Source organism: Vipera berus (genome assembly GCF_964194415.1).
Source record: "Vipera berus genome assembly, chromosome: 13".
Lineage (NCBI taxonomy): Eukaryota > Metazoa > Chordata > Lepidosauria > Squamata > Viperidae > Vipera > Vipera berus.
This window is the reverse complement of record NC_138216.1, coordinates 18,257,333-18,328,649: the sequence shown is the minus strand read 5'-3', so window position 1 is coordinate 18,328,649 and position 71,317 is coordinate 18,257,333. Positions and strand designations below refer to the sequence as shown.

Genomic DNA, 71,317 nt, shown 5'->3' with positions numbered 1-71,317 from the left:
TCTATTCCTTCAGCACCAAGGACAGCGTCTCTTCTGGAACAGGTGGAGGCCTCGGTTTCCAAGTTTCTAATCCAGACCAGGAGGAACCAGGTCAGAAAACCCCGTGTAGCTCTAGAAACTCTAGCAAACCTAGAAAACAGAGTCTACTCGTTCCCCTTTCAGCTCTCGGACAGAGTACCTGGACCATATGAGCGGGCGAGAGAGTTACGGTCAGAATTCTAGGATGGTTATATCCATTGACAGAGTGGCTTGGCTTATGGCCCTGGTCTCTTCCACACCAGCCACCACTGGCTTGGAGTTATAAAGATTGAGTCAGAGTTAGGAGGAAACATGGGCTATAAGGGCCAAGAGAATCCTTGAATGCTTCCCTGTTTGGGGAATTGCCTGATTGGTTCCACATCCACTTGGATTCAAAAAAATCTATCTGGAGATTAGCGGCAGGAAAGCAGAATCTTTTGCCGAGGTTCTTTGCTCTGAGAAAGCCTTCTTGGGTTTCAGTAAAGAGGAATCTAGGAAGAGACATATTTGCAGAAGCTTAGAAATAATTGATGCCTGAGTCCTTTTCAGTGAAAAATTATGAAAGCAGCTAATGTTTGACACAGTGCTATGATCTATAATTTATTACTGACTGAAGGTCTTTGAAGAACTCCTGTGGGTTTGGCTAGAATTTTGTCTAATTTATAAATGTTTGGGAGGTAGGAATGAAAAAGACTCTCCATTTTTTCACCTGTAGGAAGCACCAACGATTGTCATCATCTCAAGAGAATCGGTTCTGCGTTGGAAACCTACAAAAGCAGAGCATTCATGCCAGCAAAGGCTGTGCCAGAACTCCCGCCTCTTGAACCCAGAATGAACAGGTTGGGTGGGGGGGAGGACAAGTACAGTCTCTCTCTCCCCAGAAGGTTATAAAAGCAGAATGCAGCCTGTCCAGATGTTTGCATTATGCTCCAGCCCCAAAATACTCAACAGTTTCTTCAGTTTATTTCTGGCGATGCTAATAATGAATAATAACCTGAACTTTTTTCAAGCTGCCATTAAAAATAGAATTTTCTGTAAAAATAGGGAGGGACAATTTTAAACAGAAATAAGAGAACGATTTATCTACAGCAGTGTTTCTCAACCTTGGCAGTTTCTTCGACTCCCAGAATTCTTTTGCTCCTGAGGAATTCTGGGAATTGAAGTCCACACATCTCCAAATTACCAAGGCTGAGAAACACGGCTCTACAGAGACTTCCTTCCTTCCTTCTCCAAAGTCCAGTCCTTCAGCATGGAAGTAGGCTGTGCTACTCCTCTGAGATCAAGCTGCAGCCCCTGCCCTTGGAAATCAGCCTGGGATTGTTGCTATCTTTGGGAAGAAGCACCTTACATGCATGCTGACCCTTGGACTCAGACCCTGAGGGTGCTCTGTGTGTGCTCGTCGCAGCAAACACCTTCTCATTGTGACCCCTCGTCAATAAGTTTGCATGTACCCCAGATAGCCTTTGTCTCTCTGGAATCTGCATTGTTCTGCTGGCTCATGCTTAAATTGTGATCGACAAGCATGCCCACAAGCCTTTCACATGCACCACTGACAAACCAGAATTTCACTTTCTGATACTTGTGCCTTATATTTTTCCTGTCCAGATGCAGTATTTTGCATGTCTTTTTGTTAACCTTTACCCTATTCATTTCAACCAACTCTGTTCTAGCCTTTATTTTACTATTTTGTTAAGCAGAGTGTCATGAGAAACTGTCAAATTCTTTATTGGGCCAAGTTATACTGTGACCACATCATTTCCCCAAGCTATTAAGCCAGGAACTCAGTCAAAAATGGAGATGTGGCACAATTTGTTTGCTGACTCAGGTTGTTACATTTCATCCCATTTTCACAGCCTGCTGTTTAATAACTTGATCGAGGACCTTGTCAAGTATAAATGTCAGGCCGAGAAGTCTGTCGTTTCCAGGGATCTCCTTCCATTTTTTTGAGAATAGGAACAGTCTTCCCTTTGAACCTCAGCTGTTCTAGGAATTCTCAAAAGTTACACTTAGCAGTTGTGCAAACACCTCTGCTAATTATTTCAGAGTCCTGTGATACAATCCATTTGGTTCTGAAGATTTCACAGAGGAGAATTCCATGAGACAATGTTGTAGTAGCTCTCTGGAAGAGCTGCTCATCCCCACAGGAATCAGTAGGAAGGGATCATCATGGGTGGATTTGAAGGAGACGTTGTCAAGAAATAGGTACCTGGAATACAACATTCTTTCTGCCCTGTCCCATCAGATCTTCCCACCACAATCTCAGTTTTCACGAGGCACTTTATTGATTTATAAGTGACCCTGGGTAGCTTACAAAGATTAAAACACAGGAAACTCACCACATATAAGCCCACAGCACAAGCAATAATCCCACTCACCAAAAACACATTCACAGCAGCAGAGGTCATCTGCCCTCCTGGCCCAAAAGCCTGGGGAAAGAGCCAGGTCTTCAGCACCTTGCAACAGCTAACTGGGCTTGGACCATTCAAATCTCTGTTCGACAAGGGAGCTGCTGTCACAGAGAAGGCATTGCTCTGGCTCCAACAAGATGGCATTGTTGGGTACAAGGGATCTTTGCTAGAACTGGTGGGGTAAGCAGAAACAAGTGAAGAAGGAGCCTGGCCCTCTGACTTCCATCGCCCTCCCAGCAACGCAACATGACTTTGTTCCTCAAAGTGGGATTCTTGGATCCTTGGGATCTGAGTGCCCACCACGCTCTGTGAAGCTGGGATTGGTGAAGTTTGCTCAGCTGTGGATTGTTTCTAGACTCTGAGGGGTGGGGAGCCATTGCTCATTTCCACTGGCACCGTCCCTCCACACTGCCTTGCTTTTCTGGGCACTGTCCATCCACTTGTCTTCCTGTTCGTGATCCTTAGTCTCCCGTTCCCTTCCCTGCTCCTCCTGAGGAGCTCCCAATCCAGTCTGGGAATATCTCACATTCCCTGAGGCGTTGCAACTTTCTCCTAAAACAGTCGCCAATTTCTTCAGTGATACGTCTGCATTTCTGATAGGGGACGTGAAGGACACAAGTCTGCAATTTTGGTAGATCTAATTTGGGTTCTCTTTAGGCAGAAAAGCAAGCATTCCTTCCAGAGTACCATAAAATGTACTTCAGAATTGACTGCAGTCTCCACAACGCACTTTTCTGGAAAATATCTGTCTTTGATCTCCCTGCTCTTTTGCTCCCTAAGCCTGATTCCTGAACAATGTCTCAACTAGGTCAGCAAGATCTAGACAAAATGCATTTTGTCTAGATGCATAATATGTTTTTCCCTTTGTTCTTAATTTTAAAAAGATGTCACCTTTGTCTAATCTTTCTTCTTTGTCTTTCTTGCCTCTAATGGAAGCTATGCATTAGTCACAACCATCTTACATTTTATATCAAGCTATAAAAGATAGTTTTATTTCATTGTTTTACAGAATAAGCTGGAGATCTTTTGCATTCAGAGATTGGCTAGGGTAGGGGTAGGCAACCTTGGCTCTTTAATGACTCGTGGACTTCAACTCCCAGAATTCCTGAGCCAGCCATGCTGAGGGGAAAGGGAGAGGTTTCCAAGCTGAGCCATGCTGGCTCAGGAATTCTGGGAGTTGAAGTCCACGAGTCATAAAAGAGCCGAGGTTGCCTACCCCTGGGCTAGGGGGAGGTATGAAGAAGGGAAGCAAAGGAAAATTCCCAGCAAAAATCCCACCACCGCATTTGTTGAGTACAGTTAAATGTTGAGACAGGGAGCCTGAATGATGAGATCCATTCAAGCGAGGGGATTCCAGGCTGTCCTAAAGCAACCCAGCTGGAGGCTCCATCTTTACAACCGCCTGCCCCGAGGAGGGGGCTCTGCTGAGCCAAAAGCTCCTCCTTGTCCCATCCTGACTCCCACAAGATTGCTGGGGAGAGGGGTCCTTGCCTGATGACCCACATGAAACCCTTGGATGGGGGGAGAGGTGCAAGGTCACAGGTCTGGGCCCTCGCCCACCGGAGAAGGAGAGCAGGATGCCCCTCGTGGGATACCCCTCCCTGATGGCTGGGGCAGAAGGAAGACCGAGGCAGAAGGACGGATGCTGCCCGTGCGTGGCTCGGATCTGGCCCGTGGATCTCCTCTTTCTCCTCTCCAGGCGAGGAGGAGGAAGGAAAGCTGCCTTCCAACAAAATGGCAGCCCCTGCTGCACTGCTGGACCCCCTTCAAGCACAGAGACCAAATTAATCTGATCTGTGTGAGTCATAAAAATATCAGCGCATTAAAACATCAGATCAAATTCCCCCCTCCCAAAGCCACACAAGTTCAGAAGCTGCACAAATTCAGCTCCGCCGCTGGGCTGGATTTAGCAGCAACCACAAAAAGCTGCTTATAGCACAAAATTCTTTTTAAAAGAACTTTAATGGGTTCTGAAATCAATAGGAAGCTGAGCCCCCAGGGCTGTAAAGAACCACTCGGCCAACAAAAGCATCTTTGCAGAGGAGGTCTTCTTCTGTGAGCAGAGGGTGACCTTAGCTTCCGCCCCCCCCCCCACTTTTCCCACCAGGAACTGATTGCAACACAGGAGGGCAATTCCTCCCTTCCCCTAACCCACCCACCATGCAGGGCTCCACATCCACTCCTGAGGGCAGTGAGAGGGGCTCCTTGAACCAACAGACTTGCCAGCAGGTGGGATTAAAACCCAGTGCACAGATGAGAGGACACCGATGCTGCTTTTGTCCTTTCTGTCCATTTGCTTTCCTAAGGCAACCACGGGGTATTGCCGCCTGAAATAGTCCCGACCCTGGGACTAACCACACTGGCTTGAGCAGGGGGTTGGGCTAGAAGACCTCCAAGGTCCTTTCAACTCTGGTGTTGTGTTTTGTTGTGTTGTGATGTCATGTCATGTCATGTTATGTTGTTATGTTATGTGGCTAATTCTGCTCATGCATATATGTGAACTCAGAAAATAGCTGTTGCAGACTTACACACAAACAGTGCAGCACTTTCCCTCTCATGATCTTGTTTCTTTGTACGTGTAATTGTTTTTAATGACTTTTGAAGAACATTTAATTGTTGATTTCATTGTACGCCTCCCAGAGTTACATCTATGAGATGGGCAGCCGTGTAAATTTGATTGATTGCTAAATAAATAAATACCTTTCAAATCATGGAATTTGATGCTCAGAGCAGGCGAGGGGAGATAGGAGCAAAGTTTCTGTTGCAAACAAGTATCCACATGAGATCAAATGCAGAGTTCTCCAAGTCGGTAGCCTTCAATGTTACTAGATTTCTTTTCTTCTGCTGTTTTATTTTTTGATGCCTCCATGTCAGTATTGACTTCTGGAGATTGTCTGGACGAAGCCCTGCAGTTTACTTGGCAAGATTTCAGAAGTGGTTTGCCATCACCTCCTCCTTGTCCCTGGAGTTAAAAGTGAGCAACAGGCCCAAGGCTTCATGTCTGAGGTGGGATTAGAACTTATCACCTCCTGGTTTCTAGCCTGGTACCTTATCCACTACACCAATGGCTCTCTTCTACTTCTTGTTGTAAATAAATTAGCACTTCTGCTGAGGCAGATTGATGCTCCATTTGCAGCTGGGGACACAGCCAGTAGAACATCCACACAGCCAGGTCCCCTAATAGCTTCTTTTCAGATGACCAGAAGTGGTCTCCCTTGCCTTTTGGCTAAGATCAAGTGTGTTTGTGTGTGTGTGTGTGTGTGTGTGTGTGTGTGTGTGTGTGTGTGTGTGTGTGTGTTGTGTGATGACCAGAAGCATTCGGGCTTCCTGTGTTTCTTGTGTGCCCGAATATGACATGACTAGGACCATCTCAGTCAGAAATGAAGTGATGCGAAAGGTGAGTAAGTGAATAACAGAGTAAGGAGCTACCTTCTCCTAGTCCTGTGATGGCAAGCCTATGGCACGCGTGCCACAGGTGGCACGCAGAGCCCTCTCTGTGGGCACGCACAGCATCACCCTAGTCCTAGGCCTTCAGCTGGGTTTTATAAAACCTTTTCGCTTTAGGCCTCCACCGCCATGTGCAAAAAAAAAAGGTTCAATCAATCAATCAATCAATTTCAACTTCTCGTGGGGAAAAAAAGATCTCGCAAAGTTGGAATTGATTGATTCAACTTTTTAGTCCCACCCAGTCTGCCGTTACCATTGCAGCCACGCCCACCCAATGGGCCACGCCCACCCAACTGGCCACACCCACCCAATGGGCCACGCCCCACCCAACTGGCCACACCCACCCGACACCTGATGATACATAAGTGGGTTTGGGGTTGCAGTTTGGGCACTTGGTCTCTAAAAGGTTTGCCATCACTGTCCTAGTCCAATACTCTTCTCAAACAGGAAACCTTGTACCATTTCAGACAAATGGTTATCCAATCTCTTCTTGAAAACCTCCAGTGATGGTGCACCCAACTTCTGAAGGCAAATCATTCCACTGATTAATTGTTCTCATTGTCAGGAAATTTCTGCTTATTTCTAGGTTGGTCCTCTCCTTTATTAGTTTCCATCCATTGCTTCTTGTCTTGCTTTGAAGAATAGGTTGACCCCTTCTTCTTTTAATCACAATGGCTCACATTAGGTTGTGAATTACATGCTGATGTATGTGTAGCTCATTCTTCCAAGGATCTGCTCAGAACCACAACTCGCCGGCTTTCTGACCCTTTTAGAGCGAAGCACACAACTTGCATCCAACCTGTTTCAATCAGCTCTTATCAGCACGGTGCGTTATCTGGCCTTCTGCAATGAACAGGAATGCAAGTCTGCGACATTCCCTGTTGTGCAAATATTGGAACTCATGTAATGGGACTGTCTTTGTAGGAGGACAGATGCTGAAGGTGGAGAGGAGTGGGTGGGAGGGAGGAAAGGAAGATTCCAGGGGGAGGGTGCAAAAACAGGCAGGATTGCTGGAAGGTCCCGGGGCGAGGAAAGGCGGCAGACTCCAGCACAGATCAAGCTCCATTCCTTTCCCCTCCAGCTCCTGCCCAGCACATCCTGGGTCCATCACAGCCAGCAATGGGTGGCCGCTCTCCTCCCCCGGCCCATGAGAGTCGCCTGAAGGAAGGGGACTCAAAAGCAGGCCCCCCTCCTCTTCCTGAACCCTCACCTTCACCCCACCCACCGAGGCCAGGAGGGCTTCCAGAGGAGAGAAGATCCTTGCTCCACAAGCAGGCCAGGCGTGGCACTTCCTAAGAGGCACCGATGGGATCCCCTCCATTCAGAACCGGGACTGGAGGGAGACAGGTCTTTGGGTCCTCTGGAACACCGTTCAACACACCTGCTTTTCACAATCATTCAAACAACTCGCTCTTCTGCTTTTCACAATTGCCCTGGCATTAAGGACTCAGCTTCTGAAATGAGATAGCAGTCCAGGTGGGACCAATGGAAGCAGAGCAGTGATTACTCCCTGAAATTCAGAAATTAGATCTCTTGATGCTGCCTAAAACTGCATTTGCCTTCTCTGAAATCATATCACGTGGCTGGTTCGTATTCTATTTGCAGTCATTTATTGTTGAAAGATCTGTTTCATAAGCACTATATATTCTCATGCAGGTATCCCTGATGCTAAATTTATGCATTTGATGTTGGCTTCTTATGTAGAATCCTTGGCACTTGTTTTTGTAAACTCGTTCTGATATTTTCAGCCTATTTTTCTAAAGTGTCCAAAGTCATCTTAATTACATGTCGTCTTCTGGGCACTCTACAGCATATCCTGCCCAATTTTGATAAGTATTCCCTTCACCTCGTCACCCAAATTCTTCATGCAAACACCCCAAATGGAAAACCCAGGACTGACCCTATCACACCCAAAGTCATCCATACATGCCACTGCCCTGCGTGACACTCAGTGGGGCAGAGGGTGCTGGGAGATGGAGGGGGCCAGAAGAGGTCTCCCCAGATATTCCCTGGAAGAAGGAATGACCCTCCCCACTCCTTGTGGGCATCAAAACTATGGGGTCCTGGTCTCCTGCAGCGGCTTACCTTCCCCAGGACCAAAGCAAGGGAAAAACCCCACACAGGTGTTGGGGGAAGAATCTTGGGGGAGCCCTTGCAGCTCCAAAAGCCCCCCCCCCACCTAGTTAAAAAGAGGAGGTGGCAGAGGCTGGAGGAGGGGGTCTTTGGCCTGAGCAGAGAGGCCCCTGCCAGCCATCCCCGGCCTCTCTCCCCCATCCCCGGCCTCTCTCGATGCTAAGCAAAGGATCAATGTTAGTAAATTAATGCCTGGGGAGAACTAAGAATCCTGATTTCCTTCCAGAATGACCTCCAGTCAGCAATCAGTCTAAGACCTTCTGCGCAGTGGTGGGAGGAACTAACGAGGCTCAATTAAGCCTCACCTGCCCAAGTCACCTGGAGCCCCCACTCCACCCGCCTGGCCTGGGCTGTGGAGAGCAGGTGGTGGGCTCTGGGCTTCCATCCTTGCCAGAACTGGGCCTCCATATCAGGCCCCAGGAACCAAGAAAGACACCTAGGATTGCTACCTCCTTTTATTGTTCCTCACCTACAGACAGAAACGTTAGCAAACTATTGAGAATTGCGAGGGAAGAGCCTTCTCAATTCTCCTTCTCCCAACTTGGCCCTCTGGAATGCAGCCCCTCCCTCCCTCCCTCCCTCCCTCCCAAGAATCCAGACTACACTCCACCATTGTTACTTATGGGTCATCAGAAGGTCTCCTCTCCAGACTATGGGATCTGTGGCCTTGTCCCCCTGTTTCTTATACCCTGCCCAAGTGGGGCTTCCCCTCGTGCCCCGATGGCAACACTCCTAGTGGCCTTCCCTCTTTCTTTGGGCAAGATATATTTAGCAACCTTTTAAAGGCATTGCCACCCTCACCCCCTTCCTTTGGGCCACCCCAAGAGCCAGTGTTTCATGTCCCTTGCCTGGCCCTTGGTTCTCCCTGGATAATGGCACCAAGGGACATTGGAGGGACCAGGGAAAGCCAAACTTTGCTTGCTGTGGAAGGGACAACCCTGGTGGGCCTGCAGGATTCCATTTTTCCCTTGGGAGGGGTGAAATAGGGCACCAACACAACGGAGTATGCTTCACAGTTTCCAAAAAATAAAGCAGATTTATGCAAAGGCAGCAAAAATCCTTCCAGAGAGTCTACTTAGTTATTGATCTGCCAATCCAAATTGCATAATAATCCCAAATCAGTCAGCCTGGATTGCACCGGTGTGAGAATGCCACACCTGCCTTCATTTTCAGCCTAACAGATCAGAGAGAAAGAGAAACCAGAAGACAGCTCAGAAATTCCCCACCCTCGCACCCCACCCCCAAATAAAAAAGGCTCACTTCTCTAAAAACATTTTAGAGCTGGAACCTCCTCATGGGGAGGGCATCCCTTCCTGGGTCGGCATCCATCATCTGGAGAGTCCAGACCTTTGCCTCAGAACCGGCATCCCTTCGGTTTATAAGCCATTTTGCACAGCCGGTCACAGATCTGCAGCCCTCTTTCTCCTTGTGGTCTTACTCCATGAAGTAGGCCAGTGGACGGAGGACTTCCTGAGCAACAGATCTTCAGCTTCCTTCCAGGAGTTTTTAAATCCGGGACAATGCAGTTATGGCTGTTCTCTGCTGGGTTAAAAGTCCCCACGTGCCTCAGCGAGAAGGATCATTGTCAGCCAATGGACAATCTTGCAAACTTTTCCATTGCATCATTGCAGCTCATTCCTGGAAGAGAATGCACCTCCTGAGCTGACAGGTCTCTTTTGCCACCAGTCTTCATCATGGTTCCATCCAAGCTGGGGATAAACAACATGGTGACTGCTTTAGGAAGAAGGTTACAGTTTATTGCAGAGGAAAGCCAGACAGAAAGATGGATCCAGCAGAAAAGGGCTGAGCACATGTGGGGAGTGGGTTTTTATACCCCCTGGACTCTATTGTTTGGAGTTATTTCCTGTTTCAGGCTTTGTATTTCCTGTGTCACATGTTCTGTCCTGAGTCTAGGTGTGCCTTTCTGGTATTCTCAATGGTTCTGGGTCAATCCATCCTATTATATCCTGTCTTAAGAGTTTGGGCGGGCTATGTAGATTTTAGGTGTCTTTATCTTCCTAAGCTTTGGCCACCTAATGAGAAGGAAGGACTCACTGGAGAAGAGCCTAATGCTGGGAAAGATTGAGGGCAAGAGAAGAAGAAGGGGAGACAGAGAATGAGGTGGCTGAATGGACTCAAACCAGTCAGTCCTAGAGGAGATCAACCCTGACTGCTCTTTAGAAGGCCAGATCCTGAAGCTGAAACTCAAATACTTTGGCCACCTAATGAGAAGGAAGGACTCACTGGAGAAGAGCCTCATGCTGGGAAAGGTTGAGGGCAAGAGAAGAAGGGGACGACAGAGAAGGAGGTGGCTGGATGGAGCCACTGAAGCAGGAGGCGTGAGCCTAAATGTACTCCAGAAGATGGTAGAGGACAGGAAGGCCTGGAGGAACGTTGTCCATGGGGTTGGGAGGGGTCGGACACGACTTCGCAACTAACAACAACAACATCTTCCTAAGCTTCTAGCCTCCTACATCTGCATTTGTACAGAGCTTGGGGGAGGGAGAGCTGGGGCTATTAAGCAAACTGGGCATGCTTTTCTGTTTTTTCAATATCTTTTTAGGAAATGTATTTTTCTGCCCTTTTAATATTTCCTTCTCTGGGGAGCTGACTTCCCTCACTTGTGTGCGGTAACCAAGGGCAGCTCACAAAGACCCAATAGCACATAAAATAACCAAAACAAAGCTATGCAGAAATGTATAATAGCTTGAACAAAGGAGGTTTCTGAGGACTTTTGAAAAACAGTTGTCGATGATGGAAAAGGTGACAAAATTATTCCCAAAGAGTTTGGACCACCAGTTCGCTGTACTGCAGATCAGGTATAAATGGGAATCACGTACAAATGGGAACAATTCCAAACCATTTGTTACCTTCTCCAGGAGAGGTTGACCAACCAAGATCTCCCCAAGAAGGCATCTCAAAGAAGCCCAGGATATTGCCAAGCAGGACGTATGCTTGTGAACGGAAGCTCGGGAGAAAGTGGGCCAGGCAGCCAGACCACCATCGAAAACACACAAAAGTTGTGACGAAAGGATGGATACAGCAGAGGGCAATGAATGCCTTGGAGTCGCCACCTCCAAGTCCTGACTTTAATCCTCTGGAAAAGTTGGGGAAGGAAGGCAGTTCATGTGAGGCTGTTCAGAAAGGAGGAAGGGGCTAAACTTTCTCTGAGCAGAAGTGCAGGACTTGATCCACAGTTATCAGAAATGTTTATTTGTGCAGTTGTTGCTCTCACACCAGTTACTGAACGCAAAGGCCGACCTGCTTTTGCTCACACAAATAAATCAAGGAACAACTGAGATCTCTTTGTCTATTTTTAGGACTGGTAGAGGAAACAGATCTTGCTGTAAGTCACATTTATGCAGAAACAGTGAAAATCCAAAACCTCCGCCCACTTTTAAGCACCACCGTACAGCTTCTCTGTTCACTCTGTCTTGGAGCCCCCCACGTATGCCAGGGCTTCAGGCCCCATTGAAGAGGACCTCCAGCTGCCCCCCACCCTCACTCCAAGCTTCTTGTCTCTATCCCTGCCCCAAGAGGGGAGCTTCCTCCCTGCCCCAAGAGGGGAGCTTCCTTCCTCCTGCTGGACCGGCAACACCAGGACTGCTGCCACCTTCACCCCGCACCCCACCCCTGCCCCCAATGACATGACTCCACCTGCTTGGCCCTGCACCATTTCCAGGCAGAAGGAGAAGCCTCCATCCTTGGCCCATGTCTTCTTCCTGAGGAGAGTTGGCTCAAGAGCTCCATTTTCTGTCGGGCACGGCTAGCAAAAGCCCCAGTTCTCCACAGAGGTGGCAGAGGAGTCCTGCCCAAAGATGGCATCCTCAGGCCGGCTCCACCCTGGGGCTAGGAAGGCAACGGGAGGGGGGTTTCACCCTGTCAGCATTGGGGGGGGGCAGTTCACTGTGCCACAAATACTTAGAAGTGGAAGTTTATTTTGCTTGCTCAAGAAAGGATGGCGATGTAAGCAAAAATATTTTTAAAACAGAATAGATTCCCTTCCAATGTAATTGACCTTTGCTTCTCGACATAATGCTGCCTCCCCCCCGCCCCCCCACCCCGCTGCTTCAGCCCTGTTCTTTGGCGGAGGAGCTGCTGCTGCTGCCTGAGTCACTCTGTCCCCAGGCAAAGCACAGACTGTAATTGCTTTTTAACTTCCTGGAATGTCAGAGCCAGCATTGAAATTTTACATATGACTCCTCCCCCACCCCCGTTGGCACCACCATCGTCACATAAATTCAGCAGCGGCTTCAATAATAACATTGCCAAAAAAAAGAGGTAGATTTACAGCCCCAGAAAAATGTAATCAAATTTCTAGCTGGAAAGCAATAAGTGCTGGTTTTCATTTCGAAGCCGGTTAGATCAATGTGGCTTCACCTGCAACATCTCTTGTCTGCTGCCTCCCTCCCTCCCTCCCTCCGGCTGGGCTCAGGAGGGGCACAAAAGCTTTTGTGGCCAGGGTCACTCAGGAGGGGGGGGACAAAGGATACGAGTGTCATCTGAGTGAGCATCTGCAGCCTGGGGCATCTTTGTGGCTTCTCCAGAGGGGATTATTTATCCAAATTATTTGGCCGTTCACCTCAGTGAGTGACTCTGGACAGTGAACAGAATGAAAAGGGTTCCCCTTTAGACAGAACTTGGGAGGTCTTCTCTCCATGTGGGGCAGTCCCTTGCCCACCCCAAAATAAGAATAAAACCAGAAACTGGGTGTCCCCCCCCACAAACACACACACACACACACACACACACAGCGCCTTCAGAGCAGAAATGGTGCAGCTATGAGTCATTTCAAGGGTTGGGAGAAGAGAGGGCTGTGGGTGACGCTAGCCTTGAAGCAACACCTGGGTCTTTCGGAGGAGACGTCTACAAGTCGTTGGACCCCAAAAGAAAAAGTCTTCCATACATCCTCATGGAATTCACCTGTCCCACTTGGTCAAACTATTCATGACTGATCGGCAGGTCATAAAAATGCGGGCCTACATCTCCTCTGGGTGGTTACAAGCCAGGAATCCACTTTTGTTTATGTTTATGTTTATTGGACTTATATACCTCCCTTCTCCCGTAGGACTCAGGGCGGTTCACAAGGTATTTAAAATAACAATACAAATTACAAAAGTTAAGAACAATTAAAGTAATTAAATTTAGTCCTTGAATAAAGTATAAAATCTCTGTTAAACTCCAATTAAAACCCAATTAAAATAAAATTAAAATTAAAAATTCTCAGTCCTGGCCGGAAAGCTCAAAGAGCCAGGTCTTCAGGTCTTTTGCTGTCTGTTCAATTCTTTCTCCTCCTCATCTAGTGGCAATTTGGGTCATCCCAATCCAGATGCTTGTTCCATTTTCTGGTTTGTTTCCATGGCTCATCAATGTCCTCCAAGCGGGCAAGTGACCAAGATAAAGAACAATTTGGCAAAGGACCCCATTTGTCCACACCACTTGACCTGGCCAGAAATGCCATCCCTGGCCATTGACTCCTACCTCTCACCCTCAAAGCAGCTTCCCAGAGGCTACCCATATTCCTAAGGACCAGCAGATCTCTCTGTGGCTTGCCCAACCTGCCCATCCCCTTGTCCAGGCCTGTGGGCTGCACGTGGATTTTGGGGAAACAACCGCTGATCTCCCACAGCAAGAAAGTGCCCGGTGTCCAGGAAGAGTCCCTAGCTGTAGAACTTAAAGTCTCGGTCGGGAGTTCTTGTGGCTCCAGGCAGTGGCCCATTTGTGCTCTCCGAGGCCTTTTCGGTGAGTCTGGAAACACTGGAAGAGCCATTGCTGCATAGCTGCTTCTGTCAGCCCATCCCAGAGGGTAGATGGGGAAGCAAAGCAGAATTCCTGATTAGCACAGCTCCTCTTTAGCTCGATGGCTTCTGAAGTGGGGAGCGGAACGACACAGGAGTCTGCCCCCTACTCAGAGAAGGCTGACAGACCGTCTTGGTTGTGGATACATCACCACCCACCTCATGGGCACCTGAGAATCCCAGGTTAGAGCCCTAGGGAGGTAGACCCCTATCTCAAGATAAATCCAGTTACCAAAAGTTTCTGTTAATCTCTTTTTTAAAAATAAAACAGATTATCACTCAGTGAGTCACGTAGGACAAATAAAATCCATCCTCTGGTCTAGACAAATCCAAACTAAATTGAACAAAAAGTAATTTCAGTTCCTAGTTTATTTAAAAATTAAGTAGGGAGTAGTCAGAAATAGTTGTTTTTTTAAAAAAATGAAATGAAACCTAAAAGTAAGTAAGGTTGAATCTTTCAGGTCTTTCAATATGGCATAAGGTGGAGAGGTATCTGGGTAGTCTTTATTCAGGACTTTCATCAAGGAGGAGGGGTGGCACCTTCCCTTGAAATTACCTGGCCAGGTGTCACTCAGGAGATTCCTTCAGCTTCTATTGAGGCACACCTGAGTGACATTAACACAGCTTGAGGTGCAAAGCCCTGAGATTTTGAGCTGACTTACTCAGAAGACGAATGCCGGGCAGGGCGACCCAGCTTTGGGGTGCTGCTCTAAGCACCCCAAAGCAGGTGCCTATGGACACCCCACCCCACCCCCCCGGGAAGAGTGCCCAGTGGCTGAAGAAAATGCAGAGAGGCTTTGGAAACTTTCTTTTTAGCCCTGGGGGATGGTCTTGAGCTGAGACCCCCGCCATTGCCCGGTGTGCCTGTTGACAGAAGCCCCCTCCAGCTGGAGGCACTAACTTCTCCCATTAAGCATAATTAAATCTGTTTCTTGCAAAAAGTCCTTTGTGAACGCTTCTCCCAGGACTGCCATTAGCAGATAATCCATATGCTTCAAGAAGAGTTTATCATCAGCTCATTACCAAAGAGAAATCTCGGGAGGAAATATTCCAAGGCTTAAAACTGGCTCCAGCGAGCAGGCACTTTGCCAAAAGCCTTTAACACCCGGCTCGGTTTATGATGTGTGGCTTTAACATCACAGAGGCTTTTAGTGTTCCCAGGGAAAAAAAAATGACACCAGCCAACACAATGTAAATAAATAAACATTAGAACACTAGGAAATGCTCCTGAGCTCTGGAAGATGGATTTCAGGTGGCCTTTGGCTCTCTGCGGCGGGAGGGAGAGGCTGAGCTAAGGGCCTCTTTGCGCGCGCGCACACACACACACACACACACAAACCCTGGGGAGGGGGGAGGGAGGGGGGCATTTAAGGCCCACAGATGCTAATCCAACCCTATAGGGCCCCGTTCTTTCCAGAGCTGGTTTCTATCCAGGTCCAGTTCCTGCCCCTCGGAGGTCCCGCCTGGTGGGCTCTGCCCATCCTGTCAACTCCAGGGCCTTCTGTGGGGTGGGGTCATCTGATGGGAGCCAGGAGGTAAGTATGTATTTATTTATTTATTCAATGTCTGCAGCTGCCCATTTCAGCCAGTGACTTTGGGTGGCTTACAGTTTTAAAAATATAAAAACATTAAAAAAAATAAAAACATCCAAAATAAATATGTGCAACAACCAAGACAACTAACAGTACAGTCAAATTACGCTTTTTGTGTGGCAGCTTCTCCGTCCTGAGGTCCAGCTGGTCACGGCTCTGCTGGCCTTGTAGAAGGCACGAAAGCCTTGCTCCCCTCCCCCTCCCCCCCATCAGGCGTTAGGGCCAGGGTGCGAGTGCGAGGTTGTGCACTTTGCTGGCCACGGATTGAACGTTGATTGGTTCCATCTGGCATCTTTAGTTTCAAAGTCTTGTTAGCCACCCAGAGTTCTCAGATTAAGACAGCAACCATATAAATTTGCTGTATAAATCAATGCCCAATTGAAGCATCTGGATACTCATGTTTTAAGAACCAAATTCCCTCTGAGAAGGAACAGCCTGATTGGCCTTTGGAGTCACAGGGAAGAAAGCCAGGTACGGCATGGAGGCTTTGATGTCCTAGGCATCACCTGCCATCGTGGAACTTAAGAGCCCTGCTGGTTCAGTGGTTAGAATGCAGCATTGCAGGCTGACTCTGCCGACCACCAGCAGTTCGATTCTCAACAGCTCAAGGTTGACTCAGCCTTCCATCCTTCCAAGGTCAGTAAAATGAGGACACAGATTATTGGGGGTGTAGTGTATGCAGCATAGCATACACGTGTCACAGCTACTGAAGGAAGCGCGGAGCTGGACAGCTCCGGGCAGGAACAGCGTTCGGCGGGAAAGCAGGATTTAAAGGGACAGCGTTCAGCGGGAGAGCCGGATTTAAAGAGATTAGCTGACCCGCTGGTGGGAAGCAGGGGTTTAACTCTATTGGCCAGGTATTCACCTGGCCAGGTATAAAGGTGGACCGGTACCCTTTGTTCCCCCATTCTGGACCACGTTTCCCTCCTAATAAAGTCATGGCACGCTAGAAGTCTGAGTTTCTTTGATCCTCGAACCCGACACAGCAGGGGGCCACAGGCTGACATTGTAAATTCTCCCTGGGCTCCCCAATGTCAGCTCCAGTAGCTACGGGTCCTTCTGATGAAAAAGGCTTATGTAAAGCAAGACCTGACGTGCTCAGCTCTGGCAGCAGCCGAGGCCACACCGGTCTTGCCCCCAGAGCACCCCAACACGCAGCACCAGCACGCCATCAGCACAAGTGAGGGCGGGGTCAGGGGGGTAGGTGGGTCCTGGCTGCTCCAGGAAAGGTCTTCGCCAGCTGCCGCCTGCCAAGCACTTGGCGTGTTTGATCCAGAGGAGAGCGGCATCAATATTCCACAAGCCAGAAGACTGCAACGCATTAAAAAACGATGAGGCCAGCTTTGCAGCAGCAGCACCTGTGCCTCCCTCAACCGCTCACACGAGAAATTAGGTTTTTAAAATGGAGTGTCAGCAGCCCCTGACAGCTGCATTTGTTGTGTAGCCGATAAACAGCGCTGAGGAATATTCAGGCGCTCCAATCTTCCCATCAGCAACAGCAGCAGCTCTGCGCAGCCTAAAAGGCTGGAGGGAGGGGCCAAATCTTTTCCTGCAGCCCCAGGACCAGCAGGCCCACCAGAATCCCCATCACCCACCCACCCCAGTCTATCACTCGTCCACTGTTCTTGCTCTCCGGAGGGACTCATGCTTTAGGCCTTTGGGGCACCAGGGACCAGTTCTGTGGAGAGAGGTTTTTCCACGGATCGGAGGGGTGTGGTTTTGTGTGCTTTCTGCCTCCCACAGATGGGGTCTCACTTGTTTGTGTGGACCTGTTTCTGGCATGCCGCGGCCTGGTGCCAGTCCACGGCCCGAGGGTTAGGGAGCCCTGCTTTAGGCTCCAGAGAGCCTGGGGCTCCACAACAGTCCAGACATGATACCAGCAGCCGTGGGGGGCTTTGGTTTTAGGGGTGGGAGGGGAGGGCAGTGAAGAAAAGCCAATGGGGGGGGCAGACAGAGCTGCCCTTCTACTTCTGCAGGCCCATCTTCTCTTTTCTCTAATCAGCATCTTGGGTACCTGCAGCCCCTCCCAGCCCTCCGGAAGGAGTTCCGCTCCCTGGGCTGGATGCACCTGGCCGGGTTCGAGCGCCTGCCTGCCTGCCTGCGGACACCTTCCGATTTCAGGCTGGGCTTAAGCCAAACGCTCCGGCGCTGCTGCGGATTTCCCGGGCAGGAGCCGAGGCAGGCTTGAAGCAGCCAGGAGGGCGGAGGGCGGAAGTTCCTCTGCCCAGCTCCTGAAGGCCGCGTCTGTCCCCATCTGCACCCCAACGCCCCAGGGGCTTCTTGGGGAGATGGCCACCTTTCCCAAAGTAGATCGGGGGCTCCCTGCGTGTCGGCTGGGACGAGGCATCTCCGGCTCCAGAAAGCCGAGCCCAAAGACCCCCGTCCCCCCCCCCTCCCCGGGGCTTCAGCCGGGACGCCCAGGGCTGAACCTGCCCGCCAGCCCCCCCCCCGCCCCCAGGGCTCTGCACCCCCAGGGAAGAGCGGGCCCGAAGCGCCCCCCCGGGCGACCCCGCTTCTCTCTCGCCCTCCGTCGCGGGAGCCTTTGGTGGCCGAAGCCCGCGAGGGCCGGGCCGGGAGCGCGGAGCGGCGGCCGCCGGCTTGCCCACCTCGACGCTCGCGCCCCGGAGCCTCCCGCCGCCCCATCGGAGGGGATGGACGGGATGACGCGCGTGGGTTGGACGGCCGGAGCCGGGGCGGGGAGGGAGCCCAGGGAACCTTCGCTGGCTCGAGCACCGGCCGCTCCTCTGCCCGCAGCCCCAGTGCAGACGGCTGCCCGCCCGCCCGCCGGAGAAAGGCAAAGCCCCGGGAAAGGCGGCGACGGTGGGTTGTGCCTGTTGCGCAGCCACGAGGAGGGGAAGATCGGGAGACACGGAGCTCCAGATTGTCCCCCCTCCCGCCTCGCCTCCCCGGATGGGACCAGGGCGCGCGTGGGATGAGTGGAGTTTGCCGACCAACTTCAAACCGGACTAGGTCTGTTTGTGGCTAAGTGAGACAGCCGTTCGGCTGATTGATACTTCTCACTGTCGGGAAAGTCCTCCTTATTTCCAGATTGAATCTCCCTCTGACAAGCTCCCACCTGTTGCGTCTTATCCTGCTCTCAGGTGCTCTGGAGAACAAGTGGATCCCTTCCTCTCTGTGACAGCCCCTCAGGTGTTAGAAGGCTGCTATCGTATCACCCCTAATCCTTTTCTTCGTTAGTCTACTCCAGACATACCCGGTTCCCTTAGCCGTTCGGCACACGATTCAGCCTCCAGACCCTGGTCTTCTCTGCATTTTGTTCTAGGGTCTCAACATCTTTTTTGTATCATGTGAACCAGAACTGGATACATTATTCCAAGTGTGGCCTCACAAGTCTATTTTCCAAATTCCCTTAGCAATTCCCTTCAGCTTGGGGTCATCTGGGGTCCTGTGCAACTCCCTTCTATCCCCTTGTTTAAATCAGCTATGAAGATGTTGAAGAGTCCAAGATGGAAGCTTAGGATACCCCACTGCATATTTCCTTCCATGCATATATTGTTCCACTGAGGACTACACACTTGAGTGTGGTCGGTCAGCCAGTTACAAATCCATCTGAGGATGATTCTGTCTATCTCATATTTTTCTAGCTTACCAAGAAGTAGGATGTGGTCTATTTTGTCAGATTCCTCACTGAAGTCCAAGCATACTATGTCCACAGCATTTCACTGGTCCACTAATTTAATCACTTTATTAAAGAAGGCAGTAAGTTTTATCTAACACGATATGTTTTTAACAAATGGGTGCTGGGTTCTAGTAATTTCTAGGTGCTCAAAAATTCACCTCTTGGTTATCTTTCCCAGAATTCTCTCAGATATTGCTGCCAAGGTGATTGGCCTCTAATTTCCTGGGTCCATTTTTTCCCTTTTTGTCGATTGCTACCACATGAGTTCTTTTTCAGTCCTCTGTGCTAGAGGAGTTTTGGAAGGGGCTTTTTTTTTTTGGTAGCTTCGAAATTATATCTGCCTGCTCCTTCAGAACCCTGGGATATTTATTTTATTTATTTTTTTTTATTTTATCACATTTATATACCGCCCTTTCCTGAAGGACTCAGGGCAGTTTACAGGGTGAATTAAAAAAACAAAGATATAAAGGTTAAAAACAGATTAAAAAAAATTATATTCGTCCCTGCATAAGTAAAACCCCAGTTAAAATTAAGATTAAAGCTAAAATTAGAATTCTCAGCCTGGGCCAGAGATAAACTTTCTGGTCCAGACGATTAGTACTCGTCCAGGGTCCACAGGTATTCTCTTACTAATTCCTTGCCTGTTTTGTATACCTGTTCTGTCTCCCTTGCTGCTGCTTTTGACAGGTTGGCTTTTTTCTTTCTTTTGCATAAAAACAGATGCAAAGAAGGATCCGCTTTCTCCTTGCTGCCTGTCATCTTTTTGCCATCTGCTCACATCGACGAACCTGTCATTTCCTTGACTTTTTGTACCTTACATATTGAAAGAAGTTTTTTGGGGGGGGTTACGTTTGGCATTTGTTGCCAGTCCTACCTCAATCTGGGCCTTGGCTTTCCTGACTCCTTCCTTGCAGATTTGGACTATTGGCTGGTATTCTGTTTTAGTTATGTACCCCTCTTTCATTTTTTTTACCTTTGATCTTTTTGTCAGAGAGCTCTTTGTGCAACCATGTTGGTCTTTTGTTTTTCTTTCTTTGTGGTATTATTTTTGCTTGGAACTTCATTATCTCATTTTTCAGGGTTACCCAAGCATCTTGAACTGTTTTTCCTTTGAGGACTTCCATTCATGGAATCCTCCTAGGTCTCTCTCAGTTTGTTGAAGTTAGCCCTCTTAAAGTCTAGAACACTTGTCTGGCTTGGTTCAGTTACGTTATTGCTCCATGTCTGGACAGCTTTTCCCACTAGAACTGCTCTTCTGAGCTTCATTTAGTGACATCTAGATTGTTATGAGTGCAAAGAAAAGTGGGGATCAGGTTGGTAGAGCAGCACGGTATGTTCTAGTGACTGTTGGAAGATCAATTTTGAGGGGGGGAGGGGAATCTGCAATGTTCTGGCTCTAACACAATCCAGGGGGAAATTAATTCTGCTGGGGGACAGGGATCAGTGGGCGAGGACAAAATGACAGAGCAGAAAAGAAACTGGTCCCAGAGACCCAACATTGGATGAAAATGGGGAAGTGGTTTGAAAGCATCGATTCTCAACAGCTCAAGGTGTATTTGTGTGTGTACACAGAGAGAGAGAGAGAGGGCAAAGGAGTGAAGAGTAGCCCCAAAACACAATTGAAAGGTACAAGGGCATAAAATTACAGGAAGAAAAAGTATGTAGATACAGATTAATCTCCCAAAGGATCATAAGTGGAAGTAAGAAAACAGGACACAGTTTGGAACAGAAACAGGTTGAGGTCTGTTAATGGGAGGATAAGATGGATGAGAAAAAAATAGAGCTGTTTTGGCACTGAATGAAAAAGCCATCAAGCAGTCTCCTGCAGAGTGAGTGGAAATAAAAATGAAGGCACTAAAATTATTTGGAATAAAACTGGAAGATAGGGATGCAAGGAGTGCTCCCGAAGGACAACAGGGAGCAAAATCTTAGGTGCGGGACAGCTGTCTTAACAGTCTGCTTGTTATGGTGGGCTCACTTCGCAAACCCTCCAGACATCAGCAACAGGAGTGGGGAGGGAAGGCATTGGAATGCAAGGGGAGGATAAAGGAATGCAAGTTTGCCGGCTTGAAGCCTGAGACAAATCCAGCGCCCCCAAGTCATTGGCTGGGAACGACTGAGGCAGAGATACCGTTCCCAAAACAACGTGAATTGATTGGCTAGACCGGGGTAGGCAACCTCGGCTCTTTTATGACTCGTGGACTTCAACTCCCAGAATTCCTGAGCCAGCCATGCTGAGGGGAAGGGAGAGGTTTCCAAGCTGAGCCATGCTGGCTCAGAAATTCTGGGAGTTGAAGTCCACGAGTCATGAAGGGGCCATAGTTCCCCCATGCTGGCTCAGGAATTCTGGGAGTTGAAGTCCACCAGTCATAGAAGACCCAAGGTTGCCTACCCCTGGGCTAGACAAATGGACAATGGGAGGACCAGGGAGAAAAGGCAAAGTTTTCCTATGCTGTTGGTGCACAAAACGTTTAGAACTGGCTTTTCCACTTGTGTACCCACATGGAAATTTTCAATAAAGTTACACTGTTGGTAAAAAGATGTCCCAGGAGTCTCCTTTGCTGTCTCATCCAGTCTGCAGCCAGGAACTAACATTGTGTACAGCTTTGTGCCTGTCAAGAAAAGGACAGACTGGTGGTTTCCCCCCCCCCCTTCTTCAAGCCATTGAGGAAAAGATGAATGTAGGCATGTTTGACCAATCAACATTTTGAAATTGTTGGGTAGAGTTGAAAATTGGTTGCTGAATGCAATAAAAGTCATATACAATATGATGGAGTTACACTGCATTCATGTCAGAAGCCCTCAGACCCTTCCAGGTTGAAAAGATTACCCAGTGACATCACCATTGCTTGGTGGGGGGGTGGATACCCAGTTGGGGGTCCTTTCATGTCCCCAGCAGGTCTCAAACACGGGCTTGCTAACCTCCAACCCAGTGTCCTCACCATGTGAGCCACCTGCTCCTATGAAGTTACATGGACGAAAATGAATGCTTAGCAAATGCAACTGAGCAGGGAATAAGACAATGTGCATTTGTAGCTAAACACACAACAAATGCTTTACCTTACAGTAAAAGTGCATGTTTTTATATGCTGGCAAAGCCGTGTGGCTTCCGAGCTGCAGCTGAAGAGACGCCCCAACAGAAGAAACAGCCAGACATTAATGTCTTAAGGACTAAGGCATTTGTGTTGAACAGGAGAAAAAGTTAATTGCAAGTTATATGTAAGAGGCAAAAAAAACACCACAGCAGGCTGATGAACAAGCAGACCTTGGTAAAATCTTAAGAAAGATGGAAAAAAATGGACTGAGAAATTTCAAGATGTGCAAAGTGGATAGAATATGGAAGTGAAGGCTGATGAGTCAAGAGAAAGCCTGAAGATGGACAGGTTCGTTTCAGTATGCAGTGAAAAAAGAAAAGAGAGGGTGAAGGAACATCGGGCTGGATGAAAGGGGGGGGGGGGCTGGTGGAAACACAGAACAGCTGCTTCCAGAGGAGAGAAGGCAATCCTTATCCCCAGCTGAGAACTGACAGCTGCCTGTTAAAAGCAGTGCTGGGATCAAGTCCTACCGGTATTTCAGGGTTTCCCAACCTTGGCAGCTTTAAGACTTGTGGACTTCAATTCCCAGAATTCCCCAGCCTGCAGTTCTGGGAGTTGAAGTCCACATATCTTAAGGTTACCAAGGTTGGGACACGCTGTCCTATTTGCAAGAAGCTTCACTGTTGCAGCTGCACAGCTGTTCCACTGCAGTCAATGCTCAGCCTTCCGCGTGACCTATTTGTTCTTGTCAACCCCACCGCTACGTTCATGAAATGACATCTGTCAGATCGGGATGCAACTCAAAGGCCCACAGGGACCTTCTTGGGATCCTCTCATTCCACCAGCAATTTCTGATCCAATAAGCAGATATAAAAGCATTCCAAAATTGGGAAAATATTGACCTCTGCAAGAAATAACATGCATATTAGCTAATCTGGCACAGCCTAAAGCAAGATTAATAGAATGGTAATCCAATTGCCTATGAATGAGTGATGACCCCACATTTCAATAGGAAATCCGTTGTGACTATTTCCATGCAGAAATAATAAGGGAGACCAAACCAGAGGTCTCCTACCCCATCCTGCCCTTGAAGCTGAGAGGCTAGAAAAAAGCGAACAAGGCGCTTTCTCAGTTAACTTAATTGCCATGGCTTCTTCTTCTTCTTCTTCTTCTTCTTCATCTTCTTTTTCTTCATCTTCTTCTTCTTCTCCTCCTCCTCCTCCTCCTCCCTTGTCTGTCTAGATCAAACTTTAAACTGCCAGAATGAAGCCGTCTTTGTCGTTGGCCAAAAATAAGTCATTATTGATATGTTTCTGGTAGTAGTCAACACACAAGCAGATGGGCCAGGCTCTGTCTGGCTCCACATCCGCACAGCGTGTTATCCGCTAAGAGCCTCCACTTGAGCATATTGGTTTTACATTTAGGCACTCCAATTCTCAACCTATTCAGGATCCTCCAAGTAGTATAAAGGAAGTCAAATCTTTCAACCTTATCCTTTCAGATTATTCCTTGCTGGACGGTCTCCTTCCTCCATCTTTTAATTCAATTTTGTTCTTTTGTACCCCAAAAATGTTTGTTCTTGCCACAAAGCTGTTCCTAGATCTGAATTGGCAGGATTGGGACATACGTCTATTGGGACGATGTGGAGGATCATTCTCTTGCTTAGTTGCTTAGAAGCATCTGCTGCTGCTTCTCTCCTGATCTTAGGTGGGGCAATGCCAGCGAGGGGATATACTTTCTCAGTAGCTGCTGCTACCCTATGCAGAGTTAGTAACACAGGTCTAAAGGAAAGCAGTCAGTCAGCAGAATTAGCCTGCAGTACTGCATTCTGACCACTGTGCCACCACGGCTCTTATCATTTTAGGAAGATTGCTGTTGGCTTCTAAACATTTTAAATGGATTAAGGGCTTAGCTCATGGGTGTCAAACTGCCGGCCCACGGGCCAGATGCGTCATGCCGAAACCGCGCCTGCCCCATTGCCGACAATGGGAAAAAAGTCGTGATACGTCGCGACACATCACATGACATTGCGCGTTTGATACCCCTGGTTAGCTAGACTTGATTTAAGACTTTGAAGTTAATTGAAAGAATCCTTTCCATGGAAAATCTGTGTTTATATTTGGAAACAACTGATGACTTTGAAGGTTGGACACTAGAGGGCACTAGAAGAGAATAAATGCATCAATTAACATCAAATGTATCTTAAAGAGTGATGTACCATGAATGGGCTTGAGAAATGATAAAGTTATTACTACACTAAGATAACTTAGGTATTACTGAAAAGAAGCCCCTCTGAATAAAATTGAAACTGATTTGAATGTGATAGCCTATAAGAAAGAGATGAAAATAATGGATTTACAAATGAAACTGGGTGATTTAGTAATTTAAAAAGGCAAACAAATATTAAACCAGAAGTGTGATGTAGATAATTTCTCTACATTGGATTTACAGGAGGGACTTGTTACATTGGTCAAATTTTTTTGCTAAGGGACAGTGAAAATATTAGTGAAGTGGCTAACTTTTTTTCTATTGGAATTATAAAAAGAACTTGATAAAAACACCAAGGATTCTGAGAAAAGAGACAAAGAGTGCATGACAAAGAAGATATTAGAGGTTTCAGGGATCTAAAGATTGCTGGAGAAGACTATAAAATCAGTTTATTTGATCAATATTAAAATAAAAGGATTGCAATTTCTGGAAATGTTTAATGTCTTGTTGATGAGACTGGATACTTGAAAGATTTTATTTGAAGAGGAACTGGGGCGGGGTATATTTAAATAGAAAGGGAGGTATAAATATAAAAGGAAGAATTCAAATTGGGCTTAGTAGATATAGTTTGAACTTTATATTATTCCCTATAACCCTTAATGGATTTTTGCTGATTAATATGGTGAGCTAAAATTTTAGATGGGTTGAATAGAAGAGAGTGGGGAAATGGAGGGAAAAGTTGCTTGGTTTTAAAATTTAAGGGATAGTGATAAGTCGTTAAGGTTTTTCCCTTTTAATAATTTTTGTTTCTTGTATGTTATACTATGTAGATAGTATTAGTTTTATCTGTATAATATTCAATAAATTATTAAAAAGGTAAGCAAAGCCGGGGTACTTCCTCAAGGAAGGAAGAAAGGCATTCTGCTGAGAGATGGACAATAAGATGTGGAAGCAAAGTCAGTCCCAGAACCAAAAAACCACCCTTAGAAATTCCGAGATAAAAACTTAAGTTGTATTCTGTACAGGCTTGTTGCAATATGACAGAAAGGAAACTCCTATGTGCTACACCAGTCTATTTTAATACCAAGATGTTAAAAAAATAACTGTGTGTGGGGGGGGGGGTTTACAATCATGGAAATTGTCACGGGAAATCAGTGCTTTCACAGGCATCATCTTGACTCAGCAGACCGGGCCTTCTCTGAATTTCTGGGACCTCCTTGCGGAGCCCAGGCTTAAAAAGAGCCGCCAAGAGCACCACACACACACACACACACACACACACACACACACCAATCCTTGCCCAACCTGCTTCTGAAATCCTCACTGAATCTCTCGGATTTTGTTTTGGCTGAAACAAACTCTGGGCTTTGTTTCAAGTGACTCAGCAGAACCTGGAGACTGGACAGCCATTTGTCAGAAATGGCCTAAGGTCTCCTGCTTGAGCAGAGGGCTGGACTGGAAGATCTCTGAGCTCCCTTCGGACTCTCTCATTCTGTTAACTTCCACGATGCGCTGGTTGGAAGTTCTCTGGCCTGAGCCATCTCTCCTGAGAGCAAAGCAGGAGGACACAGCAGAGAGAGCATTTCTCATCGTTTTAGACCTGGTAGAACAACATTTTGGGAAAGACTCGTCAATCCATTTCTCCAGGCAGATGGATAAATCTGGGGAACCTGACATTTTGCTCACTATTATCAGCTATCTTGCTTGAGAAGAAGAGCTACAGGGGGAGTCATCACATTTTACCCTGAGGGTCTCGGAGATTTGGACAGCCCGGGAGAAACCAGGTTTGATCCTGGAGGATGAGGAGCAGGAGCCCCAGGACAGCACTGGGTGGGGAGCTGGAGTAAACTGGCCCCCAGTCTCTCCCAGCCAGATGTTCTGCAGTTTGGCGATTTTGAACTAGGGCAGTGATGGCGAACCTTTTAGAGACCGAGTGCCCCAACTGCAACCCAAAACCCACTTGTGTATCGTCGGGTGCCGGGTGGGCATGACCCATTGGGTGGGTGTGGCCAATTGGGTAGGCCTGGCCCATTGGGTAGGCATGGTTGTGGTGGTAACAGCAGACTGGGTGGGACTAAAAAGTTCAATCAATCAATTCCAACTTTGCGAGAACTTTTTTTTTCCTGCAAGAATCTGAAATTGGATTGATTGAACCTTTTTTTCTTTTTTTTTGCACATGGCAGTGGAAGCCTAAAGCGAAGTTTTTAAACCCAGCTGAAGGCCCAGGACTGGGGCGACGGCGTGCGTGCCTGGAGAGGGCTCTGTGTGCCTGGAGAGGGCTCTGTGTGCCATCTGTGGCACACGTGCCATAAGTTCGCCACCACGGGACTAGGGAGTTGAAAAAATGCATCCACAGGAAACAGTGGTAAATCATTTCCATAGTATCGCTAAAAGCTGATCCATATATATCTTGTGCAAGGACCGAATTCTAGCTCCACTTGAGGGAGATTTTGCCATTATCTTTTAATGGGGTGGGGTGGGGTTGAAGTTTGAAGAAAAACACTTTCCCTCACGCAAGGCCTTGTACACTGTAAATTTATTGTACTATTATTACATTTTTCGCTGTTAATCATCCAATCCCTTGTATCCAAACTCTTCTTCAGGAAAGAAAATTATTTTCAAAACATAAAAATATAAATTCTGCATATTAAAAGTGCATACAAATAAATAAAAGGCATTGACACACTCTCATGCACTTGCTCTGAAATAAGTTAAAACCCCTTCTGGGAAGGAGACACAGCCTCCCCCCCAGCAGATTGTAGAGATTTAAAAAAAAGACAGAAACTCTGATCACATATCAAAGTCAGCAGCGGGGAAGGAGAGGAACGCATGCAGCTCCTCACACGCAACTCGGGTTGCCACGGTTGACTCATCGGGTTGAGCATCTAGTTTTAGCCAAAGGTGAGCTGGGGCTCCACGGCGGTGGATTCTCCGGCTGCCCCTTCTGGAGACTGGCCAAACTCAGAAACGCTTCCGGGGCCCTCAGCAATCTCCACAACTTCCACGTTCTCCTCTTTAAGTCTCTCCAAGTTCAGCTCTCGGGTCAGTGTGTCTTTTCCCCCAGTGAAGAACAACTCTCGCGTCAACTCACCAAAGATTAAAACTAAATTTTAGTTGTGAGCGGTTATGTTGGACCCATCAGCAGATTAATAGGGGAATGAGCAAAATAAGGTTTTCCCACAAACAATTCCAGCTGGAATTTCCAAGCACAAACGACTTCTGGGCCCGAGGGGGTTTCCGGAATGGCTAAGCAGAAGTCAGGTCAGGCCTGTCCTGGTTGGCAGACCCCAACGGGCCAGCCCGGGGCCATTCCTAGGCCCCTCCTAAGCAACTCTGCAGGCGGTAGCCGAACCGCCAGCTCCCCCTGGCCAGGACGAAGCTCCTCCTTCCTGCGCCAAGGGGAGGTGGCTGGCACTCCCAGTGCAGGATCTGCCAGGGGCTGACAATGTTCACAAAGCCACGCAACGAAAAGTGGGTCAGGATGAGTCTGGGGTAAAAGCTGCATAGGTTCTCTCGCTTTAGAAAGACAAACGTGACTGACAATGAGAGAAGCTGCCTCCTTTCTTTGAAGAATTTCACAGCTACGTTTTTTATCCACAGAAGTCAGCCAAGGAAGCTTTGGGGGCCCACCAAAGCAGGGAACAAAGGCCGTGGGCTCCTCAGACACATCCAGTGCAGCTTGGACAGAGACCCCCATCCCGAATTCTTGCAACACGGCCCAGGATGCCTGAGCTGCAGCCTCCGAACGGCACTCCGCCGTGCTGAGGTAACACGGCCCACAGGAAGAGAAGCTGGGAGCTGCAATTTAGAAACATCAGAAGGAAAACGGGGTGCCTATCCTTGCCTTAGTGTATTCTACTGTAGCTTGCAAGAGCTGTTTGCATACTGAATATGGGCATGCATAGGGAACAGCTGGGCGGTACCATGCAAATTTAACTTCAGTAGTAGGGGGAAAGTAACTGGCCATGCTCAGCATTCCAGATGTGATTGCCACAGACAGAACTGTCTGCAGAATTAAGTCACTCCTGGAGCATGGAGGTTTCCAGTCCCAACACTTCTCTGAACTGATCTGAGCCTCTGGTGTGTGTAAGCAAGGGCTGCAAAGTTAGTTGCAAAGGCTCTGTGTGGCATATTGAGGACAAGTAATGTGAAGTGTTCCAAGGTACCTCTTCTGAACAGAACAAGGTACAAATTAACACCAACCTAATCAGAAAGAACAGAAGGAAGAAAGAAGAAAGGCTTCTGGGATGAGGAATTGGACTCTTCAATGCTAGGATGACAACCACGCAAGGAAGAAATATGCCCGCTGAGGATGAACGCGGTTCCCATCCTCTTTGAAGGATGCCAGAATCAGTTACTACCAATCCCCACCCCCACCCTTCCCAACCCCAAGACTTCAAGAGGCTTTCTAGATAGGATATTCCAGCGTCACACAATCAACACAACACCTTGATTTTTAGGCCAGCTTGTTCAGACAGATGCCCCGTGAGCGAGCCCTAGATGACAATGTTGGCAACAGAGGGCCTCAAGAACAAATGGGCCTCTATCTCAATCAAAGGGCAATCAAGAGTAGGTCCCCACCCGAAGAGATTCCCAACAGTGGCCACAGAGCAAGACTGCTCCAAGCAAGCCGATGTTACTCCACAAAAAAGAAAGGGGACAGACACCTGAAGGGTCAAGGGACTCCTACACCCACAGGCTCTCCTCCCCCTCCTTGCTGCACACCCAACTACCGCTACAGCAAATACGTACATGCACACACGTTGTGCCTCACATGAACAGAGACCAGCCTACAATTCTCTGCCCCCACCAGGAGCCCTACAGAGTTGCAGAGACCCTCCTGGAAGTTCCTTTAACACGTGAAGGGAGCTAGCTGCCTCGTTGCCTTCCAACGGGGTGCAGCAAGTGAGCGGCTCCTTAACACTCTTGCTTGCAGAGATGTAACCCAAGATCGAGGAGGGGGCACAGGAAGCCCAGGGCAACCGCCTCCTTCTAGAGCTGCCAGGGCAAAGATCGAGCCCCCCGCAGAGCAGCAAAGAGGCGCGAGCCCAACACACAGGGACGGCTGTGGGGAACGTGCAAGGCAGAGGTGGCAGCAGCAAGGAAACCGCAGCTCCTGTTGCTACTCTGCACAGGGAAGAAGCGCACCCGCCATCCAGACTACGAGAGGATCCAAGGAATCCTCCTTTTCTGCATGTCCGTATCCAGCCAGCGGACACGGAGGGTGTTCGGGAATAGCGGAGCAAGAAAGGAGAAGGAGGGCGTCAGAAGCACAAAGCATCCAGCACCGCCAGGGAAACGTAACAAAAAACACGGGGCAGAAGACACAATTCTGGTTCCAGAGCGAGCTGGGGCAAGATGGCGTCTTAGGCTGAAAAGCCACCGGCAGGAGAAGCAGCAAGACGACGAAGAGCCTGGCCCAGTTGCCCCCCCCCAAGCAGAGGGCCCCTCCCGCCAGAAGCCCTGCCGGCCACTGTCCCTCGAGGGGGATGGAGTTGGCCCACCCTTCCAGGCACAGCACAGAGCCTCCCTTCCACGGCCCCCTTCACAGCCCCCTCCTCTTGGGACTGTCCTCATCCTGCCCACGGCTCCCCTTCCCGGGAGGAAGGAGGTGGTCCTGGGCAGCAACGTGCGCCTCAAGAGAAACCCCTCAGAATGAAAAGACTGTGAAAAGAGAAGAGGAGAGAAAGACAGACAGGCAGAGAGAGAGAGAGAAGGCACCTTTCTCAGAGTCTTCGGTTCCTCCTAGTTCTGGCTGAGCATTTACCTGAGAAATAATGTAAGCGCTGAGATATTGCCCTGGGGGAAGCAGCGACACGGGGAGCCAAGGAGGGAGGGTAGCACAGCAGAACCAGGGCACCGCTTGCGACCCGGGCTCCCTCCGCAGGTCGTCTCGGCTCACAGAGCTGGGCCACCACCCGCCCTGGCCAGCCCCAGGAGAGCACGCCTGGCACGTTGGGCACTCCCAGAGGCCTGCCTGGACAGGCTGTGGAGGGTCCCTGGGCAGCCCTGCAAGCAGCCATGGGGGCCCGGCACCAGGGGCCTGAGCAGCGAGGTTCTCCCATCCACGGAACACGAGGAGGTCTCCCCTCCGGGGCAGCTGAGGAGCAGCAGCCGAGCAGCAGCGGATCACGGCGACAGGGAAGACGCGCGGGGGGAGGAGGGCACTGCCGGGGGGAGCCTGGGCACAGCCTTGGTGGTGGCTGGCCTGCCCCCTCCAGGGGACTTAGGGCTGCCCTCCGCCTGGGAAGACTGCAATTTGCAAGTGGTCAGCAGGGAGCGTTTGCCGGCCAGCAGGGGGTCTTTGGCAGCCACGTTGGCACTGGGGAGCGTTGCCTTCTCCAGAGGCTTCTCCTCCGAAAGGGTCTTCCCCGCAGCCTTGCAGGAGCCGCCCCCCGCCTTTTTGGCCAGCAGGGTGGTCTTGCCCAGGTCAGCTGACCGGCGGGTCTCCTTCTGGCGGAGGGCAGACTTGAAGAAGGACAAGCCTTTCTCCTCCGACTTGCTGTCCCTCTTCAGGTTGGACCGGGAGCCGGTGCCGGGCGAGCGCAGGCTGGCCAAGGAGGTGCTGCGCACGTGCTTGCCCTCGGGGACCCTGCCCTCCCCCCGCGCCTGGGCCAGCCGGGGAGAGCTTGTGCGCGGGCTGGCAGCCCCGCCCGCCTTCTCCGAGCCCAGGCTCAGCTTGGAGCCCTCCCTGCTGAGGCCGCGCTCGGAAGTCCTGCTCTTGCCCGAGGGGGGGTGTCCCCGCACGGAGCCCCCAGAGCTCCTTCTGGCCGCCGCGGAGGAAGACGGTGAGGAAACCGGCCGGTGCTTCTGCTGGGTGGAGGTGGCAGAGGCGGCCTCGGGGCCCTTCGCGCCAGCGTCTTTCTTGCCCGGCCTGGCCACAGGAGAACCAGGGCGCCCACCGGCCCTGCACGAGTCCAGCTTGCTCCGGGAACGGGGCGCCTTTGGCAAAGCCTTGGAGGGAGGGGGGGACGGGGCCGACCGGTGAGATGTCAGGGAATCCTGGCTGGACAGGACTGCCCGCCCTGACTTCAAGCCGCTGCCCTGCCCATGGCTGTCTTGGGAGGGAGGGGCCTGGAGTGGGCTGCCACCGTCCGGCTTGGCCAGCCAGCCGAAGTTCTGACCCTCCTTGACCGGAGAGCTTTCCACAGAGTCGCTCTGGTCAACGAAGGCGATCTGGTTGTTGTTGTCAAAGGGGCCCAGAGGGGACCTGTTCCTGTCCGTCTGCAGGCCGGTCTTGCCGGGGGCTTTCCACGCTGGAGCATCATCTCTGAAGACCCCTTCCATGACTGCCAGGGGGGCCCTGCCGAGCGTCCGAGAGTCCCGCTGGCCGTGGTGGCCGCCTCCTGCTTCCCTGGGCTCCAGGGGGCTGCCGGAGAGACTCCGCCGGCTGCCAAAGCAGGAGGTGGCCACACGGTCGTCGGCCGACTCTCCGATTCTCTCCAGGGTGGTGGAGGAGCCGTGGACAGGAGAAGCCGAGTTGGAGCGCATCTGCAGCTTGGCGGAGAGGGGCCACGACGGGCGGGCCCCGTTTTCGTTGGTGGCCAAAGGGCTGGTCACCGAGGATCTGGAAGACAGGTTCTGGCGCTGGACGCTCCTCACAAAGGGCCGGGTCGAAAACCCTCCTGCAAGGCGCAAAGACAGAAGCCATCCTGTCGCCTCGGCCTTCCCCACACAGGAGCCAGGCGCCCTCCTCGTCCTCCTGGACCCCCGAGGCTGGCACAGTTCCCTGTCCGAGGGCTGAGCAGCAGGGGCGAAAGACTCGCACCCAGTGCTGGGAAGGAAGCTAGTCCCCAAGACCCCTGCCCCCGTGTACGCACCATCATCCTCACTCCGCTCTCCCATCAGCTCCACCGACTCCGAGAGGGAAGCCAGCGAGGTGCGCCTGGAGGAGGCCGCCGAGGCCACGCTGGGCGGTTTGCTGCCCGGTAGCCGACTCACCCAGTGCTCACACAGGGAGGAGCTGGTGGAACCTGTCATAAGAAAAGGTCAGGCGGGGGAGAGCCTCAGGGGCCACAGTCCAAGAGAAGCATCCTTGTTTTCGGGTCAGCGTGGGGTCCTAGCAGGACCACTGACGCAGGCAGCCGATGGCCAGATCTCCTGGGGGGGCCCCTCTGAGTCACCTGGTTGGCTGGGAAAGGAGGGCCAGGCAGGAGAGCGAAGGGGCCCACCCGAGGCCTCGCTGAGTCAGAAGGAAGGTCTCTGACCTTGTGACCCGCAAGGATGGCTGGGAAGGGCGGCAGCAGCTGCTGCTCTTACCTGCCAGGGAACTGTTGGCTGACCAGGCGGGAATGGCCGTCCGCCTCTGGTAGAAGAGGATGTAGGCAGTGGGCTTACACACCTCATTCTCGGCCAGCTGCTGGACCTCGCTGTCGTCAAAGCAGTACCAGAGGCCATCGACGGAGTTCTTGCAGTAGGCTGCAAGAGACGGGTTGGTTGCATCGGGGATAGCCACCCTCAGCAGGCTGGGCTCCCCAAGGCAACGTGGCCCACCACAGCCCCCCAAGCAGGGAGGGGGAAAGGAGCTCGCCCAAGCTGAGGGGCACCCCACTCTGGGGAAAAAAAAACCAGGGGGAGAGCCCTTGAAAAGCTCTGCTGGGAGTCAAAGGGATCCGAGCACTGGTTTAGCCGGGGGGAGATGGAGCAGGCCCTGCCGGGAGAAAGGCCACCCGTCATGCCGAAGGGCTGCAGCAGCTCGGTCACCTGTGTAGTGCCCGCCCTGCATGGTGCCATGGTGGTTGCACACTGCATACAGGTCGTAGATGAAGTCCTCTGGGTCTCTGCCCAGGCCGTAGGGGCGCCTCCAGGGGGACCAGTGGGAGGGCAGGCTCCAGCTGCTCTGGCTTCGCTTGACCACGTGAGGGGTCATGTCAAGGCCCGTCAGGGGAAAGCGGACCATGTTCTGAAGCTTCATGCGCCGGTCTCCTTCCTGGCGAAGAGGCAGAAAGGGGGGCATCACCAGCCAGCGCCGCCGCACCAGGCAGACCCGGGGGCAGCTCCCCGACCGGCCCTGGCCGTAGAGGAGGCCCAAGGCAGCCCCCCCTCACCTGTCGGAAGCGCTTCAAGTGAATGATTAGCACGTCAGGCAGCGTCCAGAGGCTCAGGCTGATGCTTCCTTGCTGCAGCTGCTTGCAGTGAGGGCAGCGCCAGGCATCGTCGGGGGCCAGCTGGAAGCGTGGGCGGAGGCGGTCAGAGGAGCAACGGGAGCCCTTCCCTGGCCCTGCAAGCCCCCTCCTTCCAAGCAAGGCAGAGCAAGCGGAGCACAGCCACGGCCAGGTTAGGAGGCAGAGAGTGGCCCCAGCCCTTCCTGCAACCCTGCCTGCTTCTCCCGGCCCTTCAGAGGAGATCCACTGGGGGGGAGGGGGGCGCTTTGGAGCAAGAAACACGCGCTCCTCCTCCCAGCCACCTGGCTGCAAAGCACTGGATTCAATGTTATTTCCCCGTAGCAAACCAGACCAAGCTGAGAAGGGGGCGGGACTACGGAGGGAAGCTTTGGGGGGCGGTTTCCCCACAGCCGGGGAGGGGCGAAGCTTCCCAGGGGACCCGCCAGGCCACCCACCTACCTGCTCCTCTTTGGTGTAGAGCTGGAAACACTGGGCTAAGGTGCAGGACTGAGGCTGCTGGTGCAGCGCCCTCTGCTGGCGGACACTCTCAGCATCGGGGATGTACTCATCTTGGGTGTGGATGAACAAGCTGCAACACGCAGGAGGAGCAAAGAGGCATTTTGGCTCCCGTTTATTTCGATGGCCGCCCAGCTGAAAGAGCGACACTCTGGGCAGCACACCAGGCCGGGAAGCAGGAAGAAAGAAAAACAGCCCACGCCAGGCAAGCCCAAAAGAATTCAATGGCAATCAGGACGGGAACACCCGATTCTCTCCAACGGGAGGCTCTGCCTGGGAATGAGCTCAGCTGCCTTTGCAAGGCCCGCAGGATCGGGGCCAACAGTGTATCGGGGGGGGGGGGATGTGGAGATTGGTCCAAAGGGCAGGGGCCACTGCCCAAAAGGCGCACCTCTTGGGCTCATGGACTCCTCTGAACATCATCTGGAAGGCTGGCTGATGCCTCCCAGACATGCCACCCGCCCGCTGCCCCTGCCAGCAGCCGCTTTGGGGGAGAAGGGGAAGCCCTGCAGAGCAGTCCCGAGGACCCCACGGGCCTCTGGATCAGAGTCCGCAGCAAGCGCCCCGCGAAGCCTGGCCTTTCCTTACTAGTCTTTCGTCTCCTTGTCCCATTCGACCACCAACTTCACGTGGGGGGTCCCGCCTGTCCCACAAGACTTCAAGGTTCTGCAAACGGAACAGAATCTAAGGGAAGAGCCCACCACACCCACCAGGATCGGCCCCTTCAATGGCTGCCACCCTCACGGAACTGGGGGAAAGAGGGCGGGTGCTCTTTGGAGAAGCAGCTGGGCTCCATGCTGTTGCCGCCCCAGAGACCCTGCTCCTCTGAAGACCGGGGGGGGGAGGCCACAAGAGCCGCTTGGTGTGTCTCCCCACGAGAAGGAGCAGCTCCTTGGCCTGAGGGAAGAGCTCCATCCTGCTCACCGTTCCACCATCAGGTGGCAGAGGGGCCGTTCCTCCTGCGGCAAGAGGTACGTGATGCCCACCGCACTGACCACTCGCAAGCTGAAGGGACACACCTGCGTGGGGGGGGGAAGAAGAGGGCGGACCTGTCAGAGGACAGGCAGAGGCAAGCCACCGTTCCTGGGCTCCGGCCCAAAGTTAAATGGCCAGAATGTGGAATCCAGAGGCCCTCCAAAAAATACAGATAGTCCTCAACTTAAAGTTACCAAAGACACCCCCCCCCAAAAAAGCTTCTTACAACCCAAAGTTCCAACAAATGAGGACACACAGACACAGTTACATGACCGCCCTTTGGGCACTTGCGACCAGCCCAAATTTCTGGCCGTTTGAAACATTCTGCAGTCCTAGGGACTACGCTTTAGGTTGTTTTCACCAGAAACCAGCATTGACTTCCGGTTTCCAGCAAAAGCTGCCAGGCTGAACTGCAGTCGCAAGTCGAGGGGCAGCTGCACAGGCCTTCCAACCTCTTGCAATTTCACTCTTCCTTTTAGGGGCCCCTCCACGACTGCTCAGAATTGAGCAAGGAGGGCAGAAATCTCAGGGGTGGCTCAGCTTCCCCACCGTTGTGATGTCCAACAATGTCTCACATAATCTCCACCCAGCATTTTGTTACAGATTTTTCATTCTTTGGCATTTGGATTGGCACCGCTTATCATGGTTATTGCTGAGAAAATAGGAGGGAGGGAGGTGTTTTAGTAATGCCAATTAAATCTGTAAGCAGTCCTGTTGCATTTAGTTAGTGACCGCGAGACCAGCTCTCCCTCCTTGCTCCAGGCCCAGGGGCCAAAGGGAGGGGCCCATACCTGAATGCAGGCTGAGGGGCGCAGAAAATACTGCATCTTATCCAAGATCTCCTTCTGCAGAAGGTCCCAAGGGATGGTCTTCTCCAAATGCAGCACGAAGGGCTGGCCAAACCTGAGAAAAGAGCAGCACAAAGAGGAAAAAACATGGCAGGACCCACCCATTAACTGAGCTCCCTGTGTGTGTGTGTGTGTGTGTGTGTGTGTGTGTGTGTGTGTGTGTGTGTGTGTGAGAGAGAGAGAGAGAGAGAGAGAGAGAGAGAGAGAGAGAGAGAAAACTCAAGTTCACTGCAAGCCAATTGAAAACGTAATCTTACAAGCAGGGCTTTTTTTCTCATAGAACGCCCAGAACGGAGTTCCGGCACCTTTTTTGGATGGAACCTTGTAGGGTAGGCAAGGCGGGTTGTATGACATGTGTGAGTTCCGGCACCTTTTTCTTTTACAAGCAATATAAAATTAATTAATTCCAAGTTCAACAGCACTTCTGAGATCTTCAGGATGTTTGGCTCGCAAAATACCAAATTTATAATTTTATTAATTATATCAATTGGCTTACAGTATTTGAATATTCAATCAGGTACCTCCAAAATCAAAATTGTTATTAGCTTAATAACAATTAGTTATGTAGCTTAAATGTTAAATAAATACGAAATGTTATGTATTAACCAGTGGTGGGATTCAAATATGTGAACAACCGGTTCTCTATGTGGATGCCGCTTCCGGAAGTCCATTCTGGGTCTGGGCAACAAAAAATTGCCGAACCGGCTGAATCCCACCACTGGTATTAATCTGTTCACTAACTTGCCAAAGGGCTTAAGTCAACATATAGCTTTGGATTTTAAGCTAGCAAAAACTACTGAGGTTCTGATTTCAGCTCATCTAAAACTTTATGTCTTTCACCTGCAGGCACCAGATTCCAGGACGAGAGTCTAAGATGACACTTACAAGGAGACCCAATGCGCAATCCGGGGCTCCTCCTGGACTCACAGGCCCTGCTAGAAGAGCAGGTGCCAGCCGTGGCCAGGAGGGCCTCTGCACACTTTCAGGTTGCGCAACATTTGTAGTGGAGTGGGAGGCTCTGCTCACAGTCACTCATGCTCTTGTGACCTTCTGGCTGGATTACTGCAATGTGCTCTACATGGGGCTGCCCTTGAAGAGCATTCAGAAGCTTCAACCGGTACAGAATGCAGCTGCAGGGATAGGAAATGATGTCGGATATTCGACACACGTAACGCCACTGTTTCGTGAGCTGCGTTGGCTGCCAGTGTGTTTCCGGGTGCAACTGTATTAAACCACGGAGGCTTTTCCAGGGAATCAAGTTGTCACCTTTAAAGCTGTTCGTGGCTTTGGGGGCCAGGTTATCTGAGGGAGCATCTTCTCCCAGTCCTTTCTACCTGTCCAATTCGGGCCAGCAGGATGGGGAAGCTGTGGGTCCCATCAGCCAAGGAAGGTTGGCTGGGGGGGAAGGAGAGGTGCCTTCTCTGCTGTAGTGTCCCCCCCCAAAAAACATTCCCTTCCGGAGACCAGAATAAGCCCCACCCTGTTGGTCTTCCACAAGGCTTCAAAAAAACTGGCTGTGTAACGCAGTCTGGGGTCCCAAGTGTGTGAAGGACACCATTTCCTGGTTATGTTGACACTGTTGCTGAGCAAGAAAAGCTGTTAAGTGAATTTTGCCCTACTTTATGACCCACCTTGCCACAGTTGTTAAGTGAATCAATGTAACTGTTAGAATCGATGTAATTAAGCTAGTAACCCGGTTGTTAAGTGAATCCGGCTTCCCCACTGACTCTGCTTGTCAGAAGGTGGCAAAAGGGGATCACGTGACCACCCCCACCCCCTGGGACGCTGCCACCGTCATAAATGTGAGTCAGTTGCCAAGCATCTGAATTTTGATCGTGTGATCGTGGGGATGCTGCAACGATTGTAAGTGTGAAACATGGTCCTAAGTCATTTTCAGTGCCAAATGTCAGTAAATGAATTATTGTAAGTCGAGGACGGCCAGTATAATAGCTCTTGGTTGCTGACTGTTTTTAATTTCTTTTTTGCGTTGTTTTAACTGTTTAATTTAGAGTAACTGGTTGAGATGGGAGGCTAGAATGAATGAATGAATGAATGAATGAATGAATGAATGAATGAATGAATGAATGAATGAATGAATGAATGAATTTCTATAAAACATTTTTAGCAGTGGAAAGTGTCCCCCACCTCCGGAAGCAAATCCTAAAGCCCTGGCCCCAAATCTTCAGTCCCCCCAAGCTGAAATGGGCCTGCCCCCCCATCTGCCCCCCCCCGACTCCGTGCCAGAGCAACTGGTTGAAACCAAAAGGTACAGAGAAGCCCTTTTGTTGTAAATCACCAGAATCATAAAGTGGGTCATCACTTAACCCCCACACCAATTTTATGACCTTTTTGCCTGCATGCACACACACACACACACACACACACACACACACACACAGAGTTGATTGCTATGGTGCTTTTTTTTTTTTTTGCCGGAAACCAGAAGTAAATGTCAATTTCTGGAAAAAGTGTTGTACATCACAGTCACATGGCTGCGGGATGGCACAAAGAGCCATAAATTAGGGCCAGTTGCCAAAACACGGTCACGTGGTCGCAGAGGGGATCCAGACATCAGAACTCGGGAACCAGGTGTCCATCATAACTATGAATGGTTGCTAAGTAACCAGTCGTAAGTCAAGAGACTACCCGTCCATCTTGGTGAAGCTCAGTTCTGAGAGTGGGCGCTGGGCTGGCAATGTCTTTTTTAAAAGTGTCACCCAGACCATGACGTACAACTCCCTCCGTTTTGATGCTTCTATTAATACAACATACAACACATCTGACGGCTTCGTCCACTGCGGCTGACCTATCTCAGTTCCATCTGGGACCGCTGCTAAATGCATAAAGGCCTTTTTATGTCCTCCTCCAGGGAATCCCGATCTGCCCACATGTCAAAAGGATGGAGAATTAGGGCTCGGCCCTTCGTAATGAGGACTCGGCCCACTGCTGAGCCTTTTCAGCACAATTATAACGAGATATTCCTTGCTAATGGAAGACTCATCACCATCTCCCAAAGATTCTGGACAGTTTATACATTGCTGAAAACATTTTAAAAAGAAATAAAGAAAGCAAAAAAAGAATAAAGATGGTAGGAATGAGAAAGCCAGATGAGAAAAAATAAAAAGGCCTTCGGGGGGGGGGCTTTGAAACACCATCAGAGTGGGGGGAGGTCATTCAGGTCTCAGGGGTGGGACTTCATTCCAGAGGGCGGGGGCTGTAAGAGAGAAGCCCCAACAGGTGGCACTGTTTAATTGAAGGGACCCGGCGCCTGCCAATCCTGCCCAAATAGGACCGGCCGGGCAGGGACTGCCAGCGACCAGGCCCTGTGCCCCTGCGACACATTCAGACCCAGGTAAAGAAGAGTGTCCGGAAAGGACTCAGGGCTCCTCCGGTGGAGCCAGGCCTCCAGCCTTACCGCTTTCCCTGCTGACCACTGCAGGCTCTGTTGCACACCAGCACCACAAGCTTATCGCTCAGAGCAGCAGCTGCCGCCATTGTCCGGGCACTGCCGCTCTCCAACGTAGCCTGGGCATAAGTGGGTGACTTGGCATGGTCGAGGCTGTATTTCAAGTGGTTCAGATTACTGTTGGCGTGGATTCCTGGAAGAGAGCATGCGAGAGTTTCAGCAGAGATGCCCAGAGCAGAAGGCCCAGCTCCGCTTCCCAAATCTGGACTGGACAGAAAGAGCTTAAGTGATGGGATGGAAGGCCAAGAGGTGACCTTCTCTGGAACGAACAGAAGTCCAGAGATCCAAGGACCAAAGCAGGGGGACCCCCACCCAGCCCTCCCAACCGTCGTTGCCCAGAGATCCCACAGGTCGACATACCTCTCTGGCTTAGGATCCCTTCTGGCCAGAAGATCTCCGGGGTCTCAAAGGCAAAGATACAGTCGCTCTCTTGCACCGTGTCAAGGTCATCCAAGTCAGAGAAAGAGCGATGAAAGCCGTCGTAATACATCTCCGTGAGCACAATCTGGAGAGGCCCAGAGAGGACAGCCCTGTCTCTCTCGCAACGTGGCCCAGCCGAGCAGCACCTGCGCAGCAGCAGGGCCCAGAGCCAAGGGGTGCAGCAGGGCCTCAGGCTCAGCCCCCCTTCTCTTAACTAGAGGCACCAAGACTCAGCGCTTAGACCCAGTCGGCCTGACCAAACGCCGAATTAGCCCAGCCTTTCAGGAAGGACCGAAAGCCGCACCGTCTTGTGCTCCGTTGTCCCCCACCCCCCCACCCCAATTTGGAGATGGCTGTGGTGCCCCTTCTAAGAATTTATCTGCTGACACAGTAGTTAAAATGCGGCATTGCAGGCTGACTCTGCCGACTGCCAGCAGTTCGATCGTGATTGGTTCTGGGTTCGCTAAAATGAGGACCCAGATTGTTGGGGGCAACGTGCAAATGCTCCTTCATTGTAAGCCGCCCAGAGAGCGCCGTAAAGCACTATAGAGTCTTGATATTGCTGTTGTCTCATACCATAATTAAGTCACGAACTATCTTGGATGTGTCCAGAACTGTCCGGCTCCAGACGTAAAGGCTGTAAAGGCACCATGAACACGGCCACCTAATTTCCCTTTCTTTCCTATGGAGACCCGGCATCAGCTTCGCTGAATATGGCTCTGCTCGGAGCTGGCTTCCAGCTCCCGAGCAAGTGGAAAGGGAACAGAGGCAGCCTTGAGCATCTGCTCACCCATGGCAGGCTCAACAGACAGGGGAGAGTAGTCTGGTTGGGAAGACCACCCAAATACCCTTCCCCCCTTACCTGTTTGGCAGGTATTTTGGTTTCTCTGGCCACCGCTTCCCTCAACTGGGCCACTGTTCCGGACAAAGGCACGGCCACTCCAATGCGCATGCAGTGGGAACACTTCCCTCGATAGACCACGGTAATGTACAGCGGGCTGCAGAGAGCCAAACAGGCTGCTGAGCGGCTCCCTCCCGCACCAGAAGGGGTCCATCTCTCAGACCACCCAGAGGGGGAGGGAAAGGCCAGCTCTCTCCCAACAGTCCCGCAGAGCTTCTCGTGAGGGGCTTCTGCCTCGTTTCACTCGCCGCCTGTTAAGGTGAGGCGATCCTGGCCGTGCAGACCTACCGTGTGTGGGGCAGCGGGATTGGCAGAGAAATGCAGAGGAAAGGGTCGAAGGTGTTGCTCTGCTTCTGGCAATGAGGACATGTCAAGGATGACCTGGGAACAGAAAAGCCCTCTTTTTTCTCGACCCCACGCAGCAAAGCCTTGCCCAGAGAAGCCATCAGGGGGAGCCCCTGCTGATAAGAAGACCTCCCACTCCCCACCGTTACCCGTGCCCAAAAGTTCAATTAACCTCCGACAGTGGAAGGGAAGTAAAGAATAATGAAGCCATTAAAAAACGCAAAGAGGAAGGCCCAAGCTGGCTTTTGCACCGACATCTTCACGTGGAAGCCTCCTTTTCCACCCAGGAGCATCACATGCGGTTAGATGCATGACAGGCTGAGCCAGGACAGCCGCCCCGCAGCTCCCGTTGGTGGGAATTAGACCCAAGAGGAGCTCAGGAGACCAAGGCCACCCACCCAGGCGCTGCCCTTCCAGCTGGCAGCTCCCAGGGACAGAACAGCCCAGGCAGCGCAGCCCAGAAACAGCCCTGCTTGCCGGGTCTGAGGGCCAATGGTCTTGATTTCAGGGCGAAGCCAGGTGAGCAGAAAGCAGGAGGGGACCTCACCTGTACTGTGCTTGAAAGAGTTCCTGGACGAAAGTGCTGTTGACTGGCAAGAGGCTTCCCTCAATCAGGGAATCTTCTTCTAACGGTAGCTAAAACAAAAGGGATTCAGGAAGGCCGGTCAGTGCAGGCACCGTCAGGGATCCAGTAAGGTGAGCCCCGAGGGCGACCTGAAAGCCAAGACTTTCTGAAAGTCCACAAGAACAACACCGGGGAACTGAAACACCCAAAGGTCTCCTCCCAGTAAGGCTCTTTTGCGTACAGGCCTTTTGTGATCCCAGGAGGACATTCAGCAAGGAACGCAAAGCACACAACGACCCAAGGCAACCCAGTGCAGTTCAGCCCAGTGGTGCAATTCGTCTTCCGGATTGCCATCGTTCTCTCCACGGGGCTCTTCTGCAGCCAAGCCAAGAGCAACCGGCTCCAAAGGAGAGTGCTTCACCTTCACAGACGCTCTCCCGTCGCTGTTCTTCACTAAATTGTGGAGATCTTCATGGACTCTGTCCAGAAGCCAGAGCAGGAACTCCTGCGCGTCGTGTTGCGAGCTCCCTCGGAACTGCAAGGCGTTCTTGGAAACGATGCTCTGTGGAGAAAGAGCACACAGGTTGAAGGAACCCCACCCGGGGAACACAGCCCCCCCCCCACTTTCAGGATGCTTCCCATCTGACAGGGGACAGGTAAAGTTGGAACTCCCCCAGGCCATCTTCTTGGAAAAGGTATTATTGCAACACCTTGTGCCCCTCCTTCAGGCCAACCCACCAGCCCACCTCCCTCTTCCTGAGTGGACACATGGAGGGCCGCCACGAGACGCATGGGGGAGACCGGGCATGGATTTTGGGGGGGGGGCTCTGATCCATCCACATGGATCCCTAAACATTCAGATGACCTTCAGGGTTGATGAAACAGCTCCCAATAACTAGGACACTGTTAGCCTTGGAAACACCAGGAGGGACCGATGATTGCCTAACTGTACAATCTGTTTCCAGTGATTTGTTTTATGGATTATTCTAAGTGACCAGAAGTCCTTGGGGAGCCCGGGACAAGGCAGCAAACACCCCCCATCCCCTGCAATTCGTGCAAGCCAAAGCATCAACCCTCCAGCAGAGCCTCCCCTGCTGGCCTCCAAATGCCTTTTAGGGACGCCCCTTGGTCCTTCCCACCACCGAGGACAGCAACAGGCAGATGTGCTCCAGGGGTGGAAGAGAGACCGTAACCCTAAGCCAAACCCAGGGTGAGTCCAGACTCTTCCCGAGGGTTAAAAGCAGCAGCACAAACCCAAGTCTCCCCCTGAAGACTTCAGAGCTGCTGCCCACCTCCCCCAACAGCCCCGAGTGGCCAGACTGCCGGACAGCAACTCCAGCCAGCCAAGGACGCCAGACTGGGAGATTTTCATCAAATCCACAGCAATGGTCCCCTACAGAGGCGGCCTCTTTTAGTAGAAAGATCTGGCACAACTAAACTGTTAAGGAAATTGAGAGGTTCCCAACTGCAATGCCCCCCCCCAAAGGGATAGAGAAGAGGAAATCAACAGCTTGAGGTCTGGAGAAGGGAGTGGGGTTGGTGAAGCCAAAGGAGCTGCTAAAATCCCACTTAAGCCAAGGAGACCAACAGCTGCACCAGGCTGGCCAAAGCAGGGCTCCTCCAGGCACAGGCAGAGCAGGGAAAGAGCAGAGAAGGCAGGCAAGGGAGAAGCCTCCTCCGACTCTGCCCTGGCCCTGATCCCCATCAGGTTGCTACCGATCTATTACTCAAAACATACTGGTAGGGGGAGGGTCCAGAGGTCCCTATTCTTGTACTAGGGCCGTGGTGGCGCAGTAGTTACAATACAGTATTGCAGGCAAACTGCCCAAAGCCAGTTGTTCAATCCTGACTGGCTCAAGGTTGACTCAGCCTTCCATCCTTCCAAGGTCAATAAAATGAGGAGCTAGATTATTGGGGACAATATGCTGACATTTGTAAACCACCCAGAGAATGCTATAAAGCTCTGTGGAGTGGTATATAAGTCTCAGTGTTATTGCTATGGCATAGGGCCCAGATGCTCACCAGGCTGAGTGTGTTCCCAGGCTCAGCAAAGACCAGCTCGAAGAGGAGGAGGAGGAGGAGGAGGAGGAGGAGGAGGAGGAGGAGGAGGAGGAGGAGGAGGAGGAGGAGGAGAAAGCCTGGGGCCAGTCAAAAGAGGAATCAGCCTAGAGTCTCTAGGTAGCCACAAATGGAGCAGCCCCTCCTGAATTCCATTGCATCAAGATAACGCTAACTATTAGTTGAATAGATTATTGTGCATTCTTGTGTACATGTTGAGTAATAAATCAGTTTAATTGGAACTTCATGTGTGGTCCTGATCTTTCAAGCCTGACAGCTCACCCCCTGTGCCAATGGACAAAACAAGAGGAAACGCACACACACCGAACCCTCGAGAGGTGGAGCAGGGCAGGGATGGATTTCCGAACCAGCTTGACGCCAGCTAAACCTCTTTCACCACCAACATGCATCCCCAGGGAATTGCATTCAGGGCAGAAATGCTCTGCCCCCCCAATTGTCTGTTTCATTACTAACTTATTTATAATGCATTTGCACTAGGAGAGAATGGCACATTCATTAATTATGAATCTGTGGCGTGAATCCTTTCTAGTGCTATGAGGCATTTGCAGCATTTCAGTAAGATATGTGCATTTAAAAGAAAAAAACCTTTGTGTTTCCTCACCGGCTCTTCTCTGCTCCTGCCTGGGGAAAACAAGGTCCCTGCTCCACTGGGCCAACATTTCTAGCCATTTCCAAGATGGAAAACAAGGATGCAGGTCCAAGAGGAAGAAAATGATTAAATACATGACCAGCAACAGGAAAAGGCAGCGAGAGGTGAGAGAAACCAAAACAAAGGGAAATTTCTATTCCAAAATTATTAAATCTATAAAACTGAAGTATGGGTGGTCCTCAACATATGGCAGTAAAGGAACCAGCCCATTAAGGTCATATGTCATTATGGTTGTAAAACAGGACAGTCACATGATTTGGGATAGTTTGGGAGCAGTCATTAAGCAAACACTGCAGTCATTCAAGTGAACCAATGGTTCATTATGGGCCTGGTTTTGCCGCACATCACAAGGGCCTGTAAAATTTTGTCACGTGACCACTGGATGCAAATGGACAAAAATGGGCCCATGTTGCTAAGAGCCTGAAGTTCAGTCACGTGACTGTGGAGGGGGCCCGACTGTCAGAATTTCACATCCAGGTCATAAACTCCCTTTTTCAGGTCAGTCGTAACTTCGAACCATCACTAAGTGACCAGTTGTACGTTAAGAACTACTTGTAAAATCTTATGAGGTTGCTTCCCTTGTCCTTATTTCCCAAATGCAAAATGATGCTGGGATGCCTTGGATGTGGTCCCCAAAGGACAAGGGGTTTTCAGCCTGACTGCGCACGGGCCCAGAGTTGATCCTGGCTTGCTCTATGCAGCGGTGGGATTCAGCCGGTTCACACCAGTTCGGGAAAACCAGTAGCTAAATGTTGTTGAGTTTGGAAAACTTCTGGAAGTCCGTTCTAGGCCTCTGAGGCCTGGAGGAGGCCTCCCAGACCTAGAACGGCCCACAGGAAGTGCGTGGATGTCACTTCCGGAAGTCCATTCTAGGCCTCAGAGGCCTCTCCCAGAGGTCATCGTGGAAGAGGCCACAGGAGCTGCCCAGCTGCTTATTCCTCCCCCCCCATCTTTTCACTACTGAGAGAAACGGCCATTTTCCCTCCTGCTTCAACTGTTACAGCAGGATGAGAAGACGGCATTGAGAGGCAGGGAAATGCAAGTCAGGAAAAGCCAAATATGGCATCTGGTACTTTTTGAGAACAGGTTCTGGTGTTTAAAGAAGGCTCCAAAGTTCAAGCGAGATCTGCCGTTGTGATACCACCACGCCACCAAGCACAGGGCCCGGCTACCCCCTCCTAAAGCAGCCCAACCAGGTGACACCAGCAACAGAGAGAATCCTCCGGAGCCGCCACAGCTGCCAGCAAGCACTTTGAGGCCAACTTGGCATGGAAACATCTGGAGGGGCCCCATTGCCTGGTGTCGGCCGTTTCCTCTGCCAGAGAGTCCCTCCTGCCCGGCAACCTCTTCACCACAACGCTTTGCGCCTTGCCCATCGCCTCAGCCAGCGTAGCCCCGTCTGTGCAGGGCCCGGGGGGCTTCTGGGGGCTGCTCACCCGGGGCCCAAACACAGCTCTTTCCTGCTGCCAGGCCTCCCGTGGAACCAGAGGGACGTTGATGAGAAGTGAAGTGGAGAAGTGAAGTAGCCACCCCGAGCATCAGAAAGATGTCCCCCCACCCCATAAACCACTCCCCCATTGAAAAAAAAACGTTACTAGAGCATTCCCCACAGCTCCCCAATTTGAGCGGCCAAAGAAGGCGAGAACTTGAAATTGAGAGAAAGAGGGACCGTCTCCCATTTTTTTTTCTTCTGAAAACAAAACACCTTCTCCCTCCTTTGTCCCTTGAGCAGAGCAACCGGTCTGATATTGTGGGCTTACATAAAAGATATCTAAAAGGAAGCCGTTTTTACAATCGTTGGGGGGGGACTTAAGGTGAGGTAATAACATACAGGGGATATAGAAAGTCTACACACCTTTATTCAAATGCCAGAGTTTTGAGATGTAGAAAAATCAGACCAAGATAAATCACTTCAAAAAAATTGTTTACACCTTTAATATAACATATAAACTATACAATTCAATTGAAAACAAACAGATCCTTCTAGGAAGAAAAATCACAATTAAAATGTACAATACTGCGGTTGCATAAGTGTGCACACCCTCTTATAAGTAGAGATGTGGCTGTGTTCAGAATGAACCAATCGCCTTCAAACTGACGTTAAACCGTAGTCAGTAAACACCTGCCGTCAATTAAAGTGACTCTGATCAAGCCCATATCAAGTTCAGCAGTTCTACTAGGACTTTTCTGACATTCACCCAGTTGCCTCTTATAGCAAAAGCCGCGGTCTGCAAAGAGCTTAAGAAGCATCAAGCCCTATGGAGTCAATTGCTGGTGGAACTCCGGATCGCCCCCGACCTTCGTTCGTTTCGCCGGGACCTAAAAACCTGGCTTTTTGAGTTAGCTGGCCTGGACTGAGGGGTTTTAAGGTTTTTAAATTCTAATTTTAAATTTTGGGGCTATTGATTTAATTTTATTTTAATTTTTATATTGTATTGTTTTAATTTTGCCCTGTAAACCGCCCTGAGTCCTTCGGGAAAAGGGCGGTATATAAATTGAATTGAATTGAATTGAATTGAATTGAAATAATAAATAAATAAATAAATAAATAAATAAATAAATAAATAAAAAAATAAATAAAAAATATAAATAAATTAATTAAAGGATCTTACTGTCGGAAGGTATCAGTCGGGGGAAGGGTGCAAAGCAATTTCCAAGGCACTGGATACACCCTGGAAGCCAGTGAAGCCAGTCACCAACAAGGGGAGAAAAAGTGACACAACAATGACATTACCAAGAACTGGATGTCCCTTCAAGATTGATGAAAAAACAAGAAGAAACCTTGTCCGAGAGGCTGCCAAGAGGCCTACAATAACATTAAAGGAATTTCTGGCAATATTGGTGACAACATGTGACAACCATCTTCCAATTCTTGTCTGGGCCCGGGGCAAGAAGGAAGCCTGTTCTTACAAAGAAAAACATCCAAGCCCAGCTAGATTTTGCAAAAACCTACGTCAAGTTTGGCAAAAGCATGTGGGAAAATGTGTTATGGTCTGATGAGTCCAAGGTTGAACGTTCTGGACAATTGCAAAAAGTATGTTTGGTGTAAAAGCAACAGTGTGCATCGCCAAAACTGAACCATACTCACAGCAAAGCAGGGTGGTGGCCTCGTTATCCTTTGGGGCTGCTTCTCTTCAACTGGAGCTGGGGCTTTTGTGAAGGTGGAGGGAATTATAAACACTTCCAAATATCAGTCAATTTTGGAACCAAAATTTCAGGCCTCTGCTAAAATGCTGAAGATGGAATTTTACCATAAAACACAACGGCCTAAAGCATAGCTCCAAATCAACAAAAGCATGACTTCACCAGAAGGAGATGAAAGTTTCAAAATGGCCCGGCCAGAGTCCGGACCTAAATCCAACTGGAAAACTATGGGGTGACCTGAAGAGGGCTGTGCACAGGAAAAGCCCCCCCAATCTGACAAATTTGGAGCATTTTTCAAGGAAAAGTGGGCAAAGATTCCTGAGGCAAGATGTGCCACACAGATAGGCTCTTACCCCACGAGACTGAACGCTATCATAAAATCAAAAGGTGCTTCAACAAAGTAATAGTTTAAAGGTGTGCACACTTAAGCAAGCATGTTATTGAATGTTTATTATTATTTCCCTCCTGAAAGATTTCAGATTACCGGTATTTTTCAATTGAATTGTACAGCTTATATGTTATATTAAAGATGGGGGAAAAACTGAAGTTATTTATCTTGATCTGATTTTTTTACATCTCAGAAACCTGGCATTTTAGCAAGGGTGTATAGACTTTTCATATCAATCAATTAGAATAGAGCTGGAAGGGACGTTGGTGGTCTTCCTAGTCCAACACTCTGCTCAAGCAGGAGACCTTATACCTGGGTGGTTGTCCAGTCTCTTCTTAAAAGCCTCCAGTGATGAAGCACCCACAACTTCTGACGGCAAGTTGTTCCACTGGTTGATTGTCCTCACCGTTAGGAAGTTTCTCCTTAATTCCAGGTTGCTTCTCTCCTTGATTAGTTTCCATCCATTGTTTCTTGTCCTACTCTCTGGTGCTTTAGAGAATAATTTGACGCCCTCTTCTTTGTGGCAGCCCCTCAAATACTGGAATACTGCTATCATATCCTTATCTCTAGACTGGCCATACCCAATTCCTGCAACCATCCTTCATAGGTTTTGGTCTGCAGACCCATTAATCATCTTAGTTGCTCTTCTTTGCACTTTTTCCCAGTCTCAACATCTTTTTTGTAATGTGGTGATGAAAACTGGACGTAGTATTCCAGGTGTGGCTTTACTAAGGCTTTAAAAAGCAGTATTAATATTTCACGTGACTTTGATTCTATGCCTCTGTTTATACAACCAAGGATTCTATTAGCATTCTTGGCTGCTGTTTAAGGGATCGTCGACTAGGACTCCAAGGTCCCTCTCACAGTTACTGTTTTCGAGCCAGGTTTTGCCTAATCTGTACTTGTACCTTCTGTTTTTCCTGCCCAGGTGTAAAACCTTGCTTTCCTCCACATTAAATTTCATGTTGTTCGATCGGGCCCATTGTTCACGTCTGTCAAGATCTTTTTGGATCCTGAGCTGGGATGTTGGCTATCCCTGCCAGCTGAGTATCACCTGCAAATTTGATGAGTCCCCTTCTGTTCCTTCATCTAAGTCATTTATGATGATATTGAAGAGTACTGGGCCCAAGATCCAGTTAAGTGCTTTTCTTAACCATTTTCTTAACCATTTGGTGCGGGGATGGAAATATTTCATAACCCATTTCTTTCAAAAAAAAAAAATTTCCAGCCATTTGTTATTTCTGGTGGAAAATCCAATCATCTTTCACTGCTTTTCTTAGCTGGGCTTTCATAGCGCAGCCAACATTACAAGAGAGAAGTGAAGGTGCACCAACCTAGCATTTTGTGTGTGCTTCTAGAACAGTGACAGCAAACCCATGACATGATGTAGTGGGTGACACACTAGTGTTCACCAAGATCAGTAACAACTATTCTCAAAAATATTTTCGGAGGTTGTGGAAGCCACATGAGAATGAAGTGGACCACGGACTCCCCAGAAGTCACCCGAGGGGGCTGCGCTCTCACACAGTCTCCGGAGCGTCTAAAAACTGCCAAGGACAGATCGTGCTTTGCACGGTTTTCAGACTGAGGCCACTTCATAAGCAAAGCCCTCAGGCGACCTGGGGCAGCCTCAGGTGGGCTGCAGGGCCTGTCCCTGAGAGAGAGTGAGCAGCAGCAGCTGAAGGGAAGCAGCGCAGGGCAGATCCTGAGGAGTCCCGGCCGGGGGGGGGGCAATTACCTCCTTCCCCAAAGGCCCCTCGGGACGTAGCACAGGGGAGTGGCCTTTTGGAGTGGCAGCAGTGGCGCCAGTGCTGACCCTCAGGCCCGGCCTCAGGGCTGCCACCAAGGGCCGCCATTCAGGCTGGCCTAGATATGGGAGGGGGAAACAGAGCACTGTTTCTCTTTTATGGGGTTGTAATGCGCCAGCAAAGTCAAGTCAGGCATTGTCTGGATTTTGACACAAAAGGTCTGCCATGACTGCATGAGAGGGAAGAACAAGCGGGTCAATCACCTTCCTTCTGCAGCTGCCGGAGCTACCTTGGAGGGGGAGCTGACCCCCCACCGCTTGCTTTGCTTTCGGCCTTTTGAAGAACAACAGGGCATCAGGCCCTGGTCCAGGGGGGCTGTGGGGGATCCGGTCTTCCATAGTGGGTGTGCAAGGATCTGTCAGGATTCAGCGGGGGCGGAGAGACTATCCATGCTACAGCTCCACTGTTGTGGACAGAGGCAGTTGTGGGGAGGGGGGAGCAAAACATTGGGAGTCAAAGTCTGGGTGGTCCCTAAGGCCCAGCTCAGAAAGCCCGAGGCTGCCCTGGCCCAAGGTGGTCTCCATCAGGGTGACTGCAGTAGGGCAAGCATGAACGCCCACTGCCAACAAGGCACGATGCTTCCTCTCTTAAAGAGAGGGCAGGAAGGTGCGTTTTTAAATCCACTTGACCTCTGCTAGACTGAAATTTTCCACGCCTTCTCTCCCTGCGCTGGCTGGAGAGAGGCCGTGCGCACCCTGCCAAATGCAAAAAGGGTTTCTAGCGACACAGAGACTGCAAACGCTCAGTGGAGGCAAGGGAGAGAAGGCCTGGCTGCCTCTGCTCCAGGCTCCTGAAACCCTCCGCCCTGCCCTACCACCCCAGCCTTCCTTCCCCACTGAGCTGTCGCATCAAGATGAATAGAACCTGCCTGGTTCTGAACCAGGCAGCACTTGATTTTCCAAGGAAGAAGCTGTTGACATGCCAGCCTCAACAGGGTCAGAGACCCAGAACCTCTTCTTGGGTTATGGAAAGAAAAATGCTCCTCTCAAGTGCTGAAGAGCTTTTCTTTAGCAAACATTGACAGTGGCCATAATGGCTGGCTTCGGCACAGAAAGGCCTTTAAGCCGCACGGGGGAGGGGGGGACACGGATGAAGGCTTAAGAGGAGGATGGCAGGCATGGTCTTCCCACACCCCATCCATGCTCCCCCCCCTCTCTCTCTCTCGCACACGTTGATTTCACACGTTCAACTGAACCTTCCAAGAGCCCCCAGGGAACCCTCGCTGTGGGAGGAATGGCTGAGAGACCGACCCCCGACCCAAAGCCACAGAAGGGACATTCTGCAAGGCCTCAAAATGAACAGGTGCAGAAGGGGAGGCTAAGAAGGTAGGGGCCACTCTGCTGCTACCAAAAGTTAAATAAGCACAACAACAACAACACCAGAATATGCCACTACTAGTTGGGGGAGCAACGCCACTGCCCCCTCCACACACACACTTTAACACACTTTTTTTAAAAAATCCCATTTATATCCCACCCTTCTCCGAAGACTCGGGGCGGCTTACAATCTAAGAAGCACAAATCAATGTGCTTAGCAATAGCCTTCATTCTATGTATATGCCTGCTTATCAGGGCTTATGTTCCAAGTAAGAAGCTGTTGACAGGCCAGCCTCAACAGGGTCAGAGACTGTTAAAATACCCAGAACCTCTTCTTGGGTTATGGAAAGAAAAATGCTCCTCTCAAGTGCTACTAGTTGGGGGAGCAACGCCACTGCCCCCTCCACACGCACACTTTAACACACTTTAACAGCTATATAAGTAACCTCAGATTTGGGGCTGGCACTTGGCGCACAAAGCGTATTGTCAGAACTTAAACACTCTCAGGTCACGAGAGGGATGCACCCAAGGACTGTCCCACCACAGCCAGATTGTCCTGACTAGTTCTGCCTTGGTGGCCCAGTGCTTGGAATGCAGTATTGTAGGCTGACTCTGCTCACTGCCAGCAGTTCGATCCTGACCGGTTCAAGGTTGACTCAGCCTTCCATCTTTGCGAGGTCGGTAAAATGAAGACCCAGATTGTTGGGGGGGGAGGGCGGGCAATAGGCTAACTCTGTAAACCATAGAAACTGATGTAAATCATTGTGGAGTGATATATGTCTAAGTGTTGTTATTATTACTGCCACCATGGAACTTACATTTTTATGTCCAACCAAATCCACCTCCTTGCAATTTAGATTACAATTTCATGCCACACCTTCCGAAGCACTTCTGAACAACTCTACATCTGTTGGGAAGCAGCTATTGCGTCACCCTAAAATATTCTCTTCTCCTGACTAAATATACCCAATAATTCCCCAACTGTTCCTCAGAGGTTTTTCTCCTTCCAGACCTCTTACCAGTTTGCTCCAGTTTGTCAGGGTCCTTGCCAAGATGTACGGCCCAGAGCTGAATGGTGTGTGTGAATTCTGATCAATGCAGGACGGAGCGGAATAGAGGCTTCTCTTAATTTTGACATTAGATTTTTCTATTATTGTGGCCTAGGGTTTGGGGGGGGGGTTGGCTATTGGTGTGTTGTTTTTTTTGCTTGTTTGCTTTGCAGCTGCATCGTCACCTTGGCTTGAATTCCTTTCTGCATCTACTGCCATCCAGGTTGGGCTCCCCCTTCCCAGCTCTTGCCTTTGATCTCCCCTACCCAAACACAAGATACCCGTCTCTGTTGAAATCCATGTTGCTGCTTTCTGCCCATTGTTCCAGTTTGTCAAGATCCCTCTGAAAGTTGATTCTGTCCTCTGAGAGGTCCCCTATTAGCTTCCTCCATCTTTGTATCATTTGCAAATAGAAAAACTGTATTTTCTTACCCCTCAGCCAAGTCATTTCCAACCACACGGAACAGGGCCCGCAACACACCCCATTTCTCTTCAACCTAACGAGGAGCCGCTAACGTACATTTGCCAAGTGCCCACCTGAGGGCGCCCCAGGTGGTCATTCTCTCCATTAGAAGCCCAGGGGAAACGAGTCTCTTGCTGATCGCGGCCTCTGCTACTTTCCCCGGTCAACTAAACGGATCGACCCGTCATAAATGTAGATCAGGTCAGTTTGACATGGCTTAATTATGCCAAGCCATGAATTAGTATGGCTAAATTTATTTATTTATTTATTTATTTATTTATTTATTTATTTATTTATTTATTTATTTATTTACCACGTTTCTATCCTGCCCATCACCCTTCCCTGCCTCTGGGCAGTTTACAGTAAAATGATATAAAAGCTATAGTTAAAAACAAAGCTGAAAATCAGACTACACTATAGATAAAAGATAAAACAACTGCAAAGTTAAAAAGGCCCACGGAACGCCTTCAGACAAAGGCTCCCGGGCTGATGACTTAATTATCTGTTCCAGGCTTCTGCCCCACAGCAACATCTAGGGCACAAGTCTGCCATTACCCAGGTCTGCTCTTCTTGGGTGGACTGGAACAGCTTCCCTTCTGGAAAAGGGCCTCCCTCCCTTCCTCTACCAATATAGCCAAAAAGGCCTGCTGTTACCTTTAGCTTTTCTTGCAGGCTAAATTTCTTTTCTACTTTAGCTTTCCCGACTTCCTTCTTCCAGCTTTTATGTTGACAGGCTCCTTTGGAGACTTTAGGTAAAGGTAAAGCTTCCCGTGCACATGCGTGCTAGTCGTTTCCGACTCTAGGGGCCGGTGCTCATCTCCGTTTCAAAGCCGAAGAGCCAGCGCTTGTCCGAGGATGTCTCCGTGGTTATGTAGCCGGCATGACTAGATGCCAAAGGCACACGGAATGCTGCTACCTTCCCACCAGAGTGGTCCCTATTTTTCTACTTGCATTTTTACGTGCTTTTGAACTGCTAGGTTGGCAGAAGCTGGGACGAGTAACAGGCGCTCACTCTGTTACACGGCACTCGGGATTCGACCCGCCAAACTGCCGACCTTCTGATCGACAAGCTCAGCGTCCTAACCCACTGAGCAACTTTACCCATGTTCAATTCCTAGGCATGCCCTTTAAAACGCTCAACTCAGGGGAGCGCTTGCTTCCCGCGTGTTGTGGACCATACCCCAGTAACACCCAGGCCAAGCTTCCCCATCCTTCCCCATATGCTAAGATACCAGAACCAGGGATTCGCCAAGGTGGAATGGGGGGGGGGGAGAGAACAGTCAGAGACCCACAGTCACTGCTAAATCTTGTGCTACCAGACACCTCCAGAAAAGAAAATGTCTTGAAATATCTGGCACCTTCTGCAGCCTCCACCTCCTTTTTTTTAGTTTCTGACTGTTGGTTTACATCTTGTGACGGCAGCCATCTCTCCCTGCCCTGCTGCTGAAAGCCCTTCCCAAAGTGGCTGGGAGGCCTCCAAGGTCTAGGCCGGGGGTAGGCAACCTTGGCTCTTTGATGACTCGTGGACTTCAACTCCCAGAATTCCTGAGTCGGCTATGCTGAGGGGAAAGGGAGAGGTTTCCAAGCGGAGCCAGGCTGGCTCAGGAATTCTGGGAGTTGAAGTCCACGAGTCATAAAAGAGCCAAGGTTGCCTACCCCTGGCCTAGGTTGTGTTACATTTAAAAAAAATAGTTTACAACAACTGGGAATGTGGACAAATTGTGCAGCAAATGTACATTTGTCCACTTAAACTTTGTTTCACCGGTGGTAACTTCAAGATGGATTAAATTTCTGAAGTAGTAGCGACTTAGCTACTGTGATTGGCTTGACCGGACTGAAGAACTGTGTTCTCTCAAACAGTTCCTTGACAAGTTCCTTCTCCTGTTGCTGCTGAAGGCCTTCCAAAGCCAACCAATGATCAGACACAGCCCCTTCCTAGAGAACATGCTCAAACAAGGACACGACCAGGTAGAAGATCAGTATCAGGCACTCTATGATGGACACGTAACAACAACTTTCTTAAAAACCCTGCTCTCTTTTCTACAATAGGCCCCAAGGCTGTACAATTACACACAACGCCATAGAGGCAGTGCAGCTGAATTAAAAATAAAATTAACCAGACCCTTGGGCATCCTGCTGGTTCATCTTGGTAGGAAGAAGGTCCCTGCAAAACAAGTTCTCTCACAGAGACAGTCAAATGCATCCCTGGTGCTGGATGGATGGATGCACAGAGTCTCTGCTGAGGATGGAGGAGGTCACTAGGCCAACCCACACTGGTGCCGTTTAGGGCACCATGTCTAAATAACCCCAGAAATATCTTCTGGAATCAACAAGAAGGATCAGAGCCAAACTAAGTCCCACTCCTTTTCCAGTCATTTCCGAAAGGTGTCATGGCTGCAATCAACAGCTGTTGAGAAGCCCTGTTCTCGACTTCCCTCCCTCAGAGCAGAAAAACCAAATGGGGAGAAACCTCCATCTTCCCACTATCAAGTTCCACCCAGCCAATCGCCACTTTCGTACATCCGTTCAGCATTCTCACAGAATCATCTGACTTAAAGGCAAAGCGTTTGTGCCAGCCAAACGTCTCTGGGGACGGGAGTCAGACTGTTCCAGGGAGAGCCACTTCTCCATGAGACCCGTCAGTTGAGGATCCTTCTAGATCCAGTTTGGTCAATGGCACAGCAAGCGACCTCTGCGTCAGGAAGCGTTTGTCATCAGATAACGTTGACTTCTTTCTTGTGGCTTCTCCTAGACCAGGGGTAGGAAAACCTCGGCTCTTTTATGACTCGTGGACTTCAACTCCCAGAATTCCTGAGCCAGCATAGCTGACGTTACAAAGTTGGCCCTGGGTTTTCTCGTAAAGTTGTAAACAGCTTCTAGAATTGGGCAATATTTTTATTAGCACCACTTTAAATAGCTTGTCACGTGTGGTCAAACAACTTGCTTTTTTCTTTTTCTTTTTACTTCTTCAGGTGATATGTTACACAAAGTCATGAGATACGGAGAAAGCGGCAGGTTTCCATTTTCAGAGCAGGGATGACATCAAGTCCACTTGTCACCGACTAATGCACCTCGAAGCTGCCAATCTCACGACTGGGCTCCTGACTTCTCTTGCTTCTTCCCCATACCCTCCTTCCACATCTTAGTCTCTTTCTTTATATTTCCTGTTTCCAAACCACCCACCTCCCTGAGAGGGGAGTTCCCGTTGAATAGTTCTGGATAGCTCAAAATGATGCTTTGATCGTCATCTGGTAAATGGATTGCCATGACTTATCCCTCCTCCTCGTTACAGCGTTTCCTCCTTTATTATCTTTTTATTTTACAGTCACCACTAAGTAATGACACGTGGGGAAGATATAGGATAGCACACACAGTGGGTTAGCATAGGAGCATGATTCATTTATTTCTACAATATTCTACCAATACTAGCCTGCCACAGCCTTAAAAATTATTCTAAGCCTTTTTCCTCAATAAGGGCAGCTATTCCCAGGCCTGTCCTTCCATTTGTACCCCCAAACCCCTCCCCCCACTGACCTGACGGAGGGATCCAATGCAGGTAGTCCTCGGCGTACAACTGTTCACTTAGTGACTGTTCGAAGTTACATCAGCACTGGAAAAAGTGTCTTATGACCATTGCATCATCCCCAGGGTCACGCGATTTACATTTGGACGCTTGGCAACTGACTCATATTTATGACGGGGTCACGTGATCCCCTTTTGTGACCTCCTGATCAGAAAAGTCAATGGGGAGACCAGATTCATTTAACAACCGTGTTCCTAATTTAACAACTGCAGTGATTCACTTAACAAATGTGGTAAGAAAAATCGTAAAATGGGGAAAAAAAACTCACTTAACTAATTTCTCACTTAGCAACATATATTTTGGGCTCAATTGTGGTCGTACCTGTATTGCCACCTTCTGATTGGCCATCCCATTACTCGGTTTTCCCAGGTTCTCAGGTTTTGCTACAATGGCTGCAACTGCTTCTATTGTAAATACTGGGAAGTGTAATCCAAAGTCTTGAGGAAGGTGGTGTGCTTATCTAACCCCACAAGCTACACTGAATCTGAAGAGTCCGCCATCACCTCAGCCTCTTCAACCTCCCCTCAGTCTGCGGCCCTCTAATCCTCCCATCACCCTTAGCCCACACTGGGCTCAGACCTACAACAATGCTTATTACCATTTCAGATGGGGGAGCTCTAAAAGGAGGAGGAGGAGGAGGAGGAGGAGGAGGAGGAGGAGGCGGCCCCAGCTTGGAGATGGTGGGACAGCATCAGGTGATGGGGAAAGCGGAGAGTGCCTCAACTCATTTCCTTTGCTCTTCTCCCCACACAGGAAGTGCGTTCAAATGGGCCCGTGCAGAACAAGTAAGAAAAGGGACAGCCAAGGGGAGATCAGGGTATTCCTGCCAACCACTAATGGAATGGGGAGGGGTCAGAGTTAATAGAGGACAGAAACGAGGGAAGTTCAGTTGGACATTAGCTGTTCATGGGAACTGCCTGCCTCAGTTTCTCTGTTGGAGGCACTGACACATGTCAGGGAGAGGGCAACGGCAGATTCCACCCTTCACAGACGAATAGTTGCTTTTTTTTCAGTGAGTTTTGGGCTTGGCAGAACAGCTCAATAAACCAGGGAATCCCATCTTCCCCAATTGTCCCAGTAATTCTTCTTCTCATTTCTTGGGGTGAACCTTGAGAAGGATGCTGCATACCCACATAAAGGAAGGTTGTTGTGCTGGGGTGAGAAAAGAGCTGAGGAATAGGGAAGAACTACACCTGTCTGTGTGGAGACCTGATTTCCCCAATCTCTGCCAAAAGGAAACTGGGTTTTATTCACGAATAGAAGCAAGCAATAAATATGAACAGCGGCAACAACTAAGACTCTCCATTCAAAGAGTATAGGAAAATATGCTCTAAGAGAAATTAAAATCTTTTGTAATAGAGATTAACCCCGGCACTGGCAGTTCAGATCTGTACAAAGGATTTTCCATGCAGGAACCTTATGGAAGTTATAAACCAGGACAGAATTTTAAAAATGAAGCATCTGTGGCTTCCTAGGTCCTTTAGTCCTAAGGGAGCTGCAGACCCTCCTTGCTTCAGGAAGAGAAGAACAGGATCGCTTCCGTAGCCAAAGGTTTAGCAAGAACAAGGCGACCGAAACAGGGTGAGGTAGCCCAAACCCAGCCAGACCCTTTTCAAACCTGACTTGGGTTTTGGCAATACCGGAAGAATCAGGTACCCACTGATGGGAAGGTACCTTCCTCTTGGTTCACTTCGCAACCCTGCTAACCTAACTTCTCTAATGGCAAAGAGAACTAGGAACTAGAACTGGAGGACAGACACATCTGTGTTTGGATGAAAGAATCCAGCTGTCCTAGGACTTCTGCAAGCATTAAAAGGTTAGTCTGTATAACACAGGAAGTCCTCCACTTATGTCCAAATTGAGCCCAAAATTTCTGTTACTAAGCAAGACAAACGTTGTGAGCTTTGTCCCATTTTACAACCTTTCTTGCCAGAGTTATTAAGTGAATCACTGCAATTGTTAGGTAAATCTGGCTCCCCCATTGACTTTGCCTGTCAGGAGGTTGCAAAAGGGGATCACGTGATCCTGGGACGCTGCAACCGTCATAAAGGTGAGTCAGTTGCCAAGCATCTGAATTTTGATCATGTGACCCTGACGATGCTGCAATGGTCATAAGTGTGAAAAACAATCACTTTTTTCAGTGCCATTGTAACTTCAAACAGTCACTATATGAACTGTTGTAAGTTGAGGACTACCTGTATAGGAAGAAAGACCAAATGTAGAGTAAAACTGCTTCCTAGTCACGAGCCTCAATGTTTTATTATTTAACTCAATGGGGGTGCATGGCCGCCATACCAAATAAGCGACTCTGTGTGGCCAATCACAAAATCAGCCAACCTCCCAAAAAATACAAAATGCAAAATAAATAGGCAAGGCAACTTCAGGACCCCAAACGGGCACTTCGATTCCCATCCCCAGTGACAAACATGAGCAGCTCTTCGGGGCCCTGTGAAAAGCCAAGTGGGACCCATATGACCCCTGGGGGTGGGGGGGAAGGATGCTCCACGGGGAGGCGCAGAGGGAAAGACCTTCGTTCTGAATGGGTGGGACCCATGGCTGGCCTCTCCTGCCAGATCAGATGGGAAGGATACACAACCAGGCAGAGGGAGTCTCACAAACCATCTGCCCCCTGCCACAAAGGCTTCATAGGGGACCACCAGCACCTTGCATTGAACCTGGGAGCGCACCGGCAAACGATGCAGCTCACAAAGCAAATGTGTAACAAGCGAAGCTTGAGAAACCCACAACCACCCACGTCATTGCATCTTGTACCAGCTGCAGCTTCAGGATGCTCTTCAAGGTCGGCCCTATGTAGAACACATCACAGCAGACCACCTGGAAGGCGACTACAGTGTGGGGGACCATGAGCAGAGCCTCTTGGTCCAGGGAAGGGCAAAATGGGAACACAATATGAGCTTCTGCAAAGGTTCTTCTACTCGCAATAGCTACCTGTTCTTTGAACAGGAGCCGCAGGTCCAGGAAGGCCTTGAGGAAATTGTGCACCTGCCATATTTGGGGGAGTGGGGCCACATCCAGAGCCAAAGATGGAAATTCCACGGAACCAGCAAGCCATCAACCCAAAGCAGCGTTCGGCTTATTCTTCCTGCCCCTACAGCCTCCAGACAGAACCTAATCCTCGGAATAGAATAGAGCTGGAAGGGACCTTGGAGGTCTTCTAGTCCAGCCCCCTTCTCAAGCAGGAGACCCTATATCATTTCAGAGAAGTCTCTTCTAAAAATCCTCCGTGGCATCACTCAGCCAGCCAGTGACAGAAAGTTGGGGATCATCAGGAAGTTGATGACACCTCACTTCAGATGACCTCACCCAGCAACCCCAGGTTGAAGGCAGGTTGAGGTTGAAGACCTGGGGAACTCCACTGCCTACCTAGCCAGTCCAGGGGTCAGCCTGGGAGGTTGTTACGCAGCACTGAGTCTGGGACAATAAAATCAATTGGGATTGTTGATTCCTAAAGCCCAGCTTATAAATAGCTTCTCAGAACCAGTCAACCGCAAAGCAGTGCCTCCAAATGTCCCTGAGGTAAAACCCTGCCCCTGTCCTGGGACCTCGGTGCCACATTCAAAACATTTCTGCCCAGGTCTCCTGAAGGCCTGGTAAAGGATACAAATCCAAGTGACCCAATCTGAAGGATCCCCAAATTCACTGTCCATCTATTCTACCCACAGACCCTCACAACACCCTAAAAATACAACCACAGTAGCCCACTCACCCACAGCCAAGCTCAGCATCCAATGAAACAAAAAGAAGTGATCGACTAACTGAACCAATGTGAATTGTGGAAAGAATCTGTTGCAAAGATAAAAGGGGTCAAGCACCTGGAAGGGTAGTCTAAATGCACACATCTTATATCTGCATTCGTTTATTTAATGATCATTTCCAATTACGCTCAGGGTGGATAATAATCGATGATTTTTTTAAGAAAATCAAAAAAATCAATTTCTTTTATTTAAATCGGATTTTTTTATCAAATTTATTTTATTTTAATAAAATGCTTTTTGTAGTAAAAATCTATCTAAAGATAGTTTTCTATTTAAGATATATTAATAATGTAGTTTATTCAGCATGAAATGGAGCTTAGTTATGTAGCATGAGGCTGTATATCCTGCAATATTTACATTTTTGGTAAACTCATTCAATGAATCCAAGCTCTGCAAGCTTAGATAACATGCACTGCATTGATGCATTCACACAATTTCACAGTAACCATGAGATAAATCATAAAACAAAATTCAGGAATATTCCTTTATCCCATTGTTTTGCAAATCTATGTACACTACAAACTGTATGATTGAAGGGAAATGTATCTGTACCAGGCTCTGAGAGTTTTAATTAAATAAAAGAATTTGAGTAGTTCTTCAACTATGTGTGATTATTAACCTAAAATCGGTTCTGATGTCGCTGTTTTACTAACCTGACAGCTTATTGCTCTAAATAGCAAACCTTCATTTTGTTTGCAAGTAATAATATTAAAGATTCTAACTACCAGCAAGAATGAGTCCTTACATTTAAAGAGCACCTGTCATTTCAGATCCATCGTGGCAGCGCCCGTTAGCGGGCATCCACTGTCCTGCTGCCCGCCACGTCCCTCACCTTGTTGGGTCACTGCCGCATCTCCAGCCGCCCCTTTAAAGGGACTGTCAGTGAGTCAACGTCAGGTCAGAGAAGGAGCCACTGCGGGACAGAGATGACAGTTGCTCTTTAAAAATTATGATCTAAATCGAGTTGATTTAAATCAAGCCTTTTTACTAGTGATTCAAATCATGATTTAAATCAAGTTGATTCAAATCCACCCTGATTACACTATTAAGGATGGCCCTAAGTGTTTTTTATGAAGCAAGCAAAATACTGTAATGCTGAATTGCTGCATAATACTAGAGTCTACTTTTAACAGAATAAAAGAAAAACAGCATTGGAAAGGACATTGGAGGTCTTCTAGTTTAACCCCACCCCACCCCACCAGCTCAAACAGGAAACTATACCAGGGCTTTTCAACCGGTGGTACGGGTACCACCTGTGGTACATGGCACCTGGCAGGTGGTACGCAACCATCCTGGAAAAGTGATAGTGGGGGAGGGGAATGAGCTGAACCGGTGGCAGCACCGCACAAGCCTGAGTGAGAGACGGCTGGAGCTGCAGGGCTGTCAGGGCTCAGCGGAAGCACCAGGATCAGCGCCGGGATCCAGCTGGAGCTCGGTGCTGATCCTGGTGCTTCTGCTGAGCCCAAAAGAAGCGCCGATCAGCTGGAATGTTGCAGCATCTCCAGGGTCTTGTGATGTACATTCAGATGCTTGGCAACTGATTCATATTTATGACGGTCACAGTGTCCCAGGGTCAGGTGAAGTGACCAAAACCTGCTGCAATCACCCAGCAGACGGGGGGAATAAAAACCAAACACCCCCACCCCACCCTCACTGCCAATCCTCAACAGAAATGCTCACAACAATGAAAACCTCGGACAGGAGGAAGAGCACTGCCAGGCGGGCAGGCGTCTTGTTCGGCTGTGGATTGGGGGGCACTTTTTTCAGTGCCATTGTAACTTCAGTCACTAAGCGAACTGTTGTAAGTCAAGGACTACCTGTACTTTATCACTTTTTTCCTTTTTTCCTTTTTTTGGTCATCAAGTTTTTGACCCCTTGCTAGGCAACTGTTGGTACTGGGATGTTGCCCTATCCTAAAAGTGGTACAATGGGTGAAAAGGTTGAAAAGCCCTGCTCTACACCTTTGCAGACAAAGGGCTGTCCAGGCTCTTCTTAAGAAACCTCTAGTGATGGAGCCCCACAGCTTCTGAAAGCAAGCCATTCCACTAATGAATTGTTCTCAGTGTCAGGAAATTTCTCCTCAATTCTAGGTTGGGTCTCTCTTTGATAAGCTTCCATCCGTTACCTCTTGTCCTGCCCTCAAGTGCTTTGGAGAGTAGGTCGACTTCCCCTTCTCTATGTCAGCCACTCAAATAACGGCAGACTGCTATCATGTCCCCCCAGTCCTTGTCTTCATTAAACTAGACATACCCAGTTCCTGCAACCGCTCATCGTAGGGTTTAATCTTCAGTCCCCTAATCATCTTTCTTGCTTTTCACTGCACTCTTTTAGAGTCTGAACGTCTTTTTGGTGTTTTGGTGACCAAAACTGGACATATTATTCCAAGTGTGGTCTTCCCAGTGCAGTATAAAGCAGTACTAACACTTCACGTGATCTCGATGCTATCCCTCTGTGGATGCAGGCTAGGACTGCGCTGGCCTTTATGTCAGCTGTAGTACCTACCAGCTCATATTTGAGTGATTGTCCACCAGGACTCCTAGATCAGGGCTTTTCAACCAGTGGTACGGGTACCACCTGTGGTACATTGGCACCTGGCAGGTGGTACGCGACCATCCTACAAAAGTGGTAGCGGGGGAGGGGAATGAGCTGAACAGGTGGCAGCACCGCACAAGCCTGAGCGAGAGACAGCTGGAGCTGCAGGGCTGTCGGGGCTCAGCGGAAGCGGCAGGATCAGCGCCAGGCTCCAGCTGGAGATCGGCACTTATCCTGACGCTTCTGAGCCCAGAAGAAGCGCCAATCAGCTGGATGTTGCAGCATCTCCAGGGTCGTGTGATTTACATTCAGATGCTTGGCAAATGATTCATATTTATGACGGTCACAGCGTCCCAGGGTCATGTGAAGGGACCAAAACCTGCTGCAATCACCCAGCAGAGGGGGGGGAATAAAAACCAAACACCCCCACCCCACCCCCACTGCCAATCCTCAACATAAATGCTCACAACAGTGAAAACCTCGGACAGGGGGAAGAGCGCCACCGGGCAGGCAGGCAGGTGTCTTGCTCGGCTGTGGCTTGGGGGGCACTTTTTCAGTGCCATTGTAACTTCGAATAGTCACTAAGTGAACTGTTGTAAGTTGAGGACTACCCGTACTTCATCACTTTTTTCCTTTTTTGGGGGGGGGGGTCAAGTTTTTGACACCTTGCTAGGCGACTGGTGGTACTGGGATGTTGCCCTATCCTAAAAGTGGTACAATGGGTGAAAAGGTTGAAAAGCCCTGTCCTAGATCCCTTTCACAGTTGCTATTGTTGAGCTAGGTCCCACCTACTATATACTGGTGCATTTGGGGGGTTTTGCCTATGTGTAAAACCTTGCTCTTCTGACCACTGAACTGAATTTTGTTGCATAGGGCCGTGTTCAAGTCTGCCAAGGTCCTCCTGGATCTCGGGCCTATCTTCCACAGAGTTAGCAATTCCCCCTTTTAATGTCAAAGGGTCCCAGCTGAATAGCACAACATTCCCCCCCCCCTTTCTCTGCTCCACGGGCTTAAGGGAAGGAGGACTGTGCCGACCGTTCGGACAGAGGGCTTCAGGAGGTAGACTGAGTAGTCCTCCTTACATCCGCACGCAGCAGAAACTCTGGTGTCATCCGGCAGCAACAGTCTCTCTTCGGGACTATTTCTGAAGACCAGGCAGGAGCTGCAATGGGACCAAGAAAATCCACTACTCACAGGGAGACCCATAAGGGTACAGCTCCACTATTTCACCAGTGCTGCGTGAATGACCAAACCCAATTCAGAGTGGCACTGGGGTGTGTCAGGGCCCGCTTGACCCCACAGAACTCTCTCGATCCTGTCCAGACTTCTAATGCAGGCCCATTGCACAAGGCCCCCCCAAGGGCTGGAAGGCAGCCCCTCCCCATCGTGGCCCTTGCCTGTGTATCAACCCCAGCAGCAGGTTTGCCCCTAGTCATGTCACTGGCATAAGAAACCCAAGAGACCTGGTCTGTATCATGTAAAACCAACATACGGAGGTCTGTTGACCTGCATTCCATGTTCTGCACAGCCCATAATGTTCACTCGATGCACAGCTTGGCTCACTCAGTGACCTCCTGGAGAGCCAGCCTTCGCCCAACTATCACAACTAGAACCACTCAGCAGAGCCCGCAAGACATCTGGGAACTAAATGACAAGTGTACAAGGAAACAATGTGAAATTTGAGTGGGCCACAAACAAGGAGTATATATCGGAGGTGGTGACCCTTTGAGAGCTGTATGCAACGAAATTTCATTTTGATGTTTGCCGATTGGTGCACATTCAAAGTGACAATAAAGTTATCATTATCATTAACCCAGACGTGCCTGCACCCCTCTGTCAAGCAAGCTGGCCTCTTGTTTGTACAACCGCCAAATGTGCTCTTATCTTGTCTTTCAGCGGCGGCTGCCTGGAAACTCTCTCGCCGGCCAGGAAGACATCTGCAAGGCCAAGCCGTTTTTCAACCTTCAAACCTCACAGGACCACCAGAACCCCTTGGGAGCCTGACTGATATCAGCAACATTACAGTCAACAGAAGCCTGATCCTTTTCTAGGTGTATTGTGACATTGCACTATGCTCCAAAGGGCAGGATTTGTGGCACAATGTGTTGGCACCACTTTTGTCAGTTCATTACACAAAAGACTGCCAAACCTTGTGAGAGTACGGATAGAAATCTCGGGGGGGGGGGGGAGCCCAAATCCTGGTAAAAATTGAAGACTGCAAGTGTGAAATTGACTGAAATCTCTCAAAAATGTACTGAGGCAAGAGCGGTCAGGAAACTTTTTCTAAAGTTCTCTCAGGATCTGCAGTCTAAACCCCACCTTCCGTATCCTGCATTCGAAACAGAGGGGTGGGCGGCTCCCCTTACGCGGGCAGTCACTGTCGGATGGTCTTCCCTGGGATCCCTGCCGGGGAGCAAGGGATCGAATCCAGGGACCGGGACAGACCCCCTCAAAACTAGGATTTTATTAAAAGGCACCCAGAGGAGTCTCAGTAGCACCTCTACCTTCTCCTGCTGCGGCCTACAACCTGGCATACATTTTCTTTCACAAGGGCAACCTTAGGAAAAAAAATCAGGGAATCGGAACCAGTTTGGGCGCCTTTCAGTCGATGGCAAACTCATCCATCAAAGCACCACAAGAACTGCAGAAAAATCTCCTCTCCGAAAGGAAGTGGGTGGAAGGAAGCAGCCCAGGTGGCGCAAAGGACAGCCAGAGGCACACGGGGCTCGGACAAATTCAGCCATCAATGGGCACACGGAGATAAACAACACTTAGATCAGGGGTCTTCAAACTTGGCCCTTTTATGACTTGTGGACTTCAATTCCCAGAATTCCTCAGCCAGCAAAGCTGGCTGAGGAATTCTGGGAGTTGAAGTCCACAAGTCATAAAAGGGCCAAGTTTGAAGACCCCTGACTTAGATGCTATTCGGTAGAGACAACAAAAAAGCTAAAAAGGAAACGAAAAGACCAGAAGGCCTCCTTGCCAGCTGTTAAGAACCAGAGAAGCAGGGATTAACCCCAGACAACAATCGAGCAAACATCCAACGAAGGACGCGCAGTACCGAAGACAGCGCAGCAGCCCCCCCAGCCCCGTCAGGGCAAAAGGCCGGAGATGAACCGGCAGCAGCCCCACCCACCCGCCCCCCAAATCCCTGCCCTGAAGAGGTTTCCCGGCCCGGCAGCGAAGCGTCTCCAGCAACGCGCCCAGCTCGGGCAGCGCCCGGGCTCCAACGCGGGGCCCCGGAGCGACTCTTCGCCGGAACCAGAGGCGGGTTTCCACGCGCGGCGGCCGGCGGCGCCTGGGAAGGGCGGGAGCCGCTCTCCGCACTGCAGGCAGCAGCAAAGCGCCGGGCAGGCTCCGGACGGGGCTCGGCGCGGCGGCGGCGGCGCTGGCGGGGCGCGGGGGGCTCACCTTGAACTGGCGGCTGTGCTGCGGCGTGTACTGGAGCGTCCAGAGGGCGCGCACCAGCTGCGCCAGCTGCTCCGTCACCTCCCCGGCGGCGCGGGGCTCGGGCTGGGGCGGCGGGGCGGCGGCGGGCCCGCGGAAGTGCTCCAGCGCCAGGAACTCGGCCAGCGGCTCCGTGTTGCTCAGGCACTGCAGCACGGCGTTCATGAAGCACGTGTTCCCGTGGTTGCGCAGCCCCGCCACGCCGGGCACCAGCGCCGCGCCGGCCGGGGGGCAGCAGGGCGCGGCGGCGGGGGGCGCCGGCGGCTCGGGCCGCTCCTCCTCCTCCTCCTCCCGCGGGGGCGGCGGCGGCGGCTGCTGGGGGGGCGGCGGGGCGGCGGGGGGGTGGCCGTGCTCGCCGCCCAGGTGCGAGAGCGTGGAGAGCGTCCGCAGCACGCGGCTCACCAGCCCGCCCAGCGAGGAGCCCCCCGCGCCGCGCCCGCGGAAGAGCAGCCGCTTCCCCAGCGAGCGCTTCTCCTTCTCCTTGCCCGCCGCCGGCGACCCCGCGCCCGCCGCCCCGGACGCGGGCAGCCCCGCGGCCGGCGCGCCGCTCACCCGGCCCGCCATGGCGCCTCTCCCGGCGGGCGGAGGGGGGGGGCAGCGCCGCAACCGGGCCGGCGGGTCAGGCGGCGGAGGGCTCCGGCAGGGGCGGGGCGGGGCGGGGCGCGCACGGCGGGGCGTCACGCACGAAGCCGGCCGCGCCATCTCGGGGCCGGGCGCCGCGCTCCGCCGCCCGCGTTGGCCGCCATCTTGGAGTCGGGCTTAAAGGGCCCGCGCGGCAGCTCTGCCGCCCATCGCTATGGCCGAGCGCCGGTCCCGGGAGGACCCAAGAGCCCCCCCCCGCCCTCCGGATCCGGACCCGCGTTCGGGGTGGGGCGGGGGATTCGCGGCGGGGCTTTTGGGCCAAGGACCCCGCTAGCCTGGAGGCCTCGGGGTAGCCGGACCCTCGGGAAGGAGCCCGGCCTTCGCTGGGGGGGCGCCACAGCCCGCCTCTGCCGGAGAAAGGCCGCCCGCCCAGCTGGGCATCCTCCCCGAGTGGCTCCCCCGACCTGAATTCCCCCCCCCCAGGCACGGATCCGCCTGGCGCGGCTCCTCCGCCGCTCCCAGAATCCCCCAGGCAGCTGCGCTCTGCACTCCCAGAATGCCCCGTCCTGCCTGGACTTGAGATCTAGATCAGGGGTAGGCAACCTCGGGTCTTTTATGACTCGGGAATTCTGGGAGTTGAAGTCCACGAGTCATAAAAGCCGAGGCTGCCTACAGCCGATCTAGAGTAAGGCTGCCTGTTTGAACCCCTGCGAGGGTTTCGAGGCACAACCCGGGCACCGCTGGGATGTCTGGAAATATATTTATTGCTAGGAGGGGAGGCAAAAAGGGCTGCTCGTTGATTCCCGCCCCCCTCCGTGATGGACGACAACCGGTCTCGAGGGCCATTCGGCTCCTTGAAGAGCGGCTGGCCCTTGTTCTTCACTTCTCGGGGATAAACGTTCCTGCCAGCTCTTGTCGGCAGAGTTTCTAATCTCTGGTTTTCTTCTTTGCCCTTTCCTGAACCTGTTCCAGTGTATCTGAAACACATCCCTTCGGTGCCCAGGACCCTGCCCAGCATGACAGGCTAGCTGTTACCTCCTGTGGTCTGGACACAAACCTTCTGCTTAGGCACCTTAAAATTCCTTTGGCCTCTTCTGCACAAACATTTACTTATTTCTTTAAATGGATATTCCGCCCATCTCATTCTACAAAGCAAACATGGCTGACTCACACTCAGTTTGCAAACAATGAGAGAGCTCTGATTAAATGCCATTTCTTAGAAGGAAGAACACCAGTGAGTACCCCACTTTCAAATGATACATACCCACACCTACGCACACAATGTAGGGTGTTCCTTGTACACAGCAGGCTGGAACTAGGCATCTTTTTGAAGAAAGGGCAATCGGCATCTGCTCTCTGTTTTGGTTATTGTCATTCCAATCAGTAAAGTTATTCTCGCATTGTCTTTTCAATCGATTCTATATTGATTTCTACCTACAAAGACCCTTTGCAAAGATGGAAATAACCTTTGCACCTCTCAGGCAGCTAATAAGCGCATCTACTCAAGGCCTTAGATAGGCATATGAAACAGTCAGCAGGATTGAGCACGTGCAATATACATGGAAATAAATATTTTGGTCTGGCTTATTCACCAAAACCCCTGTCAAGGTAAAAATCACCTTTGTAGAGGGCGACGGACCGTGCTTCAGAGAATGCATGATATGCTTGCAGGAAGGCAAGAAAAACACGACGCATAATCTTACTAAATACCTTTTACTTACAAAAATATAAAAACTAAATATATATTATAAAGAGAGCTAGCTGGCTACATTCTAACGTAACAGACAGTAACAGCAAAGTGAATAAAACAATAAACAATAACTCAGAACTTTCTCTAGACATGCGCACTAAACAGACTGAAACCATAACATAGCTAGTCATATGGGATTCACTATGGTTACCAGATAAGTTATCACAACAGGTGCAGAGAACAGGGGAAATGTACAGTTAGAAATGAACTTTCTGACGAACAAAAAAAACGTGCAGTGACATTCCCCTTCTTTCGTCAGCAAAGTGAAGACTCAAGTAAGGCACATCTTCTCACGCAGATACTCATGCTGGGCTGTAGGAAGTGGTTTGTTCAGCATGTCAGCGATTTGATCACGTGTAGGCACATACTGTAATGTCACAAAACCTTGTTTAACCAGTTGCCTTATGTTTTGATATCGGATGTCAATGTGTCTGGACCTTGAACCTGTAAAACGTGTTTCAGAAATATAAACCACAGATTCATTATCTTCCATCACTGTGATCGGTCGAATCGGATGTGTCCAGATATCTGTGACTAAAGCATCAAACCAGGTTAAAGAATTGCATGCATCAGACACACAAGCATACTCAGCTTCTGTAGAGGAACAAGAAACAAAATTCTGTTTACGCACATGCCAGTAAACAGGACATCCATTTAAAAACATCATGTAACCTGATGTACTTTTCCGTGACTTCTTATCACTCGCCCAATCTGAATCTGCAAAACAACATAACTCTGCATAGTCAGTATGTGTGGGTTCCAACAACAACTTCATGTCTTTGGTGTGTTTTAGATACCTCAATAACTTTTTAACACATGTCCAATGAAACTGTTTTGCCTTGCCTACGTGTCGTGATAACAGATTAACACTAAGTGCAATGTCGGGTCTAGTCCAACTACTAATATACAGCAGCGACCCAATGACTGAGCGATATAGTGTTTGATCTTCGAACTCAGGACTTGGTTCATGTGCCAAAATGTGAAAATCGGTTTGCATGGGTATACTCACAGGCTTAGCGTCCTCCATGTTACAGTGATGTAACAGTTGTTCAATCTTCTCTTCCTGTGTGAGACTAAACCCCTTCTGAGTTTTGGCAATTTGAACACCTAAATAAGTGTTAATACATCCTAAACACTTCAACGTGAAAAACTTTTGTAAAGCTTTAGCAAAAACCTCACTCATCTGCTTATTTGGACCAATATAAACAATATCATCGACATAAACAAGAATTATCTCATACCTATTACCGGATCTTTTAGTAAACACACATTCATCTGTTTCGGACTTAATAAAGCCCATTGAATTTAGTTTGTCAGAAAGACATAAGTACCACATTAAACCAGACTGTTTCAGACCATAAAGACTTTTGTGTAGAAACCAGGTATCCCCTTCTTGCTGTCTGAAACCTGGAGGACCTTTGACGTAGATGTCTTCATCAAGATCAGCGTGAAGATAAGCCGTTTCAACGTCGAACTGGAACACTTCCAGGCCAAGGATAGTTGCAGTGGCTAAAGCAATTTTCACACTTTCAGTCCGCACCGTGGGTGAGTATGTATTTGTATAGTCCTCAGGATAACGTTGAGCGAAACCCTGGGCTACGAGTCTGGCCTTGTACAACGACTCACCATTCGGCTTCTTTTTGATCCTGTAGACCCATCGAGTACCAATAACTTTCTTGTTTGCTGGAGGGCTTGCAGGCGTAAACACTTGGAGTTTCTTTAGACTGTCCATTTCAGCCTGCATTGCCTCAAACCATTTATCTTGTTCTGATTCAGGAAGATGTTTGATCTGTGTGAACTTCTCAGGTGGAAGTGTAACATTACAAATCAAAGGTACAGGTGTTTTTGTTACTTGCCACGAATACCGTTTTGGAGGGATTCCCTTTGTGGTCCTCTTGGAACGTCTCGGGCCAACCGTCCATTCTTCTTCTGTGTCGTCCTCGTCTTCATCGTCGCCAGCAGCAACATCGGCGGCTTGCGAAGACGGAACAGTAGGTTGAGAAGAACTCGTGGAAGGAACATTATCCTGTGCATCTTGATCATCAGGTTGCGTGGCATCAGCAACATCATCTCTAGGAAAATAAACTCCAGGATCGTTAGAATGAATCCTGGACCAGTCAGCATCTTCCTCAAAAGTAGCAGATTGTGAAACCACAATAACATGATGAGAGTCAATGTATTTGCTCTATTTTGAATTATCATCAATGCCCATAAATCTCATCCTTTTTGCTGCAGGACCCCCTTTCTTTCTTTGGGCTAAAGGAATATTCACCATAGCATAGGAACCAAAAATATGGAGATGTGAGAGATCAGGCTTGTGTCCATACAACATGAAATAAGGGGTCTGATTTATCACACTACTCCAAGTGCGGTTGATGATATGGTTAGCATATTTGATAGCTTCACCCCAGTATGGAAGACCAAGGTTAGCATCTTCAAGGAGGCAACGCATCATGGTTTGCAAAACCCCATTTCTGCGTTCTGCCACTCCATTTTCAGCTGGAGTATAAGGAGCAGATGTCTGATGTACTATCCCATTCTCACGCATCCAGTCCTGGAAACGCTGAGACATGAATTCAGCACCACGATCACTCTGGATTCTGGCAACGTTGACGTCGAATTGGGTATAGACAAGACTAGCAAAGTCTTTAAAGATCTGAAAGGTCTCAGATTTTTCTTTCATAGGATATACATATCCATATCTAGAATAATTATCAACGATTGTCAAGAAATATCTTTTACCACCAAGTGTGGGTTCAAAAGGACCAACTATGTCAGTGTGTACCAAATCAAAAATGCGTGTTGACAGGCGTGTAGCGCGTTTTGGAATTGCTGCTGCTTTGGATTTGGCTTTCTTGCAGACAGCACAGTCCAAAAACACCTTACACCCCTTTAGATCCAAACCTCTTGCGAACTCTGGCATCTTCTTCAGAACACGGAAACTGGCATGACCCAATCTTCTGTGCCACTTATGGATACACCTGGAATGCAAAGGTTTACCTGTTAGTGAATTCTCAACATTAGCATTTTTGTTAGGAACCCCAGGCTTGCTGTGAGCAACCTGTGTCTTTTTTGTATTTTTATCATTATTAGGAACCTTTGGAGTAGCAACAGGATCTCTCTCTGGGCCTGTGCTTTTTGGAACGTGTATACTTGCCTGCTCTTGCTGCTTAGGCTTTGGTTTTAAGTAATAAACACCACCAATCAACATGGTTTCAGCAACAATATCTCCGTCTTTGACTATATAACTTGCTTTTTCAAGATGGTGGACCTGAAAATGAGAAAACCTAGACAAATGACTCTGACTAAGCAAATTACTACTGGCAGACGGA

General features: G+C 49.9%; 1 protein-coding gene across 1 annotated transcript; it reads right to left on the bottom strand.

Moving 5' to 3' along the window:
• Positions 1 to 26,798: 26,798 nt before the first annotated feature.
• Positions 26,799 to 66,217, bottom strand: USP31 (ubiquitin specific peptidase 31; the record flags this gene model as incomplete). The annotated part of the gene is made up of 16 exons (XM_081337982.1): positions 26,799 to 31,904; positions 32,100 to 32,252; positions 32,539 to 32,697; positions 32,983 to 33,208; positions 33,327 to 33,446; positions 33,843 to 33,972; positions 34,488 to 34,565; positions 34,824 to 34,918; positions 35,666 to 35,777; positions 39,138 to 39,321; positions 39,549 to 39,693; positions 40,471 to 40,606; positions 40,798 to 40,890; positions 41,402 to 41,490; positions 41,841 to 41,981; positions 65,618 to 66,217. The coding sequence occupies 16 exons, from the start codon at positions 66,215 to 66,217 to the stop codon at positions 30,409 to 30,411; spliced, it is 3,957 nt and encodes a 1,318-aa protein (XP_081194108.1). The 3' UTR covers positions 26,799 to 30,408.
• Between the last annotated feature and the right edge of the window lie 5,100 nt (positions 66,218 to 71,317).